The sequence below is a fragment of the Prinia subflava genome, chromosome 7 (assembly GCF_021018805.1).
Source record: "Prinia subflava isolate CZ2003 ecotype Zambia chromosome 7, Cam_Psub_1.2, whole genome shotgun sequence".
NCBI classification, from domain to species: Eukaryota; Metazoa; Chordata; class Aves; order Passeriformes; family Cisticolidae; genus Prinia; species Prinia subflava.
This window is the reverse complement of record NC_086253.1, coordinates 5,178,688-5,246,572: the sequence shown is the minus strand read 5'-3', so window position 1 is coordinate 5,246,572 and position 67,885 is coordinate 5,178,688. Positions and strand designations below refer to the sequence as shown.

At 46.0% G+C, this 67,885-nt stretch overlaps 3 protein-coding genes across 9 annotated transcripts; 2 read left to right on the top strand and 1 right to left on the bottom strand.

Annotated features, from left to right (window-relative positions):
- Window positions 1–13,056: 13,056 nt before the first annotated feature.
- Window positions 13,057–38,054, top strand: SMYD1 (SET and MYND domain containing 1). 2 transcript variants are annotated; one of them, XM_063401171.1, is made up of 10 exons: window positions 13,057–13,441; window positions 22,452–22,628; window positions 23,239–23,452; window positions 24,761–24,891; window positions 26,713–26,751; window positions 29,439–29,631; window positions 33,098–33,190; window positions 34,204–34,367; window positions 35,872–36,040; window positions 37,442–38,054. In XM_063401171.1, exons 1-10 carry the CDS (start codon window positions 13,305–13,307, stop codon window positions 37,598–37,600), a joined length of 1,476 nt encoding a protein of 491 aa, XP_063257241.1. In that variant the 5' UTR covers window positions 13,057–13,304; the 3' UTR covers window positions 37,601–38,054. The 2 variants fall into 2 exon arrangements, with proteins under 2 accessions (XP_063257241.1, XP_063257242.1); XM_063401172.1 differs by lacking the exon at window positions 26,713–26,751.
- Window positions 38,055–39,631: 1,577 nt separating this feature from the next.
- FABP1 (fatty acid binding protein 1) lies at window positions 39,632–42,743 on the bottom strand. The gene is made up of 4 exons (XM_063401175.1): window positions 42,663–42,743; window positions 41,461–41,633; window positions 40,292–40,384; window positions 39,632–39,752 (listed from the first exon to the last, which is right to left on the bottom strand). The coding sequence occupies exons 1-4, from the start codon at window positions 42,727–42,729 to the stop codon at window positions 39,702–39,704; spliced, it is 384 nt and encodes a 127-aa protein (XP_063257245.1). The 5' UTR covers window positions 42,730–42,743; the 3' UTR covers window positions 39,632–39,701.
- A 9,513-nt stretch (window positions 42,744–52,256) lies between these two features.
- Window positions 52,257–60,904, top strand: THNSL2 (threonine synthase like 2). 6 transcript variants are annotated; one of them, XM_063401403.1, is made up of 9 exons: window positions 52,257–52,393; window positions 53,041–53,265; window positions 53,908–54,102; window positions 54,340–54,492; window positions 55,207–55,437; window positions 56,284–56,432; window positions 59,083–59,208; window positions 60,116–60,255; window positions 60,379–60,904. In XM_063401403.1, exons 2-9 carry the CDS (start codon window positions 53,043–53,045, stop codon window positions 60,629–60,631), a joined length of 1,470 nt encoding a protein of 489 aa, XP_063257473.1. In that variant the 5' UTR covers window positions 52,257–52,393; window positions 53,041–53,042; the 3' UTR covers window positions 60,632–60,904. The 6 variants fall into 6 exon arrangements, with proteins under 6 accessions (XP_063257473.1, XP_063257472.1, XP_063257471.1 ...); XM_063401402.1 differs by having other exon boundaries at window positions 52,356–52,514; XM_063401401.1 differs by having other exon boundaries at window positions 52,357–52,514; window positions 53,038–53,265.
- The last annotated feature ends 6,981 nt before the right edge of the window (window positions 60,905–67,885 follow it).

Sequence of the window (67,885 nt, the reverse complement as noted above, 5' to 3'; positions counted from 1 at the left end):
GACTTGGTTCATAAGGCAGCAGTGGGGTTGATTTGGCAGGGGTTGATGCTCTCTGGGACCACAGCCTGAGTTCAGGGCATGCAGGGTGACTCAGTGGTTCTCCCCTCATTTGGTGAGAACCTTCCACTGTGGAAACAACTTTTTGCTCACTTCACTCTGAGAGTTTCTGCATCAGTTGTGGACTTTTTCAGGCAGACCTTGAACTTGCCATAAATTATTCACGTGCTGCAGCCAGCCATGCAAACCGAGGTATAAAAAGTCATAAGGGGGAAAACAAACTCTAAAAGAGTGACACGGTTTTGCATGTTCATGGCACTCCTCACAGAGCAATGAGTGTGACAGCTGTGTTCAGAGATGAGCACCTGGGCTCCACTGTGTTCATTGAACAAGCAATTCCACTGCTTGCAGGCATTTCCTGCTGTTGCTGCTCCCTCAGAAGGGTGGTCTGACCTCCTTCTAATGCTGGCTGTCCTTGATGGAGAGTTTCAGCAGATCTGTTTTCCTGTGAGGGAGAGCAGCAGACACAGGGATGTCCAAGGAAGAAACCTTCAGGAGAAAGGAAGGAAAGTGGCAGCAGCAATCTGCTTCAGGGGCACAGCAGAAGATTTCTGGAGAAATCTGCCAGAATCCCTTTCTGCACTATTTATAGCTGAAACAAGAGGCCTGGTAAAGGCTACTTAATCCAGGTGACCTGGTGAACCAGAGAAAGCACCAAAACTGAAATGCAGGAGTCTTCCATTCAAGCTTAGTTTCAAATGGCAGCTTTAACCTTGGTTTTGTGCTCTACATGTGCACAGTTTTACCTTGTCCTTTATGTTCAGAGCAGTTCTTTCCCAAAGACAAGCAGCACACAAGTTTTCCAGACAAGGAACAGATCTAATTTAGCGTTGCTGGGCCTGCAGAGAGGAATGCTCATTCCTGCCCTGGACACTGTGGTCTCCAAGGGGTCTCCAGGAAGACTGGAAAGATTTTCAGCTCAGATGTGACAAAGATCTGTGGCTCCATTTGTTTCTCAAATTAGAATTGTAATGCTTTGATGGCTTTAATGGGAGGAACCGATGAGCACAATGAGGCTTCATTACTGATATTTGCCTCTAAGAAGTGAAAAAAGATGTATTTAAGTAAAGAGTAACATCATCAATCTCTGTGCTTAATACCTTAAATTCCAATTTTGAGAGATACTTATCATTAATGTGACTGTTGAATTTGGCAAGGCTAACAAAAGATGTAATTAAGAATTAGGCCTTCTACAGCATGGGGCAATCAAAATGCCCTTGTTCCTCCACTGGCACAAATGTGAAAGGCCAGGAACAAGGAGATCAGGAAACATGTGAACAATAACCATTATTTATGACCTTAGAAAATTGGTTACTGCTTACTCAAATTAAAGCTATAAATCACTTCTGCTAGATAAGAATCTGCTATGTCTCATTTACATCACAGATGCATCATTTTTTAGTGGAAATGTGACAAAAACACTTCATTTGGGATCTTATCTTTCATGTTTGACACCAAAAACCTTAGTTCAGAGCACAGCTTCTGCAACCACTTCCCAGTGGGTGGGCGAGCAGAGTACAGAGTTCATGTGCACATTTGGGAATGATCACTGAACAAAGCAGAACCATTTCCTTGTTCTGCCAAATCATACCTTTTCAATATTTTCAGAGATGTTCATCTCCTCCTCCTGATTTCCAAAAGTGCGATTCTTTTTTCAAAAGTGAGTTAATTGGCACTTATTCCCCTCCAATTGGTGTGTTCATGGTGCACAAGTGGAGTACCACATCACGGCCTTTCCATCTGCTGGGAAGTTTTCTAAGTTGTTTTAGACTGACTTCCCAAGAAAAGGGGGTCTGTGTGACCGTAGGAAGCAAGTGATAAATGACACTGGCCAAATTTGCACAGCCCTCTGTGACAGAGATCCAGAGGAAAGATCAGATCTGAGTGGGAAAAGAGAGCCACTGGAGAAAGCAGAGGCATTATCAGTCTCAAATAAAGCCTAGAACAGTTTAGGAAAGGGGACTGAAACAGGAACCCCATGTACACTTTGAACTTCAAACTGAATCCTCGTGGACCTTGGGTTGAGGTTCCTGGGATGACCAATGAATTGTTACTGGCTTCTACATGTCCCTGCTCAGCTTTGTTAAGTTTGTCTGTGAGAGGATGAACTAAACAACTTGACAGCTCAGGTTCTGACTACCCACATTTATAATTTTGCAGTAGCAGGGAAAATCTAGAGGCAAGACTGCAATCAACCACAAAACACAAATTTGAAAAGAAACCAGAGAGAAAAAGCAGACTACATTATTTTTCAGGGCTTTTCAACCTTCCTCTCACACTCATGAAACTAAAACTAAGGGAAATCAGACAGAATTCAAGGTTTTGAGGGTCCTGGTCTCTACTCTATCCCACAGCACAACAGCCCACAACACACAGCTTCAGTTGGGCAGGCACACTGAGCACAGCAGCTCAGCACAGGTGGCTCTTCAAAGACTCACCCTGGGGAAGGCACAGTCAGAGGGGTGCAAACCAACTGTGATGGCTTTCAGGTCCCACATCAAGGCTTACAGAAGCTTTCCTGTGACCTGAAGACAATGAGAGAGGCACTAAACAGCCTCTTATGAAATTGCTTTTAAATGATCAGTTTTCAGAACTTCTTTGTATTTACTCAGTCCAGCAGCTTCCAGTACGATGTCACACAGGCTTCAGGCCCTCTGCACAAGCCCTGCTCTGAACACTGCAGGCAGACTATGCAATTCTCCTTTCTCTTGCCTTTCCCTGCCTGCCCTAGGCCCTGTAGAAGCTGATGTTTCCAATATCTGTGGCTTATTGAAGGTCTCACTCATGAGTCCTGGGAGCAGCACAAGAGCTTGAACAGATTATGGAATTATAAAATCATAGAATGTTTGGGTTGGAAGGGACACTGAGCTCTGAAAGGGAGATGAAGAACACCTGGTATTCCTCTTCCAAGATTTCTAGATCTTCTAGTCCAACCCTCTCTCCTAGATTAAGTTGCTCAAAGCCCAGATCCAACCTGGCCTTGAACACTTCCAGGGATGGGGCAGCCACAGCTTCTTTGGGCAGCCTGTGCCAGGACCTCACCACCCTCACAGGGAACAATTTCTTCCCAATATCCAATCTAAACCTGCCTTCTTGTTTAAAGCCATTCCCCCTTGTCCTGTCACTCCTTGCCCAGGCTGTAGGTTAGAGGCTGCAGTAGGTTAGAGGCTGCAAAAGAGGGGCAAAACCTCAAAGCACCCCATGATCCATCCCATGCAAGAGTCCTGAGAAAACCAGCATTTATAAATAATACAGTCTCTGCTGCAGTTTAACATTAGAATTTATGAGTTTTACACTAGTATTTATGAAGGGAGCTGGTAAGGTGTCCAGTTGCAGTGTAACCATGGCTTAAACATTAACAAAGAGTATTTCTGATGTCTGAAGCGATGCAAGATGATTCCAGCAAACTGTTACCAACTGCTGATGAGAATAAACCATTCTGAAAAATTAAATAGTATTATAGGTACTCGACCCAAAGCAAGCACCAGTAGATACCAATCTAGCGAGTCCAAATTTAATTAAAATAAGATCAGTTCAAACATTATGTGAGACAGTATCACCCCAGAAGCGTGGCCCTAACAAGCAATGCCAAACTGGGTATGAAAATACTGCTGATTGGCATGGAGTGCTATTACTCTCTAATACAGGAATTAATTTTCCAATAAAAAGTTTATTTTTATGGGCCTGGTGGCTCATCTTTTAGAGATTCTGTATGCTGTGGTGTGAGTCATCCAAAAAAGTTCAATATTCTACAGTTACTGATTCATGCAGCTTAACCTCTGCAAGCAGTGAAAGATGGACACAATAACTTGAGTTGATTCACACAAGAAAATCCAGTGACTAAGTTCTGGCCATTAGATGAAAGCCCTTCTTGCACCCAAAATATATGAATTGCCAGTGTTTGTAGCAGAAAAGGCATTTACAGAGGAAAATTGCAGTTTGCTCAAGTGTACTGAACTGTAAAAACAGCCATGTAGAGAAAGATAGATGGACCAATATTCCCTATTAAAAAACCTCCCTCCCAGTTAAAAAAAATGCCAATTGCTGCTAGGCATAAGTCTATGAAATGTTACTGTCATGGGCAGTATTCACTCTATTTCAATTTGCATAACTCCTCACTAGAAAACGTATTTGTTTCAATAACAGACTTCTTTATATGAATTCAGGACAGTACTTTAGGTATATTTTCCTTGAATTAGCAGTGAACTGTACAGCCTTCTTGGCAGACATAACCCAACCAAGTGCACACTACAAAAAAGCCCTAAAAACTTTATAAAATTTAAAATGAGGTTTAGTTCACCTTTTTCTTGGTGACCACTGTAGTGAAAAGACTGGATTACAGGGAGTATAATCTGGTTGGCCAAGTAACAGCTATTGTGCCTCCTAGAGCCATCCTGAACCCTGCTGTGTCCTTGTCCTCAATATTTTACAGGGGCTGATGAATTGCACAGAACTATATTCTAAGGACAGCTTCAAATATGACTCCTTGTTATTACAAGATCCATTTCCATTCCTTGATGTTGTAAAAAGGCTGACAGGACTTAAATTCTTTCTTCTTTGTAAATTCATCACGCCTTAGTTCTATTTTCATATTATTGCCTTTTCTCTTGCTCGTTCAGTCCATTTCCCACCTCTTAACGATGCAGTCCCTCTGTTTGGGCTCAACCCCTGGCAATATAAAGTTATGCTGCAACAGCTGAGTCACCAGGGATGAATGCAGAGCTACAGGACTGAGCTTTTACCTCCATCTAACACTTGTACTGCTATTAAACCCAACAATTCATTTGCCCCAAGAGAGAAACAGCATCAAAAATAAAGACACAGAATTTCAAACATTTGTCTCCGTTTCAGAACCTTAGAGATTCACTCTGCTCAGGTTTTCTGCACGGTCATAAGATGATGATTAACATAATTAAAATGAAGCAGGCAGGGTTCCCAGGCAGTAACTTGGCTGGGGAAGGCAGAGCAGCACCTTGAGCATGGCAATGTCACCTGCTCTGCTGCAGCTCCTGGCACTGCCCTGCTGTTCCATGAGCAAACAGCTCTGCCAGAGTCACAGGGCAAGCACAGCACAGCCTCCCCTGCTTCCCTGAGCCCAAACAGGGCCAGGACACCCTGATCCTGAGCTTGGTTGGAAGCACAGCAGCTTCAGAAGTGCTGGGTAACCACTTTTAAAAGCCCTGACCTGGTATCATTTCAGCTTCAAACCACATGAAAAAAAAAGTACAAACACACATGACATTTTTCTTTTTATTTCTGTGTAGTTATCAGATTTTTAGGCAAATATACGTTTGTGTATATATATATATACATATATATACATGTAACACTGGGCAGTGTATTTCTACATTGTATTCTGACAAACTGCATGGAGACAAGCTCAGGAATAAACTGATGTGATAAAATCTTGGCATGTGCCCAGAGCAGAATGAGACACCTAAAGATTTTTCAAGTCTCTGAGGGTGTCCAGCATTTTTCAGAATGGCTTAAAATAACAGCGAGATGGCTCTACAGAGGTGTTTTGTAAAAGCAAAAGGTTTTAATAATGGCAAAAATAATAAACATCATACAACAAATCTGGCAATAAAACTGGCAACATCTTCCTGTTCTGTCATACTTCATGTGTGTGCCCAGAAAGTCAATGTGAAATGCAGCCTAGACTTCCATGAATGTACTACCTAAAAGCTCTTATTTAAATAGCAGATATTTGTGCCAAGAGAAACAAAATATTATTGTTGGACTGTCAAGGGCAAAGAAAGCAGAGCCTGGAGACTACTGCTACCCCTAGTGACACAATTCTTTTCACTACCAACCCTCAGCAGCCATATAGTATTTCTTGTGGTTACTTTAGACCTTATGATGATTCAAGAATTTAAAGTCTAGGACAGAGAATCAGTGCCAAAAAGATTTTATCTATCAAAATATCTGCAAAATGCTAAAAAAGCAAAACATGTGCACACAAAAATCAATGTGTATTCCTTTTTGGGTGTGTAAGGCTGTTCATTTATAGTAGTCATCTGAGATACTTGGGTGTTTTAATAAAGGCTGCTTTACAATCAGATTTAAATTCCAAATATGCTCCAGAAGCTGTGGAGCTCTGACAGAGAAGAAAGAGGTGGGAGGAGGTGGGAAAGAAGAAGGGTGGAAATTTGGTTTATGCCTCTGCACAGAGAGAGAGGACAAGACTTGGTCAACACCCTTAAATGCGCATTCTCACATGTGGGTACTTTTGTATTTAGGCTTTGAAGTTTGACATCTGGTTTTCGCTTCTGTGCATCTCTGAATCCTGCAAAAGTAGCACAGGAGAAATGAGTTACTGCAAAGGGGTGAGTTAAAACTTAATTCTTGTGAATGTAACTTTGATGGACCTTTCAGTGTTACCCTAAACAGCAGAACTGGCATAAACAGCATCACTTCAAAGGACTGTTTTCTGTTAAGGTATGAACAATCTTTGAATTCACTGGTTTTATCAGAAAACAGGTGTTTCAAACCAAGTGCTTGACTCCTTTGAGCAAACACAGTCAGTGCATTTGCTGCATCACTGCTCCCTCTGAGTCAATGTTCCCTTAAAGCCCCACTTGGAGCTCTGCCTCAGAATTTTACTTTTTGCAACACCATTTCAAAAGCTTGAGACAAAGGTTTGTGAGTAATAATTTGATTCAAAATAAATGTTTTAGTGAGTCAGTCTCAGTCTTGCAAGTTCTCCAGCATAAGAAAACTGTGGATCACTGAAAATTTATGAATTACCAAAACCACTCAAACTTTGCAAAGACTGGAGCATGAAGAGTTTCCTAAACATATCTACTTTTGCTCTCATAAGAATGAGCTCTCATTCTTATCTAAAATGGGATTTAAAAATGGCATAAATAGAAAGAAACTGTTATTAAAGCAGAATAAATCATAGCAATAAATGCATGCTTGAAACCCAGCATAGTATTTATACGTGTAATTTTCTGACTTGTGCATTCTGAGAGAAGACACAGAACCCAATACTTTAGATGAAGTGAAATTAAAAGCAGTCTGAGATAATAGAGAATAACAGTGAAGACAGAGAACAACTTTATTGTTTCAATGTTTAGACACAGAAATTATGGACATTGAGAAGGCAATGGGAACTTCAGGCTCTCTTAACAAAAAACCTGAAAGCCTTTAAATTAAATAAAAGAACAAAATTCTTTAAATTAAAAGAATAAAATTGGCGGATTTTGAAAATCTGAAACCAGACAAATTACCTAATATTAATGAATCAGACTCTTACTGTGTGAATTGAAAGCTAATGATTTGCTTACTGTTTCTCTATTCTCCATTGTGATCTTAGAATCACACCCAGCTTTTTTAAAAGTTTTTTTGCTCATTGTCACAGCAATTCCATAAAGCCACTAAAACTCTGATGTGAGAATGCTTAAGGACATTTTAACATTATTATACGTGCATATTTTACCACTTGAGGGAAGTTTGAGAATGTCTTTCCAGCATTAAATCTTTGCTGTTTGTTTTCTTATTTTTGCTGCGTTAATTGTAGAAGAATCTTTGTAGAATTCCATGTAGGAAAGGCAAGGAAAAAAGTGTTCCCTGGGGGCAATATAAACGTGGTAGGAAAAATAGTAACATTAATTACAATATCAGAAACCAGGTCATTTTAAAAAGTCTGTTCAGAAAGGAAATGCTCCCAGCTTTAGCCTATTATTAACTTTTCTTTCCCAGTTCTTCAGGGCAAAGAAGACAGAAAAATACAGAAGACAGAATAATGGAGTCAAGAAAATGTCCAGGCTAGACAAACCCCTTAAGGCAAAGGCATCAAGTTTCAAGTTCAAGGTACTAAACCCACAAAATACCTTCAAATGCCAACAGCAAACACAGCATTTCAGTGAGAAGTAGGTGGATATACACGAATCGGGTAAAACAACTGCAGTTCCTCAAGAGCAAACACTGACTCACACCTTTTCCCAGTTTCTGAGCCCCTCCACAGGGTCACATCCTCAAAGCCATGGGGTCCCACACCTCACCAGGACCCCCTGCCAGCCCCTCTGGGACTGTGCATGCTCAAGCCTGTCCCAGCAGCACAGTTAATTTGCATCACGTGCAATTAATCCACATTAATTTGTTTTATTCTGCAAGCAGCAAAGGCAGGTGCCTGCACGCAGTTGTTGTCTCAGCTGAATGGTTGCAGCTTTATGTGATGTTAAAACTCTGCTGCTTGTAATCATCCTATTCTTGTTCCAAAAAGGGAGGAAAGATGAACAAGAACTTGGATGCTGAGTGTATCAGGAGTCTCAAACTGCAGCACTGAGATCCAGTCCCTTGGGGCAGCAGGAAGCATGGTCAGTGCTCAGGAGGAGTCAGACAGCAAACTTGGAAATACACTCAGATATCCACAGAAATTCAGCTTAGAAAGGGCAGGTGAAGGTAACAGACTTTAAATCCCCTGTCAAATACACTGCACTGTGGTGTTACAGCACTCTACTCCAAATGAGGAAGGGAGGCTCTAGCAGTGAGATTTCCAGTTCTGCCTTTAGGTGAAAGACTTTTCTCCAAGGAAACAATATTGTTGGAGCATCAAATTTTCATTTTCTCAGTGAGTTTACTCACTGAATATATTTTGAATGTTTATTGTTTTGATTTCAAAGCTCACGTGAATGGGAAAAAAATGAAACACCAAACTAGTTTCTGCTTGGAAATGAATGTTTCCATAAATTGGTTTCATCATCCAAACCCTAAGAATTTTCCCCCACAGAACACCATAACGAAAGTTAACTTACAAACGTTCATAGCATCTTTGAACACTACATTATCATTAATTTGTCTATGACACATGACTAAGCCTGTTCTCTGCTTCCTCCTTCCTATTAAGAACTGGGCCAGACTGAAATCAGCTATTCTGCTTTTATCAGAAAAAAAAAAAGCTGCAATTTTTCAAAGTGTCAGAAAATTTTTACTGCAACAAATAGCTCAGGATTTCAGAAAACAAATATTTGATTTTTTGTTTCAGTTTCTGTGAGCATGGTTTGATCCAGCTGTGCTTTACTTTGTGAAACAAACCAACAAAACTTGACTAGGGTACAGCAGAAAGCTGATTAAGTCTGTGCTGAGGGGTTGATTCCTTCCAAAGAAGAATCCTTAGGATAATAGACTCTTTTTCCCTTCCACACTGACATGTTTTAGTTCTCCTTGTGCCTTAGGAGCACAGTAAGAAATACACCTCCCAATCCTCACTTTGCAGGCTCTCTGGGGCAGGCTAAAACAAGGTACTTGTCCTTCTGCCCAGCTCTTTTCTGACACACAAATGCTCCCAATATGATTGTAAGAGAGCAGTTTGTACAATGTTATTTCCCAGCCTGCTCTCAGCGCTATTTAAGATGGGTTTGTGGAATACTGGGTGAGAAACACAATCAGTAAATTGGTATCCAAACTCTTTCTCCTCTCCAGTAAGTGAATAAGATGTGCTGAAGAAGGGAGAGGGGGAAATTAGTAATTTATAATTCATGAGAGCTATTTACTGAGTGTTGAAAAAGGATGCATGGCTTTAAATACAGCTTCACTCCATTCCTACAGGTACCAAGGGGTTTTAGCTTGTTACCACTGAGTCAAAAGAAACTCCTTTCACTAAAACAAACAAAAACCCCAAAGGGAGTATGTGTGAGTTGTGTGATAAAATTATAAAAAACTGTGCCACTGAGTCTTTCCAAAGCTGAAATTTTACACTGAAGAAAATTCTCTGTTCTCACAGACTCTCAGATTTGAAAGTACCCATAATATGCAGTTCCCCTCCTCTGCTTGGCACAGGTATGAACTGACAAACACCACTGACAATCCTTGCTGTGTCTGCCTCATGACAAAACCTCTACCAGCTCTGCACTAAAAATAAAGGTGTGAGCTACCTCTAAAACACCGAGGACTTAAAACCCACAGCCCTCAGGCTCTTAAAACCCCTTGAAATTTCCAGGAGCTCCAAGTGCTTTTGTCAGTGTACCAAAGCAGATTTTGGAGTGCAGGAACATGACAATTCAATTTAGGAAATATGTGTGAAAATCGGAATTTAAACCTAAACATAGCAAGAGCATATTGCAGCTTTCCCCAAGTACATTCTTTTGAAGAGCTCACATACTTTCCTCCAGAAAGCTGACTGCTTAAAATAGCTGTCAGCTTTCTAAAGGGAGTGATTAATTCCACTGGAGCTATTTCTGCTTCCAAGAGTACTATTAAATTTAACTGACAATGGGGAAGGCTGCTGCTAATGGATGTCTCACATATTTTAAACAAAGCCCACATTTGTGCGTTGCTAAGTGTGTGGGGTTTTTAATTTTTAACTTGATTTTCATTATACAACCTATCAGTCAATGCTGATAAACCACTGACCAAAGCTATTCAATGACTCTTGGTGACTGCTAGTAATTAGTTAGTAACTGCCTTGTAACTGCCTCAGAGGTAGTAGCACTTGACTAGTAATTCCCAGTAACTACTAGAGCTAGTAAGCCCCTAGTAAGTGCTCAGCACTACAATAAAAGCTTCTCAGTAGCTACTAAGAAGAGCCTAACAACATTGCAGTATCTGTGTGGTAACTGCTGGTAACATCTTAGTGCCTTACAACTGCTAGTAGCGACTTTGTAGCTGTCTAATATCTGCCTAACAATTACTAAATTACTAATTACTGCCTCATAACTGCCTAGTAAATAATAATTACTGCCTAATGTCTGCCTAACAGCTCCTAGTAGCTACTCAATACCTGCCTAATAATTACTAGTGACGCCTTGTGACTGCCTAGCTGATACCAGCCCTTCCCTTCATGGCCCCATTGATCCTTCCCCCTTCAGGGCAAAATTCCCCTCAGTCCCTTTTGTTTCCACCCCAAGGAGAGTGAGCAGAGTAATTTCCCCCCAGTTTTCCCTGCTGTTGCCCCCCAAAAGGGGCTTCATCCAGATCAGGGCATCTCCTCACCCTGGGAGGGGTCACATTGGATGGTCAAAGCTGGATTGCAGTGGCAGGATGAGCCTGAGCAGCTCCTGCTTGGCACAGGGATTTTTTCCTCCTGCTTTTTCCAATTTTCTCTAAAATTCAGGGCTTGTCTGAGCTCTGCTCACAGCAGTCCAAAGCTGCTGCCATTAAATCTGATAAAATCGTGCTTTGGATAGTTTTTAGAGGGCAGCAGAGGGTGCTGTTAGTTCTGCTGTTGGGAGGATGGGGCCACTCACCCCTCTAGCCCAGAATCCAGACAGACCAAAGCACAGAATTATCTCCTGCTGAGGGGTCAGCCTTGCTCCATGCTCCAGAATTGGTGTTCTTCTCCAGCTGGCTCTGAAATTCAATGTTTTTCAAGGGGCTCAAAGTAGGTTCACTGCTCTAAATATGGATTGGAAAAGAAGGAACCCCCAATACCCAGCATCTACTTTGAAAAGACAGATTCTTTGTTGTAATTATATTATTTGTTCTGTTATTCTATTCTATTCTGTATTTGTTATCTGGGAACCAGAAACAGTGCTTAGTGTGATTAATGACTATGTTCAATATAGCCACACTCCAAGCTGAGAGGGAGTGAGGGAGTTTGGGAGGAAAAAACCAATCAGCACTGATTTAGAGGTGCTGAAGTCCTTCTGGCAGTTTCTAAAAGATGCCTAGAGCCAAGGGAATAACCTCTGAATAACAGATGAGACCAGAGCACTCTGACATCACCTATCACACACGTAGAGCATTGCAGCTAAAATTGTAATTGCTTGTAGGAGTTAATTGCCTGCAGTGACTTTTCTAGGCTGCACACCATGAACTGGGAGGCTCGTGCTGGTGGCTCTGGGACAGCTCTGGCTCTCCTCAGGAGCAGGGGAGGTGTCTGGTTGTTATGAAAATCCTGCTCATAACCACATGAACAGCCAGATCACCCTGAATTTATGGAGCTGTGGATTGATACTGTTTGTGCTTGGCACACACGGGCAGGCTATAAGACAGGGATTTGTTATGATTCCAGACTTCATTTTCCGGCAAGCAACAGTGCCAGAGGCTTTCAGCAGAACGTGCTGAGCAGTGCTGTGTTTCAAAGAGCCTGGTGATACTTCCCAGTGCCTTGGAAAGGTAAAGGATTTGTTTTACTGCCCCAGGATGCACAGGATTTATTTCTCTTTATTTCTCTGCGTCTCACTTCTGCTGTTAACGAGGCAGATTTATCTGTGCATCACAGAGACATGGGAAGAGGTTTGCAATCATTGTTATCTGCACAGTGCGTAGAGATGGAGTAGGAAACAGCATCAGGTTTCCTTGGTGGAGGGTGAGATTAGCAGGAAGCAGCCCTGTGAAGGGCTATTAAATGATAAAAGATGCTGAAGGGCAATGTGGGCTGGGCTCAGTTTTCACAGTGAGGTTCACTCTGATACACGGGCACCTTTCCTTGTGTCTGGTGCAGAGAACAAAGCCAGGGCCTTGCTGCTCCTGAGTTCAGTCTCTCTGTTGGACACTCCTTGCCCACTCAGGTGGCTCAGATTCTCTTCCACAGCTGAGCCCTGGAGCTCTCAGGTGCTGTTTCAAAGAGGTTCAGTGCATCCAAGGTGGTGAGAGTCTCCAGGATGTCCTCCTTGTCCCACAGTCTGTGCTGAACTGATGGTGTCCCTCCAGCTCCTTCCACACTGCTCTGCACACACACTCCCACTGGCATTTGGGAACTGAATTCCTCTTTTCCTGCTGGTGACAGGATGCTGAGAATGTCAAGGCACATGTTTCTCTGTTATCCTTGCCTCTAAGCACGCTGTCCATCTCTTTGACGGTAAAAATAAAGCAGCTTTGTTTGATTTCTAGAAAAAGCCAGATGACGGTGCAGGGGTCAGAAATAGGCACCCCAGCCCTCCCCATCCCACTGTCTCAGCTGTTGCTTCCTGAGAGACAGAAGCATGTGGTGGCTAAAAATACCCTGCCAAGAGAATCCATTCTCCCTCCAATGGCAGAGTATAAATCCAGCCAAGCTGTAACATACACAACTTCCCGTGGCTGGGAGGAACATTTCCCAGCATCGCTTTTGGAGAGGGTTTTCCTAAAGAAGCAGAAACCCCAGCCCTGCCCCGTCCCTGCCCAGCTGGGGGGTGTTGTGCAGAGGATCTCCTGCCTCTCCTGCTCCCACCCTCGCCCTCCTATGGGAATCCCTGCAGCCAGGGGTGGGGGGAGACCAGCCCTGCTTTGATAAGCGTGGCCTCGCAGCATGCCCGTGCTGAGAGGAGTGACAGGAGGTTTGCCTTGCTCTGAGACACCTGCCAAACCTTGGGGTCCCTGGGATGACCAAAGGAGGAATGGAGTCAGTGGAAGTGTTCACGGCTGAAGGCAAAGGCAGGGGTTTGAAAGCCCAGAAGGAGTTCTTGCCTGGGGATGTCATCTTTGCGGAGCCAGCCTACGCAGCCGTGGTCTTTGACAGGTAAGAGAAGAGCGCTCGTAAAACTCAGAGCAAAAGTGATTGCACTGCAAAATTTCATCTGGCTGGTTGTATGAAAGTTCGGAGGTGTCTGGGTGACACCAGAGAAGGGATGGGAGGGAAGTCAGGAGCACTTCTGGAAAGACATGTTCACAGCTTGCAGCTTGTCCTTGGGAGGGCTCAGATCAGCTTTGTCACTTTTAGCATGGTGCAGTTTGTTTCCAGGCTGTGACCTTGCAAGGTGCTTGGTGTGGTAACCTTTCAGAAAAGCAGTGGAAGTTGCACGTACTCAGAGCCTCCCAAAACCAGCCCCATGCTGCCAGGAGTTATTCAGGTGCAGCAATCTCAGACTTAGCTGAAGTCCCTGGTGGGTAATACATGATAAAAGTGAGTTTTACTGAGCCCTGCTCACGAGTACCATCCCCAGCTGCACTTGCAGCTTCATCACCCGCTGCCCTCGCACTGGGAGCTGGTGGGGATCAGCGAGTGACACTGTTTCTGTTAAAGACAGCCAATATTTACAGCTGGCTGAGCTAACTGGAGACAAAGGTCTGCTTTCGTTCTTTCACCAGACTGGTTTTAAATTTATGTTCACACTGATGTAGCCAGACTCTGAGTGCTGGTGCAAGGATATTTTTCTTTTCTGCTGCTTGTTTTAATCACAACTTTTATTCAACCTGCATTGCTGGTGTGGCTGGTAGGTGCCCACTTCTGCCCTTTGAATCAATGGAAGCTTCACTTCAATAACCTGGATGAGAAAAGATGCAAAGAACGGATTTCTATGTTGATTTCTATTGGGCCAAATCTAAATTAAAGCCTCTGACACAACTGAAATTTCTTCAGCCTTATAACATGCTAACTGAGAACAGAATGTGGCCCAATTTTTTATTAACTGAGGACTTGAATGGCAGCTGAAAGTTTAATTCTGAGTTTAAGAAAATGGTGAGTGTTCTTCAAAGGCATCATGGTGAGTCCTGAGACTGAATTTTTAGCCCTGAACAGCCAGTGACTTTAGTAAATACCCTGCACACCAAACAGGGCAGTGAGCAATTCTGTTTAGCTGAGTTTTGTCTGATTAAATGGGCTCTGCTAACGAAGTCTGGGGCACAAGCAGAGGTCGTGCTGCTGTATTAACCCTGATCATCTCATAGCTGAAGCTGATCAGTGCCACTGTGTGATCTGGCAATAGCAGAGAATTGGATATTAAATGGGCAGAGAAAGAAATAAGTTTTTTGTGTGTCTTTCATTCACTGTTTCTTTGTCCTTTAACTGTCAGTGGGTGAACATGATTATGAATTTTTGCTGTAGCAAGAATGACACCTTTAGTTCTTATTTTAATATGTCATTGCAGGAGCTCACATTAAAAATGTCATTTTTCAGTTTAAAATGTTGAGTTATTGAAGTCTCAACCATGAGCTCAATTACAGGAGTTGGTGACAAAATCATTTCTCCTTGATGTGTCCTTTTAGCTCTTCAGTTAGTACTCCAGTTTCACACATGTCACTAGCTGAATTTTTGTGGTGATTTGCTTAAGAAGTGCCTATGTACAATTATTTCTCTCATATGCCTTATTAAAAATACTTTTTTTTTAAACCACTGAAAATGTTTTGACTTTTGATGGTAGGTTAAAAATATTTTTTCTTCTATGTGAAATGTTGCACCATGAATAGAGCAGGGCTGCCCATGTTGAAGAGGTGCAACTTTGCTGCATTTTCAAATGTCACTTGTGTAATGTGAGAAGAGGGCAGGAGCTATCACTGCATCAGCTCTTAGACTGTGGCTTAGGCTGAGGTTTCCACCAGAAAACCTCAAACGGGGAGAGATGGGTTTCCCTGCTTCCCGCCCTTCCTCCCCAAGCTGGGCTTGTTTAGCTCCCAGAGGACAGGTCCAGAGGTTGAGCAGCAAGAATTCAAGGTAAACACAGCCCTTCTCTGCAACTGTTGTGCAATAATAGTGGATTCTTACCCTCCTGTGGCACATTTCACCTCAAAGCACTGAATATGGGTCAGTGGTGAAAGGCAGTCCCAAAATCTCTGAAACAGGCTAAATGCTTGTTGATTAGAGCTTGGCAGGATACAGCCTGGGTGTGAGAGATACAATGGAAACACACATTTTTTTCTTGTGGAAATCACCCTGATGCCTTTTGTACACACTCAGGGCTTTGGTTTTAAAGGTACCTTCTATTGCTGTCCCAGGGTATTCAGTTGCATCAAACTCAATTGAACTGATTGCTGTCAAAGAAGGGTTGCCTGCATCCTCATATTCTTTTTTCCAGCAAGAATAAATCCACACCTGGCCATGGTGGCTGGTTTCACCCTGTAAGAACTGCTGTTGCCTCTGCATGGATGAAGAGCCCAGAGAAGAGCAATCTGCTTTTCCTTGCCCACAAACACTGGTGTTTAGGTCCTAAAATTGCTGTTGAGTCTGCACTATTAAAAAAGGGTCTCAGCCTGCACAGGGACACCCAAAATCCAGAGTCCCTCACCCTAATTCAACTCAGTATCTCCCATGCCTTGCCGAAATCACTGTGCATGTGTACTATGGAAAAGGGACTCAGATATGAATGATTGCTGGGTTTGAGTTTTTGGCTCAGACCCTTCCCAATACATGACCAGATTTTCCAGAGATCTCAGCTTTCTTTGTGCATAAAGACCACACAGATGCACTGGAGTGCAGAGCTGCTCTCTGCTTTGCAGCCCTTTGAAGAACTCAGCCCTTTAGGAAGTTTATTCCCAGTGTGTGGGTATTGAGGCCCTGAAATCTTCCCCCTGATTTTGCTGTTGAAAGGTACATGGAAGGCAGATGTAGTGCAGAGGGCACACAGAGATCTTCTGTATGGCAGCACAGGAGGAGCAAAGGTCTTTTTGAGATTAGTAGGAGCAGCTCTGCAGAGATACATCACCTTTGTGCAGTCTGGAACACAGCTTGAAATGGAAACCAGACTGGGACTGCAGCCACAATTGACCTGGCCAATAACCAGATGGTCAAGTTTAAAGTCAGTAACAAATTACACGTGGGAGCTTTGACAAGCTGCCAGGCAAATCAGTGCCATTCCTGCACTTACCCAGAAAGTCAGGGTTGCTGTTATCACTGCAGGTTACCTCCTCCACTGCTGGGAGCTTGTTGGAGAGGCCCTTTGATCTATGGATCCAATCCAGGGCAACTGGATATCATAGTAAGACTCCAACCTGGTTTAAATGTGTAGATATAGATACCTGGACACACAGGTACATGTGAGGAGCTGTCGAGGTAATTTGGACCTGAGGCTGTCACCCAGCTGCCCTTCAGTGATGTCTGCCTGTCAGTAGGAGGCTGAGTTTGAGGAGATGTGGAGATTTTATTTTGCTAGGAAAAAGGAGAAATGTTTTCTTTAACAAAACTCTATCATCAGGTGTCCCTGCAGAGCCTAACACTGGACTTCTGCATCCAGACAAGTGAATCCAACACTAATGGCTGATACAATCAGTGGAAGTCTACATGGGCAGTGAACACAGACATCCACCTTTGAGCTGAAGGACTTTCCAGACCCCACTGAGTTCAGGGGTGGGATCTCTACTCAGACACAGGGGGTACAGAGGAGCACATCTAGGGGTCTAAATCTACAGGCTGCATCCCACCCTGGAAGCCCCTGAAGGTCACAGGGACCCTGGAAGCCCCTAAAGTCATCAGGGTTAGTGAGGGCTTGTACTCCTCAGCCCAGTGATGGTCATCTGAGCAGTAGTTTCTTACATAGTGCCAGAGACTTTTAATCTAGAAGTACGTAAAACTCAAAGAAAAATGACGTTCCTATAAACACCAGCCAGCTCCTAGGCAGATTTTAAGGCCAGAGTATGACTCACTAGGCTAACTCTGCTCATTGCAGGGGGGCTGGATTAGGACTAGATGACCTTTAAAGGTCCCTTCCAAGCCAAACCATTCTGATTTTATGATTCTGTCACTCAGTTGCTTAAACAGTGTATGCTTAGTCTTGACTCCTGTATCAAGCCTGTTACTTCTACCTGAAGGAGAGCAGGCTGCTTAAAGAAATGGTGAATACTGATGGAAAAGGTCTGTGACTTCCAGGATAAAGTGTAGACACAGCCTGAACTCTGATTCAGCCTTGCTGTTATCAGCTGAAATATCACTCAGAAAACACCACTGTCAGGCCTGATTTACCCTGATGTAGAAGCAGAAAGCTGGAAATGCATCTTCCCAAAGGATTCTTTGCTTTTGTTGGGGTAATTTTTCAATTTGCAAAGGCCCTGAGCCTCTCACTGAAGCTTTCTCTAATCTTCCTCCCTCTTTGCTTTCTCCTTGAAGATGCCAGGTCTCCCTTCCTCCATCACCTTCATCATGGCATTCCCAGTGCCTGGGCTCAGTGTGCTGTCTGTGACCTTCTCCTCTGACACATCACTTGGCTCTCAAGCCTCTAAGAGTTTACATTTCCTATAAGCAAGGGGATGCCTCATATGTCTCTGTCAGCCTTTGTCAAGAGAAGGTTTGCTCTTTAACCAGCAGGATTTGAGGGACAGTAGTCCAGGAAAGCAGTGTCAATTGGTGGAAAGCCAAGATCACCTGAAGATCTGCTTGATGAGTGATCTGCAAATTGATAAAAAAATGAGATCATGCAATTTTTGCCTTTTTGATGCGTGAAAGAGGCTGAAAACATTTCCCAAGGAAATGTGGGGAACTCTGTTATTGTAGTTAGGATGACCTAAAAATATAAGAAATCCAAAATTTTCCATAACAGCATGACTGAAAAGATTATGGGAACAAATTATTTGAGCTGACACTGATAAAAACTGAGAGCTAATGTGATTGTATTCACATTTTTAAAATGTTCTGGGAATTGATTTTTTATTACTATGTCATTTGTTCAAAAGCCTAATTAAAACCTGGGAGAAAATCTAGCTTTTTAAAGACAACCTCACCCACACCTCTAAGAAGAGGCTGGGAAATCTTGCACTGAAGACTAAAAATAAAATAGTCAAAAATTAGTCTACAATAAATCCTCTCAAATCAGAAAAACTAGGATATATCATCCCTGAGATTTTAAAGAGGAAAATACTAAGCTGCAACTCCTTTTTAAAGGAGCAAAACCATTTTTATGCTAATAATTCATCTTTAGCTAGCAGGTGCATTTTCTTAGGCTGTTGTCTTTAATGAAGTGTTACAGCCTCTGCTTTGAAAACCAAGGAGACTTTGCCTACATCTTAAACTGTCCTTATGCTGCTCTCTGTAGCAGACTGATGAGAGATGCCCTGCCAAGCAATAATAAATAGGATTTAGATGTAATTTAGGCTATCTGTGTGTATCATGTGATGTACAGAATAGCATGGACCCACGTTAAACACTTTGTGAGCTACTCACTGTGTTTATCAGCTACTCAATGAAATCCTCCTCTGTTCTTTGCACTAAAGCTATCTCACCTGGCTTTTCCAGGCCAGTGAATGAGATGTTTTGTGTGATGGATGGCAGCTGTTTGGGTTGTGCATATCTCTCAGAAGAGGTTAGTGCAGTTCCTGTGACAGTGTTCAGCCCTCTGTGACAGTGCTCAACCCTGGCAGGTCCAACAGATTTAATCTGTCTGAATCCAATCCAAGCAGTCACAGGAGTTGTTTCTTGTGCTTGCACTGCAAGCTGTGCTTGCAGGAGCCATGGTTTAGTTGTCAGTGCTGTGTTACCTCTTGCATTTGTTGGCTGAATCAGTGTTTTAGCCCCTGTAGCTGCATTCAGGATTAGTTGGAGCTGTGTGTCTCACCTGAGTAACACCAGAGCACGTGAGCCCTGCAGAGCTCAGCTCGGTTGATGCTGGGGTGGGAGGCCAAGGAAACCTGAGGCTCCCCAGAAAGTCATTCAGTGAGTCAGTCAGTGGCATCTGCCCCCTAAGTCAGTCCTAAATCCCTGACTTGGCAAGCCTGGGATGGGCTGGAGGCATCACTGTACCAAAGAAGATCCTGCATTTGGGCAGGGTGAGAACCAGCTCTCACTATGTGATCAGCTCAGAGCTTGGTGAGCACAGACAGGGCAGAAAGCAGCTCTGTTGTCCCTGTGATGAAGCCAGGGAAGCTGAGCAGCAATACCCAGAGGGTTCAAACCTCCAGGGTTCCTCGGTAGGTGCCACAGCAGAAGTCTCCTCCCCAGGGTCCTCTCCAGGAACTTTTAGTCCTGACCTCATGGGTGTGGGCTGCTCTGTGTCCTAGAGGGAAGATGTGGGATACCTGGAACCATTTTGGGTCGTGTTAAACACTTTCCAGTCCAGACAGAGAAGGTTTTATACACCAATGGTTTCCACAGGCTGAAAGACCTAAATTTAATCTGAGGCTGCTCCACTTGGAGAACCTTAACACAGCAGAGGGGATGAGAGAGGAGAGTGTGAACCAGTGCAAGCCTTTGGTGTCCTGGGTGCTGTGTGTCTCCAGGACAGGGGATAGCAGAACCCAGCCAAGGGAGAGCCCCACTCTGTCATTCCCCTTTGTGGCATCCAGCTCTGAGCTTCTCTGACACTGCAGGAGTTTGCACAACTGCCAGGGGACACCTGGGGCATTTAGGGGCTTGCAGATGCTTAAGCAATGTTAGTTGAAGTTTTATGGAATAGATCTCAAATACTTGTGTCTCCTGATTTTTTTACTGTGCCAAGAGTTGAGCCCAGGCCTCTGGAGTCCTGATAACACACAGTATCAATAAATCCAGTCTTTGAAACCATTTGGGGGCACAGAGGACCCATGTAAGAGCTGCAGTATTTCTTACACTTGCCAGTCAGATTTCCTGTGAGTAATTGTCTCTGCAGTTTCAATACCACAAGGGCTGTTCCTTTTCTTTCTCAGAAAGTCTTGCATAACTTTTTTGGTGCATTTCTGCATCTCCTCAGAAATGAGGGATTTCCAGAGCTGGTGGTAAGTTCTGCCAGCCAGGTTTGCTTTGGAAAATTTGGACACTTCATGCAATAAACAGCAAAATGCAAAGTTGCCATTTCAGTATTTATTTATTCTCAGGGATCAAACTGAGGGGAGAGAAGCACCTGTTGGAGGACTTGGATTTTTTCTGTACCATGTTCCTTTCCAACCTGTCATTCCTCTCTACAAGGAAACTTCCTTTTTTTTTGCTTTCTGACTGTCCTTAAGACACCCAGGTGGCAGGAGGGACCCCCATTCCCCATGTGAGATATCTCCCTGTGCTTCCTGGCACGATGTAACCACGAGGGTTTTATCAGCTCTCTGGCTCTGCTTTGCCTTACAAGGAGTGCAGTCTCTCTTGCACCTCTGTGCCCCCTGACCTGACAGCTGACAGAGCACAGCCTCACATTTCTCACCAGCTCTCAGTTCTTCCATTTGACACAGCAGAGCTGGCTGCATCCCCCTCCCCAGACACATTTCCCCTCTCCCATCCCAGGTGCTTGCCTTCCATTGGGCTCCCTCCAGCACTGCTCACTTTCCTACATCTCATTTTCCAAACCTCATTTTTGCATGTGGTTTTGTCTGATGTGGATCATCCTGCTTTCAAACCCATGCCCCTCTTTATCCTGCAAGAGCCAAGGCACAGGATAGATGATGTCAGCAGATCTTTTCAGAAAAAAGAAAATGCATTTAAAATGTGCTGTGATATAAAAATAAAAATAAAAATAAAAATAAAAATAAAAATAAAAATAAAAATAAAAATAAAAATAAAAATAAAAATAAAAATAAAAATAAATATAAATATAAATATAAATATAAATATAAATATAAATATGTGTGTACCTATATATAGGTGTAGTAGAGACGAAGGACAATCTTTGTGCTGGATTCTCTGGGGCTGTGAATCTGATTCCTGCTTGTGGACATCCCCCTTGCAGGATCATCAATAATTTTTTTATTTCCCCGTGCCTCAGTTTCCCCACTCTGCACTGTACATAATTATAAATGTTCCTTTCCTCATGAAGTCTCTGTGCTCCCTGAGCTTTTTGCACTGAGGAAAACCTCCCTTCTGGCACCAGCAGTGGCTGAGTGATGGGAATTTAAATTCTCCTGTGCTGTCAAACCTGGCTGGAGGCCCAGATAAAGTGGGTGGTTGCCTGGAGAAGCAGACAGCTGGAGACACCAAATCAGGCAGTGAAAAGCCTTCTCTAGCAGCAAGGGGAAAGTCCCCATTTTTTTTGGACAGGAGACCAAAGTGTCTCCCCGTCCTGCTCAGTGAATTCAGTTCTAGGAGCAAAAGCTGGACACATGAAGGGGCAAATGTGAAAGGTTTCTCCTCAGTCTGGGACCCTGGACACTCAGAGGGAGGATGTGAGGTCAGATTTCTTCACCAGCATCCTCCTCTAGCCTTGGCTATAGCTACATGCCTACAATCTTAGGATGCTTGTTGGAAATCCTGTTTTGAATCCCCCAAAGATGAAATACCCCTTTTGAAGGGGTCCCAGTTATTCCATCACCACGTATCTTACAGCCACACCACCAGGCAAGAACGCAAGGACTGAGCTGGGTGGGATGTTCCTCCACCCTTCCCCAAAATCTTGAGGGGCTCATTTTTGTGGCTGTGGGGAGCCCAGGGGTATTGAGTATCTCAATACCTTCTGAGGGTCCAGCCAGTGGAGAAATGGTTTAAAAAATAGCGAGACAGCTTCTCAGGATATGCTTTGTAAAATAAAGGTTTTAATTACAGCAAAAATAACAAACATTATAAAATGAAAAGAGATAAGGCGAGCACCGTGTTCCATGCACAGTTACACTGGCTAAGGCATTCCCAAAAAGCCTCGAGCACCTCTGTGCAGGCTCTTTAATACTCGATGGTCTAGGTGGGCTTATTTGGCTCCTTGCCCAATGAGATGGACACTGGGCTTTGAGGTGCACTTCCACAGCCCTATCACTGTGTCTGTGCTGGTACTGAGCCAATTGCAACGAGCAGGCTGTAGAAAATTCTAGTTTAACTTCCTTATATAGAAACACCTGCTTGGGTACAGAAATGCACGACTACACAGGGGTGCAAACCTGCTGGGGTCTTCACTGGGCAGAGCTGGCCCTGACTGATCCAGGGTGTCCTTCTGTCCCTGCAGCCTGACCCACGTCATCTGTCACACCTGCTTCAAGCGGCAGGAGCGGCTGCACCGCTGCGGGCAGTGCAAGTTCGCCTACTACTGCGACAGGACCTGCCAGAGGGCAGCCTGGCTCAACCACAAAAATGAGTGCTCTGCCATCAAGAGGCACGGCAAGGCTCCCACTGAGAACATCAGGTGAGAGCTGGCTCCTGTGACGTGGCAGAGGACAGAGCTGGGTGGCCTGATTTGGGCATGGTGGAGGCGGGAGAATGTTTAGGATAGGCCAGGAGCATCCCTGAGATGGGGAAATTGTGTGGAGGAGCATCAGTGGTGCAAGAGATTTGTTCCTGTTTGGATTTTTTTGGAGCTGGTCCCCAAAAAGTCTGAATGTGGTGAGGCAAACCCATCCTGAATGGTTTAGGAGGTGTGGGAACCTGGGGAGTAGGTGGAAAAGTGAAAGAAGAGATGGATTCTTCCCCAGTTTGCCTATTGGATACATTAATTTCTCTTCACATTCTGGCTCCACCATAAAAAAATGAGAGGAATCCTCAAGGAAATGGGAGGGCTTGGGGACCTGGGGGCCTGTAGCACTTCTCCAGATGAGAACACAAGTGCTGGGACAAAACTCTGCCTCTCCCTTTCCTTCAGAAGGCTGGGGCTGGTGCCCACCCATCACCCATGTGATGCTGAGCCCGTGTCAGTCGGGCTGCCTGCCCACCATTCCCCCCAGGAGATGCATTTTGGTGGTGCTTTGCTCTCTCCTGGTGCTGCTGGTGCTGTAACCCCTGCGCTGTCTCCTGGCCAGGCTGGCTGCCCGCATCCTCTGGAAGATGGAGAGGGAGGGCACCGGGCTGTCCGAGGGCTGCCTGGTGTCCGTGGAGGAGCTGCAGAACCACGTGGACAGCTTTGGCGAGGAGGAGAAGAAGGAGCTGCGAGCTGACGTGGAGAGTTTCCTGGAGTTCTGGCCGCCCCACTGCCAGCAGTTCGGGATGCAGCTCATCTCCCACGTGTTCGGAGTGGTACGAGGGAGGGGAGGGTTTGTAGTGCCAGCCTTGGGGAGGAGATCCCAGAGGATGGCTGACTTCAGCCCATTCCCCTGCTTCTCCTCTGCACTGACACTGGGAAATTGAGGCATGGCAAGGGCAAGGGCTGGAACATTTTGTCTGTCCATACGTGCAGACAATGTGCTCAATCATAGGTGTTGCATTTTCATCACTGGGCATCTCTCTGCACCTGGGAGAGCTGAGAAAATATCTTTTTGGTAAATACACCTAGAATATATTTGAATATAGCAGATCTGGTTCAGTAGATACATTCATGTCTATTGATATTGTGTGCATTCGATTTTTTACATTGACATAATATATATAATAAAATAAGCAAAAAAATGGAAATATATTTAGCAATATCCATTACTGAGTTGTTAACTACAAAGTTTTGTTCTCAGTGTAGCAGAGAGGGAAATTCCAGTTCAGGCTGAGCTGCTCTGCTCCCAGCCCTGGGTATCTCTGCACCATCCCCTCAGTTCCCAATACAGGGGAGACACAAAATGCTCACCCCTCTGCCAGTGGCAAAGCTGGCCTTTGCCACTGCCAGTACAGGGAGGGGACACAGCATGCCTTGGTACCACCAAGAAAATCCAGTTCCCTGGACACAGGGAGACCCTCTGTGCCAGTGACCAGCACAGCTTGTCTGTGGAGAAGCAAGGAAGTACAGAAAAACTACAGAATCAGTTCACAAAGGAAATAAAACTATCAGCAGAGAAAAATAATCAGCAGCTGAGTTCTTTGGTTTATCCTATCACATTTTCTCTTTGCAGGTATTTCCATTATTTGTGTTTGTGACTAAAAACTCTTCTGTTCATATGTGATAATACTGTAACATATGGAAAAGTGAAATAATTCATTCTTGGAATATATGTCATGCAAAAGTAGTGATTCTGAAAATTCACAGCAAAGAGTAGTAGCTGGTTTTTATGAGCTTTGTGGGCAACCCAGCAAATACAACCAGGCTGAATGCAGCAGTCAAGGTTATTTTCTAACTGATGCCTTTTTCCATGAGTGTGAACTTTGCCTCAAAATCATTTTCCAGTGATCTTTTTCTGAATTATTTTCAGAAACCAAATATAAGGAAACCAACACATGGCCAAACCAAGTTAATCTTAGGCATCCCAAGTGAACACTGACAGCAAATATTCTTTAACATTTACTCAGCTCTGATCCCTCTGCATGAGTCCTGCATTGCTTCTCTTCTGATGTTTTATCCTGACTGGAGTGTTTCAGCTTTTTCTCCTTTAACACTTCTTCCTGCCTGTGTTTTGGGACCAGATCAGCTGCAATGGCTTCACTCTCAGTGACCAAAGAGGACTGCAGGCTGTTGGTGTGGGAATCTTCCCCAACCTCTGCCAGGCCAACCACGACTGCTGGCCCAACTGCACTGTCGTCTTCAACAATGGCAAGTGAGTGGATTTCTTACCTTTGGTGCAGGAGGGATGCATCCTAACAGCCAACTCAGCAGGCTCTGCCACCCCCAGTGTCAGGTCCCTGCCCCAGAAAATATATTCATTCTTATTTCCTTCTCTAGCTCAGAAAAAAAAACCCTGTCCAAACATTATTTTGTTTTGCTAAAGGCAAAATGGTTTCTCTCCTTGTTATTTAAAAAAAAATTCACCTGATGCACTAAAAATGCAGAAGGTTTGACCCCAATTCCAGCAGCCAGCAAAGAATTTTTTCCTGGTTTCTTATGAGTTTGTAACCGGAGTCAAAATAGTAGCTAAAGTAGTAAGCAGCTGTTTAACCCACCCCTTATATTAAAACATCATTTGTAGATAGTTAAGGAGTAATTCTACCTAGTAAATTATTAAAGGATTACACTGAGTCCACAGTCCAAGAGTTTCTCCTAACAGAAGCTTGCAATCAGCTCTGTATTACTAAGTGTGTTTATAACCCTTCCTAACACACCCCCATCTGGTGAGAGTGTACTATCTCAATTAATCACGGATTAACTCTTTAGCAATGGGAGTTTAGTGACAGCTGGGATTGTCACCTGCAAGCAGAGTCACCTCAGAGTGCAGGAGCCTCTCAGTCTCTGGGCATTCCCTATTCCCACCCAAGTCCTGTAAGAAAACCTCTGCAGGATGAGTGAGAGGGAATAAAAATCCAGTGGGAAATGTGGGGATGTTTCACCAGAGCTGGGAGTGGAGGTAGCCCACTGGATGGAGGGATGCTCTGCCCTTCCCAGTTTCCAAACCATGACAGGTATAAACTGCTGTTGATTCAGGAAGTTGCAGTGTGTGCAAAACATTAACTGTGGGAAATTGCTTGCCAAAACCTGCACAGCCACAGGATTTTCTCTGATCTTTCTGCTACTATTTTACAGCCACCTGTCTTCACTAAACTTTAGTGCTATAACTTAACCACCCCTCTTCCCCTCAGCCTCTCCTTTATAACTAACACGTTGGTTCTGCACTCCAGTTATCACTGCTGGTTTTTCTCCTGATAAAACTACACCAGCATTTGCCAAGCAGCTGGTAAACAAGCCAAGAGAAAACAGAACTGCATTAGGATGATTACCCTTGGTGGGAAATAGGGTCTGCTCCAAAGTCAGGTTGGAGTCTGTGGTATCTATTCCTATGATATCTATCACCACTATGATGTCCAGTTGCCCTGGATTGGATCCATAGTGGGCTGATGGGAGAGCCCCCCCAGCCAGCTCCCAGCAGTGGAGGAGGTAACCAGCAGTGATAACAGCAACCCTGACTTTCTGGGTAAGTAGAGGAATGACATTTATTTGCCTGGCAGCTTGTCAAAGCTCCCACATGTATCTAGTTACTGACTTTAAACTTAACCATGTGGTTATTGGCCAGGTAAATGTGGCTGCAGTCCCAGTGTGATTTCCATTTCAAGCTGTGTTCCAGAGAGCACAACTGCTGATGTCAGTGGAGACCTTTCTGTGCAGGAGATCCGGTCCCCTTGTTCCTGCCAAATGTCAGAGCAGGTTTTGCACATTCCCCGACCTAGACCACTCCTAAAATCACAGTGCCAGGGCAGTTCTCCACCAAATCCTCTACGGCCCAGTGCTGGACAATTGGACAATTGATAATTTGGTGCTGGCAGCTGCACATCAAAAGGGAAGCTCTCAGGCAGTGCCACAGGAGCCAGGCACAGGGAACCCCCTTGTCTCCTGTCAGTACAATGTCCAGTGCTATGCCATGTACCCATTTTTTGTTGCTGTTGTACTTGTACATGTGTAAACTGCAGATGTTTGTTTTGTCTTTCAGTCATGAGGCTGTAAGATCAATGTTCCACACACAGATGAGGTGGGTTGGTCTTTGAAAGCATCATTCTCCTCCATTACCCTGTACCCCTCATGCCCTGTATTTAATGGAAAAGATGCAAAGACCCCAAGGGGCTCCCTCTGTTTACTCCAAATTCCACTTTTCCTGTTTTCTAAACTTCTCCTCTTCCCCCGTGTAAAGTCCCACTAAACCCAAACCTCACTTAAATCTGCATTTTGTAGTAAATTAAAATGATAGTGGTAATACTGTGACTGTCTTCCCCAGGGTGAATTCCCTCTCTGCCTTCCCACCCTCTCCCTTGGCTTCCTCCCTGTCAGTATTTCCCCTCTCCACTTCTCATTTCTCCTCCCCTGACCATGGCAAGAGCATGAAAGTCAGAACAAGGTCTAGCTAATCTTGTACAGCCCAAAATAAAACCTTGCATATTAGGAGATGAGAAATGACTGTGTTACTGACACACTAAATACTCCACGGTTCTCCTGCAACAAACTGTGCCCGAGGAATGTGTTGCCTACTGTAGCAGTACCATGAAATGTAGGTTTCAATTCCTTTTTATCATAATCCATGATTAATGTTCCACCTTTTGATGATGCCACTGTTACCTGATCCAAACTAAACAAATCACAAAAATATGTGCAAAAAAATATCTTTGCTTAACTCATGGCATTTGTTATATTATAGTCAGTGTTCTTAAGGGGACACTGTTATCTTTAAAATTTAATTTCAAGCAGGCATGCATTCTCCTCAAAGAAGATGTGGAATACATTTGAAGTGCTCTTCTTCACCACTGAATTCTACTGAGTACGTTATAGATAGGGCCATAAAAAAAGGGAAAAAAGAGTTTCACTTCTGATTAGAGTTGCTATTTGGGGCAATTTGAGTTTGGAGCTATCAGGCACTTGCTGTGCCTGTGCATGCAGCTATCAAGGTCCCTGCTGCTCGTGGCAGACACTGGGGAAAGAGCCCTTGACAAGCTCAGTGGTGTGCTCCTGGCTGACAGTGTCTCTTTAACTACAGTATTTAAAATATGCCATGTGTTTCCTGGCTTACCCCAAAGGCTATCAATCCCCTCCACACAAGGGATGGCTGCTTAAAATACCCCTACGGTGCCTGGGCTATCAGAGGCATCATGAAAGTCAGAGCTTGATTTTGCTTCTCTGGTTGCATGACTCACTTTCACTAGGATCCTGTGAAGTGTGAACAGGAATGTTTATATGTGTAAACTTTTCAGATGGGAATTGCTCTCTTTTGTGCACTTCCTCCTGGAGTAACCAGTTGCACCTTTCTCTGGCATTTTCCTGTGGTTGTGACATAACTAATAGCTGTCCTTTGTGACAATGGCATGTTTGGTGACAAATATTGTATGAAATATGGTGCTGATATGGCAACACCCAGAGAAGATCAAGATCAGCCTCAGAGAAGAATTTTGACAGCAGCTTTAGCAGAGCTGGAAGACTTAGAGCTATGCCCTTGGTACTGAGAGCTTGTAACAGGAATTCCAAGGGAATTAAAAGGGAATTAGGGGAGAATTACAATCCCTTTGCAAAACCATGATCACACAGAATAAGTCATGTCCTCCTCACAAGGCTTACTGTTAAAGCACCTGGTGATACCTGTGAGTCCCCTGCCTCCTCTGCCTTTGGTGAGGCTTTTGTTGGGTTCCTCCTAGAGCACCTCGTGTTCAGCTGGGAGCCAGCAGGTCCCTCCCAGGTCCATCTCAGGGCAGACAAGTACATTAAACACACTGTTGAGCTCACCGGGAGTTGGGAGAGGAGGTGGATACAAAAAAACCACCTGACAGTTACTATTTGATGGATTTTTTTCCCATTCTGGCCAAATTCTCTTGCCAGTTGTGCCTGTTTAGCCCTTACAGCTGACAGATGGCCCAGAGTAATTGGGACATTCAGTATGTAGAGTGAAACAGCAAGGGAATAATTCTGAATCTCCACATTATTTAAGACCTTTTGCAGGGAATGACATGAGGGAAAGGCAGGTACAAAGGTCTGGCTTTCAAAATCCCATCATCAGGGGCTTGCCATGGATTTCAGGAACAGAGACTGGCAATTGAATTGTGGTAAGAGGTCAAATGAGTTATTTAAAAATAGACTCTCTCCAGATAATTGTTTCTAAGCTTTTATGTGGAAATGCATGAACAGGGTGAGGGCATCTCTTATGCAGCACCCAGAGGGAATTTGTCTTAACTTTTCAAAGTGAAAACGATACCGAAGGCAGCAGAGCTCAGGATCTGGGAGTATAGCCAGGGGTGTGTGGGTAGCATGCAAAGCAGTACTTAAAAAAAGACCCAAAATCCAAACTCAGCATTTTGGTGTGTATTTCTGAGCTCAGTGTTTTTTTCTTCTGGTGAGATCTCCTGCAACAAGCGAAAAGTTGATGTCTAGGTTCAGCCCCCATATGGATAAATTAATGGAGCCATAACCTCTTTATGGCTCAGACCTTTACATATCCCTGCCAGGGACTTGCAGAGGGGCAGGAAAAACTGGTGTGACAATGTCCTTGCTCTGTATTCAGTTAACCAGACTGCTGTTCACCTCTGCACTGCCTCCCTGAAGCCTCAGAGCAGTGCCTTAGGGCAAGGGCTCACCTCTGCAAGGCAGGGCAGGCTGCAGGATTTGTCCCTGGCGGCTCTGTGGCTGCACTTGTGCTTGTGCTGCTTCTCCAAATGCACAGCCCATCTCCTCTGCCCTCAGGATCGAGCTGCGGGCCCTGAGCAAGATTTCTCCAGGGGATGAGCTGACGGTTTCCTACGTGGATTTCCTCAGCCTGAGCGAGGAGCGGCGGAAGCAGCTCAAGAAGCAATATTACTTCGACTGCACCTGCGAGCACTGCAAGAAACAGCTCAAGGATGACCTGATGCTGGCAGTGAAGGCAGGGGAAAGCAAGGTATGGTTTGTCCTGCAGTGTCCAAACCCAGTGGTGGCTGCATCTCCTCCACCAAGGCATCTGTGGGTCTCTAGGACTGTGGTTTCTCAACACGGGGACACTCTCGATAGGGACAGAGTCAGATTTTGGCAAAGGCATGGCTAATGCCCATGTAAACACATGAGAACAGAACTGAACCTTGATTGGGCTCAACACTAATTCAAGCCTACCATGCAAGGCCAGCTTAATCCTTATTAGGCAAGGTAATTAGAGTTTTTAATTGAAAAAAGCCCCCAGAAGTTGCTTTTAACCTAAAAGTCCATCAACAGACAGAACACAAAAATGTTGGAAAATTAGGTCTAGAGCTGAGAAAAATGCTGGCATTTAGATTGTGGTGGTGTTTTTTTTTTTCCTGAGAAACTGCAAGGGAATCTACATTCTGAGTGTAGAAATAGAAGTGTGTTGCAGGTGATCCATGGTGGCAGGACTAAGAAGTGCTGCTGGAACTCCGTGGTTTGTACCCTCACACTGGCTCCAGGAATGTGGGGAGCCCGAACTTGCAGTCCCTCTTTGCAAAGGCCTGTCACGAGGAGTTTGCACCATCACTTGACACTTTTGCACGCTTGCTCTGGGCAGACTGACTGCGAGGAATTAACATGTTTAACTGCTCATTTTTAAGTAATCCTTCTTTTCCTTGCAGGTCTCACAAGTCATCGAGTGGGAGGGTCTAAGGCTGTGCTTGCTGTTTGGCAGTGGGATGTGTTGCTTGGCCAGCAGCTCCAGTTTATGAGTGTGCTGGCAGCTCTAAGAGTTTCTTTTTAGTTCTTCTGCCCAAGGATATAATTGCTCATAGGTTTTGTGCTCTCTGGCAGTGTTAACTTGGGGATTTCTACTCCTGCAAGCCTTATAAAATGTATAAGGGAATGCAAAGCAAGGCAGAGCAATAAGCGTATCATAAAGTCATTGATCTGCACTGTTGAGCAGTCACACCATGAATCAGACTGTACAGCTCAGGGGATGATGTGGAGGAGGTGGGAAACAAAACAGAGAAGTTGGGATTTGACCCAGAGGAAATTTGACCTCACAGAAGAGGTGCCACCAGGAGAGGCCCAGTGAGATGCAGTTCCTGGGAAGGAGCACAGAACTCTCACCTCCCTCTCAGGAGGTGCCAGGAAGCCAAGCTCAGTCCTGTAATTCTACTTTCAGAGAGATGGCAGCCAGGAAAGGCTGGATATTGCAGAGTAAATCTCTCCTTAAGAAAGGTTTAGAGAAATAGTATTGAGCTAATAAAAGGGAACTCCCTCATGGGAGACAGGAAATGGGACTAGAGGAGACCCTTTCCTTGCTAGGTCAAGTTCTCCTCTTGTGCAAAAGACCCTGCTATATAACCCCATTTAAATTATCAAGCTTCATCTTACAGCTAACCCTGACTACTGTACTTCTCCACTTATAAAGCTGTCCTAGAGCTCAGTTCTCTGATGCAGAAGGATTTTTATCTGGATTTCTGCAGCAGTATTTTTGAACACATTCTCCAGTAGACAGCACAAAAGAAATCTCATCTCATCTCTCATTCAACACCTGCTATCAAGCCTTGACTGAACAGTGAGACCACGAATCACAGAATGATTTGCCTTGGAAGGGGCCTTATCAATTATTTCATTCTATCTGCCCCACCATGAGCAGGGGCACCCTTCCACTGGATATGCACACATATTTTTGTGAGCATTAGAGGTGCTGTGCAGCACACAGCAGGAAAACATGCACCTCTGGGGGAATGTCCTCCACAGTCCCAAGTGCTGGTGCAGGAAAAGCCTGTGAGTATGCAAGGTGCATGATTTCAGCTATTAAAAATACACCCCATCCACAGACAATAAGCATCCAGGCTGACCTCACCCACAGAGCACGTTGGTGTGTCACATTTCCTGAGGAATTTCCACGCTTGCCTGGGAGCAGCAGCGCTCACAGCTGCGTGGAAAAAGCACCAGGAATGCCTGGGAGATGGACAGCTTCCATCCCCAACAGCTGCCCCGACCTCCAGCCCTTCAGCCCTTCCAAAGAGTGGCAAAGTTCCCATTGTTTGTAGTGGCAACTCATTTACAAGTCCAGTAAAGGCATGGGAGGATTTTTATTAGACAAAGCCACTGTGGAAATGCTGTTTAAGGTCCCTATTCTGGGAGTCTTGACTCAGACAGCACAGCAGTGTGATTTGCACTGGATTTAACATTGCCTTTGGATGTGCTCCGTGCCCCGGACACCCTGTGTGCTGCTCAGACAGCTGCCCAAATCTGTTAGCTACAACAGCTTCAGTATAAGAATATAGAATAATAAATCATAATACAAATTTATCTGTAAATCTGTGCATGCAGCATGTAGGATAGGGTAAATGGATCTGAAAACTATGCATTTCCCTTCAATACTAAACTTTGAAGAGGACTTCACAACTAGATGGATTTCAGATTCCTCAAAAGTCTAATTGACCAGGTGTGGATAAAAGACAACAGGACAGTCCTGCAGTCCTGACTCCCAGTCTTTGCATCCTTCATTGCAATGTTGGGGCTCTGCTTTTGATCTACACCCAGAGGTCTTTCCTGGCTGCTGGCTCTGCTCTTTATCTCCAGACCAGGCTCTTCCCAAAAATTCCCAGTCACGTGACTGTGGCCTGATTTCAGATTTCCTCATTTATGGAAAGGAAGGTCATGATGGCTAGAATAGTTGGAAAATGCAATTTTCAAGGGCTCAGAGAAGCAGAAGATGAATGATTGTGCTGGATATCATGTTACATTTCAGTATTAAAGGAAGAAAGAGGAGGCAGCTAATTATCAGCTCATCAGTGTTTTGCCAGGTATTCCTAGATGTGCTTCACGTCTCTAAATGCATGGTGAAACACAAACTTCTTTCAGGTGTGCTGGAAAACACATTTCCCTATCTGGGTGCAGCTGAAATTTGAGCTCAGCCATCTTAGGTATTTGGAACTAACGACAGTATTTCTCAGGGTAGGTAAAATTCAGGGATCTTTCCTATTCCACAGATCTCTCATTCAAGAGCCTCATTTCTCTCTAGCAGCTGCATGAAGAGCACCTGATTCTCAGCAGCTGGTGGCTTTCACAGCCTCTCTGGTGTCTCATGAGACCTCTCTGTTGCAGGGGGAATTCTGTCCCTTTTCCAGAGGGAAAGAGTGGCAGGGAGAGTTGAGGAACCTAGTCATGTCCACATGGCCTCTACCCTAATGGGCAACACTCTCACTGAGGTCTGCAGGACCTTCACCTTTTGACCTGGAACTGGGACCATTGCAGCCCATTTCAGCCTTGGGCAGGTCTGAGGGGCTCACTGGTATTGGCAAACAGCAGTGGGGAGTGGTGGTGTGGGAAGCATCCCACTAAGCTGATTTGGACCAAGCATCCCTTCATCCAATATATTTTGGCCTGTGTGAGGCAGTACATTTTCCTCATGGCATTTTCCTCACTGGTGTTCCTGCTGCTGTCCCCAGCCCTCTGCAGACACAGTGAAGGAGGTGATCCAGTTCTCCAAGGACACTCTGGAGAAGATCAACAAGGCCCGCATGGAGGGACAATACCACGAGGTGAGTCCTGGTAATTCTGCTCCCTTGCTGCACACACACTGCCTGGGAAAGGAGGCTTTGTGCCCCCCTACATTCACGATTTAATTATGAAACAACTGTAAAGCACAACCACGTCTGAGGCATCCCAGACTAACTTCTTCTGTGGGGATGACACAAGGACATTCAGGTGACTTCCAGCAGCTCTGACTGACATAGGTGTGGAACCCAGGGCTCCTGGGTGAAACTCATGAGTTACAGGGCAGGAGTAGCAAGTCAGCTCTGCCTCACAAAAAAGACACTGGGTTTGGGAGTGGAACAAGACCATCAAGGGGTTTGTGTTGATCTCTTCAGTGCTTTGTGTTGCTCATTTGTTGGGTGCTGAGGATAGGTGTGCTGTTTGGGTGAACCATGTCCCACCTTGGAGCCCAAGCTACAAGACCAACAGGTGAGAGAGCTCAAGTAATTTCTTTTTTTCTCCCTCTTTTGCTCACCCAGGAAATATTTAATTGTTCTTCTCAGAGAGCACTCCAGGTTAAGTAACAACCTCTGGGTTTTAGCAGTCTTTGGGAAAAGGCTGAAGCTCCCTAGAACAGAAATCTGGACACTGATTCACGGCTAGGTCAGTGCAGCTCTGTGTCTCCAGCCCCAAGGTGTCATTAAGAGTATTCCTTGCATTGAGTATGTTCAGGAGGCTGGGTGGATGGCACTGGGCTATAAGAGTCCTACAGGCAACTTGGTATCTGAATATACCCAGCCTCCCAGAGTCTTTCTTCTCCTAAGCAGTAGGCATCGCTTTTTCCTCACCAGTTTTATGAGTGTAACTGTGGGAGAGAAAGCTGTGAGTGCCAATCCTTTCCTTAGGCTAATGTTTCTCAACAAATCAAAGCACATCCTCTCTTTCCCATCCTTCACAGAGGCTGACTCGGCCTCTGGGACTGGTATGGACTGTGCAAACCACAGGGTCTTGGTGTGGCAGCTTCAGGCCTGAAGGTGTTTGGACTCACCCTTCCCCTCCCTGCTTCCTCCACACTCAGGTGGTGAAGCTGTGCCGTGACTGCCTGAAGAAACAGGAGCCTGTGCTGGGGGACACCAACATCTACCTGCTGAGGATCCTCAGCATTGCCTCCGAGGTGCTCTCCTACCTCCAGATGTTTGAGGAAGCAGCTGACTATGCCAAGAGGATGGTGGATGGCTACCTGTGAGTCTGCCCTGCTCTGCCAGCTCTCTGTGCTCATGCCATGTTAAGCAGGGTGTTACAGGAATAATTTTCTTAGTCTGCTCCCATCAGAGCAATGGGGATGAAATTCATATTTCACCTTTTTGCACCACCAGAGAGGGTCCCTTCTTAAATGCACAAGGGCTCCCAAAAACCTTGATTCACTAAACTGGAACTGGCAAATGGTTTAGGAAAATCTTCCACTGGCCTTTTTGTTTTGTCTCAGAAGCCTCTCAGGGCTGCCCTGATAGCAAGACACAGAGCCTGGGTGTAGGACAAAGGGGCTGTGACTGCAGGAGATGGCGTGTTCCCTGCACCCTGCAGGAAGGAGAGGTCAAATGGCTGTCACTCAAGATATCCCCTCACTCTTTAATAGTACATGGATTTTGTCTTGCCTAATTATATAGTCCTGTGGTAAAAGCTTAGTAAGAATAAAGAAATTCAGGTTTAGTTCACACAGATCCAGGGTAAACCTCACAATAAAAATTATGTGCTTTATTATTAGTGAGGTTTTATGACAGGACTGATGAGTATTTAACAGAAGGAAAAAAAAAAAAAGGAAGAAAGAAAAATAATGGGAACCATAGAGAAGAGAGAAAAGCCTAATTCATCATCTCATTCACTCTCCTGCTGAGGGCATCTCACACTCATTACTTGTCTTTTTGCTCAGTTCTACCCCAAAAGGCCTGTTATATTTCATTCTTTTGCAGAGGGGTGATAGAGTCACCTCCCTGCCTTGCATGCCTGACAAGCAAATTCATATCCCAGCCCTGGCACTGAGCTAATTGACTGAAAGAAAATTCCTTCCCCTCTGTGTTCCTCAGTTTTTCAGACCGTTGTGAGGACCTCAGTAGTTTCCTTTCTTGCTTTAAGTGCCAATTCAAAATTCCAAAGAAGCCCTTGAGGGCAGGTTTTCAGCTAAGTCCAAGCAGCTTCTAACTCTGCTTCAGCTTTTAAAGTCAGATGTAGAGGAGAGGTTCATTTTTCCCCCTTTAGGCACTGACAATTCCCAGACGAAGGGATGCATCTGCAGAGGGTGAGATGAACATTTCTGGAGTCTCTGGAACCACCTGTTTCTCTTCCTGCTTTGAATTAGAAACTGGTGATTGTTGCATTGTTGCCCTACTGTGTCAAGCTAAGCTGGTGCCAGCTGAGCTGCAGGGTCAGATCTGTGTTCTGTTTGTGACAAAATTCTGACAGAGTGTGGTGTTGTCCTGGCATGAGATGACAGAGCTTGGCTTTCTCCAAGCCAGGTGTTGAACTTTCCCAGTTCACATCCCATCTTTCACAACTCATGTCCCTGTACAGCTCTGTCCTTGACTAAAATGTCCTTGCCCCTTTCTAAGAAGGGCACATTTTGGGGGCACTGGCTGCAACAGGCTCTTCACCTAAGTAAACTATCTGCTCTTTGGCAAACATATCGTGTCAGTGACACTTTTGGGAACCCAGATTTCTCCTGAACTAAAATTACCCAACGTTTTTCCAGGAAAATTTACCATCCCAACAACGCGCAGCTGGGGATGGCCGTGATGCGGGCAGGAGTGACCCACTGGCACGCTGGCCTCATTGAAGCTGGCCATGGCTTGATCTGTAAAGCCTATGCCATCCTCCTGATAACCCATGGACCTTCCCACCCAATTACCAAAGACCTGGAGGTAGGTGCCATCTCCTGTCTTGTCTCTGCTCTCTGTCTGGGCAAGATTACAGCCAAGCTGTGGCAACAACCACCCCTAAGAGCTGAGAGATGTATTAAGTGCTGACTGCTTCCTACTAGTGCTGTGGTTTTATCTAGATTATGTCACATTCTGCTGGGAAATGCATGTCTTTTCTTATTGGAAATTTCATCCCTGAAAAACAGCTTTTATTCTGCACCAGAACATACATGAGAAATGGCAGCTGAGCCCCTGAAAATGCTTTGAAATTGCTGTGCCAAAAGACAGAGCCACCCATTCTTCCAACAGGCTGATTTCACTGCTCTCAGATGGACGACCTTGCAATTGGAGTATATCAAATTACATGTGGTGGATGTGCCCAGTTTACCACCTGATTTTCTTTATTGGTGTCCATTCTTCCTTATTTACCACTCCCCACTCCTCAGCAGCAGTGTATTTTTTCCTCAGGTGACTGATAGGTGCTTTTCCTAGCTTAGAGTCAAGAGTGGAGGGAATTACAGCTGCTCAGATGTGAGCAATTATTTACAATTGCAGCTGGGGATCTATCATTTCTTTAGCCCCTAATTCACTTCATGTGACCTCTGCTTTATAGCATTCTCCTTCATTACCCTCAAAAAATTATAGGAGAGGACGTGAAATCTTTTATTGATGTCTTAGTCCCCATATAACACAGCTATAAGCTTTATTAATGCAATCTTATATCTTCAGAAAAATTAATATCTGTTACCTAAAGAAAACCTGTTGACTGTTTCCATATGTGTAGCAAAGGACGAGACACAGCATCTCCATTTTTGTGTTTCCCTTCACCTTTTAGGAATAAAATAGTGGCTTTATGGCACATGCTTATCTCTGTGGTCTTGAAGAAAGGGTTGAATAAATGCACAAATGGGTGTAAAAATATATCCTAGGATCCCTTCTGATCCTCTGCTGTAATGCAGCACTAGGAATGACTGAATCCTGGGGTGTAAAGAGTCCAACTGCAGGACTGAGCACCCTTCTCCCACTCGAGGTGATCCCCACGCTGGTGATGGGCCACCCCAAGGGCCAGGCCAGGGTGTGCATGGGAAGTGCACTCATTTCCTGGCTCTGCACAGCATCACCTCTGGGTCCTGCATGGATTTTGGGAGCATGAGGCCTCCCAGCAGCCTGTGAAAAAGCTGGATGCAGGGAAGGCTGATGCCTTCCTCAGCACACAGGAGAGAGAGAAAGGAGCAGAATCTCAGTGTCCAGCCAGCTTTGGTGCTGCTGACACCCAGGGCAAGGTGCCTCAGTCACTGCACAGCCTAGGACACCCCTTGGGGACAGTGCTTGATGCTGGCAGTGTTTGATTTATGGTTCTGAGGTCCCTGTGTCACGGGATTTGTAACCTGGTGCCTCCCTCAGGTCATGCGTGTCCAGACGGAGATGGAGCTGCGCATGTTCCAGCAGAACGAGTTCATGTACTACAAGATGAGGGAAGCTGCCCTCAAGAACCAGAAGATCCAAGTCATGCCTGAACCCAGCAATGAGAATGCACCAAGCCTCTTCCACAAAAAGGAATGAACCTGGAGCTTGACACCAATTCCTGCCTGCAGGGTGATGTCACCTGTGGCACTTCCAAATGCTGGGAATGTGACACAGCAATGTGATTTATCCACAAGGATTGTTTCCAGTGGCACAAGTCTGACAGTGTGGACCTGCTGGGGGAGCATCCTGAAAACTCTTCTGAGGGCTTAAAGCAGAAACAACATCCCTTTTTCTATCATTAAGGCATTAAATAATCAAAGCAAAAAACCCTGTTATAAAATTATTTACATTTTTACTGGAAGCCTGTTTCTCTCTACACGTGTCCTAATTCTGAATTCCTTTGTTAAATTTTGATTGATTTTTTCTAAGGGGTTCTACCACTTCCTTAGGATGACATAATTTCTTTCCAGTGGTGTCTATGGGATGATAGAAGTGGGAAGCCAATTCCAAGAAGTGTCATGTACACCTGTGGGCAATGAATGCAAACTGAACAAGACCCACAGATGGTGTTCTGTTTTAAATGACATTTTTTCTGATGAAAAACTGCTGTAAAATGATTTTGCAGCTGGCACAGGTGCCACATCAAACTGTGGGCCATTTGCAAGTGAGACTAACTGGAATCCCTACAGCAAGATAAGTTAACTGAGATAAATTATTCTCCTTAGTTGCAAATCAAAAAATGTCTGCAGTGATGGACAGGGGGCCATGCCAGAAGCCACTTGCTATAGTTTGGTGCACTGGCTGGGTGGATTGTTCTAATTTGGACAAGCACTTTCCAGGGAGGGGAATCCACCCTTGCTCATCTTTAGGGTGAGTTGGGGCTCTGATCCCTTAAAACACCTCCCTTTTAACTTAGGTGTTTAATCAATTTTACACTGAGGAAAAAAGGGATAAGTCCATAGACCAGCTGCCAGTGGATTGCCAACAGAACTAAGGAGAAGTCTAATAGCCACAGTTGGATTTCTAGCTAAAAAAATGGATTTCCTGCAGACTTTCAGTGGCAGGCAAGAGAGGAAAAGGTCCCTACCTGTTCCTCAGAACAATACCAAGAAAACAAAACCAGGGTTTCCTCTTTGACATTTCTCAGTGATTTTGCTGATGTTTCTCCAGATCTGAGTTCACTAAAGACCAACATCTGCTTTTTAGGCACTGTTTAGCCAAGCCCTTTCATTTGTCTGTGAGGTCCCTCTGCTGCCCTGTGTGACAATCCAAATTGGTTCAGTTCTTGGCATGAGGATCAATGTTGATCTGTGATATGAAAAGCTTTCCTGGGCAGAGAGGAGTCCTGGCACCAGCCTTGGAAAAGGCAGAGAAGAGGGAAGAGTTTCCTTTGCTGTGTGCAGCAGAAAACCACATCTCCATTTGGCCTGAAGTGCCAAGCAAGAGTACAGGAGATGAGTTTGGTGTTCAATCAAAGTTTTGATTTTGGTGAACAACCAGCCCATCTCCTGCCAGGAGAGAAAACATGTATTTCACCCTGGAAGAAGTATTTAATTCCAGTTCAACCCAATTTATCAGGTTCAGCCTGAGGTAAAACACACACTGGGTACCTGAAGGCAGTTGTGATGGGGTGGGAAGGAGATGGGGATGGGGTGGCCAGAGCCTATAGGGCTGGATCCTACTGCAGAGGTGTGAGAATAAAGAGAGCAGCTGGTAGCCCTTGCTGGTTTCTTTCCAAACAGGATCACTGGCACCTCCTTGACTCCATCTAAACCACCCCAAATTCTTTGGCCCTGCTGGTAGCTCTGATCCCTTTGGCCACGTCTGTCAGGAAAGGGAACAGAGCCCTTTTCTTGCCCAGTGCTGCCCAGCCTAGATCAGCCATGGGTGCAGGACCCACGGGAGCATCCCTGGCAGGATGCTGGCACCTGTCCCCAGGAAAGGGCTGCAAGAACACTCATCACATTTGTCACTCCGTGGCTCTGAGCCTGTGCCCTGCCTCAGCTCCATTCCCCAACATGAGCACACCCTTAGCCCAGTTTTTTTCCCAATTTCTGCCATTGCTTCCATGAGCTTTGGAGGCTTGTGTCTATTTATAGGAGCAGTGAAGAGGCTGATGACAATGAAGAGGCTTCAATAAAAATTTTATTTTAATGGACACATTTTACATGGTAAAATATTAGCATGTTTGAGATGTCTAGATTCTCTTGCTGACTCTCTTGAGAGTGAGGTCACCCATGGTCATTGTCTGAAAAAGAAATGGAAAGTGTTAGCTTTTTATGAATTTGTAGAATCATTGAATATCTCAAGTTGGAAGGCACACATAAAGATCATCATGGTATTTAGCTCCAGACTGTACTTAGGATCTTGTCTTGCAAATCAAAACAGGACTGATCCACAGTCTATCCCTTATAAACTGAGTTTTTAAAGATTTGGGTTTCTTCATGAATTCCTCAAAGCAGGTAGGGACAAGCTGGCATCCCTCAGCTGGGATCAGATTGTCTCTCCTTTGTTCTCTAAGAATGCCAAGCCCTGGCACGTACCTGTTCCTCTGGGTGGGTGAGAACATGCCCTTACTACCCAAAACTTTGATCAGCTGTGCCTAAATTCAGTTTATAAAAACTACCTTCTGGATCATGCTCTAATGAGAACCTGCCCTCAGTTCCTGGCTGCAGAGCCTGTGTGCAAGGATGTGCTCTGCTCCAGCGCCTCCCAGTGCCTCTGTGGCTCCCTAGGGCCAGCCCTGAAGGCAGCTCTGTTATTGCAGCCCTTGCCCTCTACACTTACGTAGGTGATGGTGTCTCCGTTGAGCTCCGTGACGGATTTCATCCCTTTCACCTCTGTGACCAGTTTGTTGTTACCCTCCATCTGCACAACAACCTGGTGGAAGACAGAAGCATTCATGTTATTGCTGGGGACCACCTCGACCCCTGCATTTTGTCCTTCCTTGACCCCTGCATTTTGTCCTTCCTCACCCCTGCATTTTGTCCTTCCTCTGCTGTAACAGGAGGGGACTGCAGAGCCACCTGAGCTTCACATCTAAAAAGGCTACAGGCAGCTCCAGCACCTCCAGGGCAGCTGTCACTGATCAGTTAAATTAATCAAATAAGTAAGACAGCAAAGCCCATTCCTGTTTATCTGTCTTGCCCAGCTATGTGTTCACTTGCCCCTGAGCTGCTGATGTACAGAGGCTAAAACTCTTCTATGAACTGTTTCCCCCTGGTTTATGCCTAAGGGAGTGCAGTGATGCTGGAAGTCGTGACAGAGCTGGTCCAGCTCTCAGAGCCCCGTTCACAGGGCATTTCTTTGCTGATCATCCCTCCTGCTTTCAAAAGTCCCTGCAATTCCATCTTCTCCTGAGGCAGAGAAGAGAAGCAATATTCTCCAGTGGTGTTCCCTTGACATTCTGTGAACCATTGGAAACTGATGTCCAGGAAGGGGAGCTGACCCAAGTTCAAGGGTGGTAACTCCTCACCTTGCCAAATCATCTCACCCAGGATAACCTGAAGCAGTGGGAAAAGCTAGCAGAAAAGCTAACAGCTACTGGGACTTAAAAGGAGAGATTTATTGGTTTATAATTCATTATCTGATTTTTCTGCACTACCTTTGAGTCAACAAAATAAAGGCAGAGGTATGTTTTGTCTTGCAACATGACACAAAGTCAATCCTTTTCCACCTCAAATCTTTCACAACTCTTCCTGTCAAAAAATTTTACCAAAGCATCTCTATCCCACTTTTCTAAATGGAATATTAAAATACTGGCTTCTAGTGTTTTCCAAAGTGACTATTAAAATAGATTTAGAAATACAAGGCTTCTTCTGCAGGAAGTGCAGTACATTAATTAATACCTGTGCTACGGTCAGTCCCTTTGCTCATATGCAGAGGGACTGTCTGGAAAGGAAATCTAATTCCCCTGAGCCCCCATGGCCTTGGCAGATGAGGGGCTGCTTACTCACCTTTACTTTCTCTCCATTCAGCATCTGAATCTCACTCTCCTCCCCAATGGTGAACTGGTTTTTTATCACTTCGGAGCCAGTGGTTATAGTAATTGTGAACTTTTTCCCATCCTGCACAATTTCTGAGATGCTCTTGAGGTTCTTGCCCTTCTGGATCTTCTCCTCAGGCAGCCCTGCCCAGGAATAAGAGACATTGAGGGAACTGTGCAGCCACCTGTGGGCAGATTGCTGCCACTGAACAAATCAATGTAGCAGGATTTGGGGACCTACAGTCGGGAAAATTTCTATTCCAGTGTGGAAAAACCCTTCAATGATGATGCCTCCCCAAGAGCCATATGTCCCTGAGTCTTCTGGGGAGGAACATTAATACTGTCATCTTGAATTTTGTGTGGGAACTAGATATGTCCCATGTCTTGCTGACCTGACTGGGAGCACAAACATCACCTCCCTGTCTGAGAATAAATACTGCTTTTCTTCCTTCACTGACAGGCAAGAAAAAAAACGGATTTAATCAAGACAGAATAAGGGAACAAAGTGGGTTTTTTATGAGATTCAGGGTGCCTCAGAACCAGCTTATAAAATCCTCTCCAAAAGCTGAAGGTGATCTGACAGGTAGAGCCCTTCTGGTACACAACTGTGCAGAAATAGTGCAAAGCCCCCTGGATCTCTGCAGGACCACATTCCCTGTCACAGACACAAGTGGAAATCCATCAGACACATTCATCATTCATCATTTAAACAACACCATCTATTTTTCTGATGAACGGTGGGATGTGAGGCTTTGCAGCATCTCAGCACAGTGGCTGAGCCATGTCCTGCTTGCCCTCAAATTTCACAGGCTGCTGGAGCAGATCTGCAGTGCCCCTAAGCCACCAAGGTCCTGCTGGCTTATCACGTGTGTGCAGCACTCAGCCACACTGGCCAGTGGCTGCAGAACCTGCCAGGAGTGACTTCCTGCAAGCCATAAAACTTCACCCATCATCTCTTGACCTCCCAGCCAGAGAGATGCTTTCTCTTCTATTTGAGATCACATCTCCACACAAATACATTTTAAATCCCAATAATTACAAGGTGACAGACAGAAATAGGAAATCTCAGAGATGTCTCAATCTACATCATTAGCAGATCAGCACAGTTGGCTCCCAAAAAATCAGTGGGATCTGCAGAGACAAAGCAGCATTATAGCATATACAGGCACTTACCAAGGGCTCTCATAAAGGGCTCAAAGTTTTCCTGGGACTGGAGCTCGTATTTTCCAGTGAAGCTCATGGTGGAAAAGCTCTCTGTGCTCCTAACACAAGAGAAGGTGCCTTGCTGGTTAGCAGAGCTTGGTTTTATATCATCCTTCTGACTTAAAAGTTGGTCAGAGGTAAGATGATGTAATTGGTTTATGGGCATGTTCAAACATTAACGTAAAACTGGGCAATGGTCAGTGATAAATTGCTCTACATTTTACAGACAGTAATTTACAACGTGGGGGCAGGGAAAACTGCATAAAATACATTTTATGGAGGTTGCAATGTGGCATCCATAAACAAATGATGAAAAATATAATAATTGTGCAAAGAGGCTCATTATCAGAGGAACGAGCCAAATCATCTAATGAGTTTGAAGTCTGGGAGTACACATCTGGAGGAGGAGAATGTGGTGACTGTGTGTCCCCTGGAGCTGACACTGGGGGGTTTCTGCTCACTGGTGTGTGCATGGTGGATCTTTAGCAGTGGCAGAATGGTGGCTGCACACTGGCAGGGACTGACTCGCTCACAGACCTGTGCTGGTGGGGTTTGGTGTAACCCAGACCATCACTGTCCTCTAAGAAAAACACTGCAAATCAACTCCTGGCCTTGCACTGGCCCACCTGAAGACTGCAGTTTGAATCAGGCTCCACCTCTATGGTCCTGAGTGGATAGAGAGCTGGTGCCATTAGTGATCTACCAAATCACGTTCATCTCCTTTCCCCATTGGAGCCACAGTCACTCATGTACTGAAGATGCATTCCAGCCCTTGGAGCTGCAATTCTCCGGAGTGCCACATCAGAAGAAGGGCCAGAGCAGCCTCCCTCCAGAGCAGGACTCCAAGCAGGGCTTCTCTTCCAGTCCTGTCCCTTTGGCTGAGTGTCCCAAATTGCTTCATGGCATCAGAGCATCCATCCTCTGGGTCTGGACTCCCAGGCTTGGCTGCTTGCCTCAATTCCCTCCCAAAGTCAGCTCACATCTTTGTCCTTTTTTCTTTTTCATTTTATTTTTTTTAAAAAAGTGAAATCATGTACAAGAATGAAAAAATACCTATCTCCTTCCAGTCTGGAGATGCTGTCAGAGTTTTCTGCTGCCATCTGTCCTGCTGCTGCTGCCTCAGCCCCACTCTCTGTGCTGCAGTAGTGAGCACCAATTTCTGGTTAATTAGTACAGGCAGTGTCTGCCAGATGAGAAAAGAGAGGGAAAACCTTGGCTAGTGGGACAGACAGTGGATGAAGTTGGCTTGCAGGGGGGAAAATCCATAGGGACATTGTCCCTGCTCACCCTGGAGGGAGCCAGGCAGGTTCAGAGAGCACTGGTGGAGGGGTGGCTTGACTCAGCAATTTCTCCAAACAGCTTTTTGGCTTTTTTCCATTTTATCCCCTCAGGAATGATGTTTTGTTAGGAACTGCATTTCATTTTTATGCCTGCCTCAGGTGAATAGCCCGGTGTCACATGGGGCTGTGCTGACATGTCCCTTTTAAGTGTCCTCTTCATGGGGACAGTGGTGACTGACCTCTTTTGCTGTGTCCTGGCAGCAGCCTGAGCTGGAAGACCCCTGCCTCCTGTCAGCCAATGTTCTCTGGCCAGGGGCACAGAGACCACATTTTCATGGCCTGGACCTCTGGCTGTTCCTCCAGGCAATTTAGGTCCCCTCTCTTTGCATGATGGGGAGAGAGCTTAGGCTTGAAAAAACTGCAGAGTTCCCAGGCCCACAGTGTCCACGGAGACTAAGGTCCTAAGGGCTGGATGTCACTGATCAAATGTAAAAAGGGGAAAATAATTGTCCAGCACCCTCTTGGTAACTGGGCAGAAATTTTTCCATTCACAGAAATGGACAACTCATGAGGGAATTCACCCCATTTAGAACCCAAGTTGCTTTCTGTACATTCTGTTTTCTTCCTCTCCTCCTCAGCTTACTGTGAATAGCTATAACATACCTGTGCTCCTGATTTGCTATTGCATAAGTGGGGACTATGGATCATTTAGAAATGTGGCCAGCTGATTTTTGATGAATGAACAAAAAAAACCCCCTCTTTGTGTTCTGTTGGGCTCAAGGTTCTTTTATTTTCTTTAGCAAAGAAATGCAGTTCATATTAAAGAAAGGAGAAATGCTTATTGAATGAAATTTGGCTAAGGTAATTATTATCTAGCCAGGCCTGCTGTGCAAATGGCAGGTGAGATAAACTTAATCTCAATAGCAAAGTTCAGAATACTTGTAAATGTCCCCAACAGAATATGGCATCTTTTAAAATATGATATAATTTTAACTTTCCAGGGCCAAGAAAATGCACCTGATTTGCATTAACATGAGGCCATGTCAACTGATAATTTAATTAAAATAAAACCATACCGTAAACCCTGAATCTGATTTGTATAAAGAGAAAAGGCACGGATCATTTTAAGAAATGATTGAGAAAGCTACATCTTGAGGGAAGCCAGAAGGTACTTCTGTCTTTTAGTTGCTTTGAAAATAAAGCAGAGGGTCTTAGAAGCTTGTCAGGAAAAAAAAAAAAGAAAAAAAAAAAGAAAGAAAAAAAAAAAGAAAAAAGAAAAAAGAAGAATGAAGTATCTTATTTCTGCTTTTTGCACCTGAATCAGAGATAGGGACATGCAGAACTCCTCAGGTAACAATATCACCAGTGGATCAGCCATGGTTTTGGCCAAATTTTAAACCCCACCTTCTCTGTCTCCTTGGGCACTCATCCTGGGTCTCCAAGACCCACTCTTGAAGGAGAGATGCTCAACCCAAACCTCCCAAACTGCAATTTGTGGCTAGTGCCTCATGTTATAACATCTTCCACAATCAAGAGTTTGGCTCTATCACCTCTGTAGCTGCCTGTGGAGCAGTTGCATCCTTTTATGACATCCCCTCAGCCCTTCCCTGGGATTCCTAAGCTCAGCTCTCACTTTCACTCAGTATCTTGGAAGCCACTCTCCTACCTGCACTCCTTCTTGATGAGTTGGACATTATTTATGGTCCAGATTTTGAGGTTTAAGGCTCCTACAGAAAAAAAAATCTCTCTGCCTCCTCCAGTTCAAACCAAAACTCTTAATTAAAAGTTCTGAACTACAAAAATGACTTTACAGCCAAAGCAGTGTACAGGGAGAAGCACTTTCCTGTAGCCCAGGGGAGGGTCCCTGGCAGCCTTGTGGAGGTCTGGGAATGTCTTCATGCATCTCTCCTGTATCACCTCACTTGCTTCTCTTATCCATCCCACCAGTGACCCCCCCAGACTTCAGTGAGCCCAGCACCTCAGTGCTTGGGAAGCCAGGGCTGGGCTCTACACTAGGATTTTCTTGGCCCAAAAATGAAAGACTACAAGCCAGGACCTTTGGTGATTCAGTTCTGGATTTTTCTAGTGCAGGTCCAGTTGAACACCCCAAAACATCCAGCAATTTTTTAAAAAACCTTGGTCACAGGCTTGCCAGTCACAGATCCCCAGGTGGGCTCCCCTCTGTCTCAGCCTATAGTATTGTTGGGTAATTCTATTTCTGCTGCCCTTGAACCTGGAAACTTGGTCTGCTGCCAGGTTTTCACATCTTTGGTATGATTATTTTGAACCTTGAGGAACAAAGGTTTCTTCATCATGCCACATGGCTGCATTGCTTTGAAAGGTTGGATGGGATGGAGAAGATGCTGCTGCTGCCCTGAGCTCTCCATCCCTCTTGGTTTTCTCTGTGCTGTGTTACCAAGACAGCGCTGAGATTAAATACAGTACCTTTCCCAGACTTTTCTCTTCTTAAAATGGCTTTGGCAGTCTGCTGAGATTCCTGCCTCCAAGCTGTAACTTCCAAGCTGCAGATGTGCAAGAACCATTTCATATAGGTTTAGATTAGATATGTCTTTATCAGAGCCCTGATAAGAATGCCAGAAGCAGCAGCTTGTGCAGAGAGCTGCTGCTTGATAAAGTTTTCCATCGATGCCGATATTCGGAGGAGGGCAGCCCTCAGCCCTTGTCATCTTATTGCAAAGGTACCAAAGGGAGCAAAGGGTTCGTATTGCTTCTTCAAGGTCAAGGCAGCTCTATCACTGATAGCACAAGAGCCTTGGCTCTGCTTATCACTGATCACCTGGGGAACAGAGCTTACAGAAGATTGGACTTTGCTGCTGAGATCTTGCTTTAGAGTAGGAATAAAGCTGCTGGCTCTGCCACCCATTTCCCATTCTCTTGCCTCCAACATCTGTGGTGTAGCACTGTGGCCTCTCTCCAGGCACAGAGACCCCCTCTGTTTATGCCCTCAGAGGATGTGTATTGTCCTTGCAGCTTGGCCTTTGGTGAGATGAGGCTGCCCTCCATCCCACAACCAAGCTCGTGGAGTCAGGGTAAAGGACTGAAAATGGTGCTCATTTCTTATGGAACTAGCTTGTGCCAAGGCAAGGACAGAAAATGCTGGGAAAGAAATGGAGCCATTAGCAGTCAATGTTCTTGAGTGAGGAAGGTCAGAGCCAGTGAAGATTTAACCAATGGTGCATCTGACCCCACCACACAGCTGCAGTGCAAATGTCTCCCCAGGCACATGAAGAGCTCCTGAGCCTCAGTGGAAAAAGGAAACCTTCATCTGAGCAAGTGCAGGAGACTGGTGTGTCAGCATGGAAAGGGCAGCAGCCCCCAAGTGCCCACAGGTGAACCCCAGTCCTGGAGGGACACCTGGCTGTCACTGTGGGTCAGTACTCACCTGTCCAGCTGTGCTCCCCTTCATCCTGAGTTATCAAGCACAGTGGCTCACTCAGAGCCCCTCACAAAGGGTTGCAGCTGATTAGTCAAGGAGAGCATCTCAGGGCCAGACAAGCATGGGGAGGAGCCTGTTCCTGTCTCTCCTTGAGACAAATATATAGCCACAACCTATATATAAAATGAAGGAAAGCCCGAGCAATAACCCCCAAGACCTTCCCTAGCAGGGGGAAGCAATGAGCCATGAGTGATGCACCAGCCAGAGGGTCAGTGCTGAGGCAGGACACACCTGTGAGGAGGGCAGAGAATTGCATGGAGTCTGACAGCAACCGAACTTTCACCAGGTTCAGGACCACAGAGGTGCCCCATGGGGAACAACCACGGTGCCAGCAAGACCAGAGCTGTGGACAAAGCCCAGGATTGCCACTGTCCATGTCCCACCTGGTCCTCTCATGTTTTTATAGTCAAAGTGCCTCCCTGAGCACAGGTATCCCCACTTTGCACATTATGGAGCCTGACCTTCCCAAAGTCACCAGGAGAAGCTGATAAAGCATCTTCCTTGACCAGTCCCTAGTTGGGGGTTGCAGAGCCCATATGCTATGGGATTGCATATTTTGATTAAAAATGTGGCTCAGGGTTATAATGTAAACTTCAGCGTAGTAGAACCAGATTGCACAACCTTCTCCAAGTAACAGCTTCTCCAATATCCCACTAGGGACGCCAGGACTGCACAATTCCTTGAGCTCCCTTTCTGCTCTGCCTTTCTGAGTGGGTCCTACCTGCACTTTGACCTACAAGACCCAAACAGCAACACAGATGTCTTTGACCTGGTTGTGAAACACCTTGTTCTGAGGAAAGAGCGTTGCACTCAGATGTGGGGAAAGGGCCAATGTGCTGGCAGCTCCTTGCCCTGCAAAATCACCACAGGTGGAAAAGTCTGTATGAGCACATTTGCAGGTGAGAGGAGGTCATCCATGTGGAAGTTCTGCCTCACGTCAGCTGAGATACTGGCAATTTAGATCAGATTTAGAAAGTAAAGAGCTTACAGCAAACTTACCTTTGCTGTAACAAAGACACAGCTTTGTACAGTTTAATTTATTTACAGTCATACATTTCTGCCTTATATCTCCTTGACATGAGGCTTAAAGAAATAATTCTGGGTGCATGTTTGCCTGCACAGCTGCAGACACTCTGCAAACTTCCTTAGCCTCCTTCCTGCTGTAGATTCTGAGCCTGACTAAGGTGTGGATCTACCTCTGAGAAGGCAGAACTGAAATACTTTGATTTCTGGCCAGAACCTTGCAGTTTTTACCTGGAACCTTCCTGTTTTCTCTGTGAATGTTTACACTTCTGCACATGAGAGGGCAGGGAACACGTAACTTCACCAATCCCCAGTGATAAGCTCCTACAATTCTTCTCAGCCACTGGGAGGTGCTCTGTACAGGGTAGTAAATGGCATTGCAAAATCCCAAATATCCTGGTCACTGCCTTTCTGGGCCTGCCTGGTGTTGTCTGAGTCACTTACATGTCTGAAAGCTTTTGTCTGTGTGTGGTTTTTAGACCCCAGACACCTTTTGGGCAGAGACGGGACTGGGAGCTATGGGGACATTTTTGTGCTGCTCAGGGTTATGTGATGCTTTTTAAATTAAATTTGGTGTTTTTTGGACTTGGATGAGAGTTGGGGTCTTTTCTGTGTGCCCTTTTCTGAGTGGCTCACTGGGGCCAGGAGAGATCTTGCTGAAAAGAAGGTGATAAAATTCCAGGATGGGATTCTTTGGGGGGAAGATGGGTGAACATGAATAACCTCCTTCTTACCGCCATGAGCTCCTGTCAGCTTTGTATCCAACACTCCTGTTGCGGATCATCGCCCGTGCTTCCTTTTCCTCAGCTCCAAAACTTTGGAGAGGTGTTTCCCGGCTTTTGTTGGGATAGCTGGGTGGAGGGACCTGTGGGAGGGTGGAAAAGGCTGGATGGAATCATGGAAAGGGATGTGTCTCCTCCAGGATGCAAGGCACTGCCGCCATCTAGTGTATCTGGGATTCACCGGGGCCCACTTTGCTGGACAGGATAAAAAACTGCTTAGCGAACACGAAATTGAGAGTTTTGCTGTGCTTGTCTTTGAGTGCTGCAATGCTCAGAGCTGGGACATGAAATTTTAGGGTGATTTGCGCAGGAGAAAAATTGAATTTTTGCTGTTATACATGTCTTTCTGCTTCCTCAGTCCTCAACACGCTTTGGGATGCCTTTGGAAGGTGGAGAGGCTGAGGAAATTCCACCTGAAGGGATGAAAAATTATGCATTAAAAAAAAAAAAAAAAAAAAAAAAAGGAAAGTCTGATAGCAGCCTTAGCTGGGGTTTACAGGTACAGGTGATTCCTGACATATGAGTCCAGAGACCACAAAGTGCTCAGTAATGGGCAAAGCAGAGTTGCAAATCCCAGCAGGAATATGAAGGCACTGAGTAAGACCAGGTTAATTAGAGGCTAATTTTCCAGCTCTTCATCTGTTGCTGCAGTGGATGGGTCCTGACAGGCAGCAAGGGCACACTCCTCCCCTCTTTTTCTTAAAAATTCAAAATAATATTAAAGAATCATAGAATGAATCATGGAATCACAGAATGGTTGGGTTGGAAGGGACCTGAAAAATCAACTGGTTCCAACTCCCCTGCCATGGTCAGGGACACCTTTCACTAGACCAGGTTGCTCAGAGCTCCACCCAAAATGAAATGCCACTCTAAATTTGAGTGCATGGAAATCGTAGGGCTGAGCATAAGAAAACCTCTCCAAGTAAAAGGCACTATCATCCTGTTTTGTGTCCCAGGCTGTGTTCTGTGCTCACATCAGCTGCTGTGCCACATCAGCAGTCCCTGCACCCCAGCATAACCACTGACCTTGTTAATGAGGGTTATCACTGCTGATAGAGCCAGGGCAGAGCTGTGGCAGCAGCCACTTTGCAGATGCAGAGCAGCAGGTATCCTGATGTAATTTTTTTTTTTTTTTGCAGGGCTCCTGCATTCCAGAGTAATGCTGAAGGAATCATTAATCTCATTGTAAACTCTTCACTTGGAAAAAAAATTGGATGCATGAATAAAGTAATTGCACACAGCTAAAACACACATTAAAAGAATTAGACATATGGTCAGTCAATTCCCAGAGACATAAGGTCCCATGCTGGTGGGAATAGGTGAGGTCTCACTGAAGTGTGCTGAGTGACTCCTGCAAAGATGTACATTGGTGATATTAAATACTTGCATCGGTAATAAAAACTATCACTTTGTGCAATTCTTCCTATGGATTTGATCCTGTCCTTGTTCTAGCCTGAATTTGAGCTGAGCTCTAAGTGTGCTCTGCCTCTGCATGGGCAAGGAAGGAAATCCTGAATTCATCTTGGCACACCACCATGGGAAAGGGAAGAGGTTAGAATAGAGGAAGCAAATCACATATCCTGCAGCTTTTGTTAGTTCCTTTATTTCTAATATTTCACTGTTTTGTCCAGAGATACTATTTGCATTTTTTTTTGTGTCAGCTACCACTGGAGCATGTTGAGGAGCTGAGACTGTTTTAGAGATATCAGCCACTCCCTTCAGCATCCAGTAAACCTGGGAGCTTCCAGTGACTCCAGGGATAGTGGTGGGGAGGTTTCACCATCAATTTAAGCCTGACCAATCCCTGAAAAACAAGGTCCAGCCTTGCTGTTTTATCCAGAACCTTCTGAAAAGACCTGGATCCACATCTGGAATGGGGGCAGACCTCCACTACAGGGTGAGCACTCTACTGCATGCCAGTGGACCAAGAGGATCTGGTGACTACAGATTCAGGGAGGACTGTGGGGCTCAGGCTTCATCTTTGCAATGTCATGAGGAATACTGAGCACAGAGATGGTGGGGAGATGCAGGCTGGTTGGTAATACAATTTATACAACTATAGATAAATAGATTCCTTCCTAGCTGATTTCCTAGAGGTGTGTTCCACTCTGGCCCACTGTTTGAGCTCAGATATATCATTAAAAAGCTTCTGTTTGCTTCCTGCTCTGCTACAGCTGCTATGTTCAACCGTGAGCAACACCAACCATCACAGGCAGCTCTGTCCAGAGCCTGAAATTTACCTACTGCCTCTGCCTGAAGAGCCTGCAGAAAGAATCTTTGGGATGTTTGGTGTAGAAAATTCATTTTCCACAACTGTGCCCAGAGCAGTGACTGGACCACTCTGTACCAGAGATTTTTCTCATTGCTCCAGTTAGAATAATAATTAGAGAGAGGCACTGTATTTAGGGTCAGACTCCAGTGCTTTGGCAGGGATATGTCTCTTGCTGCAGACGTGGGCTCCGTGGCTCACAGCAGGCTGTTATCAGCCATCCTTTGTACCTCTGCTTCAGCCTGGGCTGAAGTCCTTCTGCTTTCTCCAGCACTGAGTTGTGTCCTGGGTTTGTGCAGCCACTGGTCCTGTGCTGACCTTGCCTTTTTGAATTAATTATTATATATTAAAATGATAAGCAGCAAAGGGACACACAGCCCTTTCCTGCAAAGAGCTGGATTTTTTTTTGCACAACCCTTCCCGTGTCTCCTCTGCCTCACTTTCCCCGTTGATGTGACAGGGCTGTGGAGAGGCTGAGCTGAGTTCCAGATTCATTGTGCTTGCAAGGGACTTCTGGGGTTTCCTGACCCAAACCCTTCTTTAAGCAGCTTCAACCTCAAATTTAAATCCAAACTCACAGTTTAATCAGGTGTCTCAAGGTTTCCCCAGCCGAAATTGAAGCGTCTCTAGGGTTACACAAAAGACCGCAAGGTCTCCATGCCCTGTGCCCGATCACTCTCAGGTTAAAAGCTCTCTCCTAATATTTAACCACATTTCCCCCTAGCTGCAGCTGGCACCTGCTGCCCCTTGTCCCGGCTCCTGGCACAGCAGAGGCAGCTGAGCTCCGTCTCTCCCCCTCATTCCCATTCCCATTCTTGCTGCAGGCCGTGTCTGCCGGCTCTGCCGTGGCACCGGGAGCACCGGCGGCTGGCAGCGGGGACTCATTTTCCGTGAGCACAAGGGCAAAGGGAAGCCGGGCTGGAAGCGGTGGCTGGAGGCGGTGGCCGGGGCTAGTTTGGCCGCTTGCCCGCGGTGTGGAGCCGCGCTGAGGGGCTGCAGCGCTGGCCTGAGGTGAGCCCGGCCGAGGGGCGCAGGGGCAGCGGAGACGGGGCCGCTCCTCAGCCGCGCCGGGGTTTGCGCCACTCCGGGGGATTTAGCTCAGCCCTTCCTACATTGCGTCAAATCCTGCCCTTAGTTTAACCCCTTTGGACAAAATCAGCCTGATCGAAAAGCATAGTGATTTTTAATTTTTTTTAAAAAAATTTAAATCCCCAGCTTTGGCAAACAGCCCAGAAAGGGACATGACGCGCTTCTGCGGCGACTTGTGCGCCGTCAGGGCTTTTCCTCAGGCGGGAAGTGTCTCCCTGGGCAGGGTGCAGGGAAAGCGGGACAAGGAAGCTCCAGCCTTGGCACAGATCCCAGGCAGCCTTTCCGAGCGCCCTGCACTGACCCTGGCTGCTCCAGCTCCAGGAGGGATGGGTTTGTTCCCTGGGGAGCTCTGTCTGCCCGCAGGGGGGGTTTTGGAGGGAGTTGTTTTGGGATGAGGGGCTGTTCCTGGTGTGGGATGCTGGCAGTGACTGTGGTGCCTCCCCAGCAGCCATGGAGTACATCAGCACACGGGGAGCCACGACGGCCGTGGGCTTTGAGGGAGCGCTTTTCTCTGGCTACGCACCCGATGGGGGCCTCTTCATGCCCCAGCGCATCCCCTCGCTGGACAGGGACACCCTGCTAAGGTGGAGCAGCCTCTCCTACCCTGAGCTGGTGAAGGAGCTGTGCTCCCTCTTCGTCCCGGCCGAGCTGGTCCCACGGGATGCACTCAATGGTGAGCTGAGCGGGGAGCTGCTCGCAGGGATGTGCAGGATTTGGGGGGTTCAGATGCATCTGCCTGCCTTTCCCCCATCCACTACAGCTCCCAAGATGAGGGACCCTGCTGCACCATTCCCTGCTCCTTTCTGTAGCCTGTTCTGCTCTGTCACCTTGCTGGCGCTAGTGGAAAAGGTGTCCCTTGTGTATAAATAGGAGTTCTGGTGACAGCAACAAGTTGATGTTGTGGCCCTGCTGCCTCCAGGGCTTTCTGCTGCTTCACTCTTGCCATGTTTTTTAATGTTTTTAACACTTATGAGCCATCCTTTCCACCAGAGGGCAGCTGCGACCTCTGTTTTAACGGCACATTGGTATAAAACTCGTGTTTCCAGTATTTCATATTTTAACACAGTTTTCTGATTGTGTGGCATGTCTCCTGGGATTACTTAGAACAGAGTTATCAAACACCATGAAACTGAGCTGGTTCATTCCTAATAACCACAAATAACTTGTTAGACATCTGTCACTGCAGCAGCAGCAACTGAGAGCCTTTGGTTGTGCAGAAAGGTACCCAGGAACACAAAGAGCACAGACACAGGAATCCATGGGTCAGAAAAACACTCCTCTAATTTAACAGGTTATTTAACCATTTTCCCTCTAGAGCTGATCGACAGGGCCTTCAGCAGATTCAGACACAAGAATGTTGTGCATCTCTCCAGGCTGAAAGATGGGCTGAACATTTTGGAGCTCTGGCATGGTGTCACATACGCATTTAAGGACCTGTCCTTGTCCTGCACGGGACAGTTTTTACAGTATTTCTTGGAGAAGAAGCAGAAGCATGTCAACATTCTGGTGGGTGAGTACGACTCCTTGGAGGTAAGGTTCTTGGGCACGCCTTTACTTTGAAAGCCATCATCCTACAGCCCTCCCCAAAGATGCCCCAGGATGGTATTGCCTCATAATCTCCAGGCAATGCCAAACTGGCTGCTCTGGCCAAAAGCATCTCATGAAGCATCTCTGCATTTTTTCCTTAAAGGTTTGATTGACACAGCAATTTTTTTGCTTTTCTTTGTGCTTCCTCACTTTGAAACAGGGACTTCAGGGGACACGGGGAGCTCAGCCATCGAGAGCGTGAGAGGGCAGAAGAACGTGGACATCTTTGTTCTGCTGCCCAAGGGGTTCTGCACGCAGATCCAGGAACTTCAGATGACCACTGTCATTGAAGACAACGTCCACGTCTTTGCTGGTTGGCACTGCTGTTTGGACTATCCACTTTATGGCCCTGCTGTGTCAAAGCCTTGACCCTAAAAGCCTGAGGGATTTGCTCAGTGGGATTTGCAGCTTTAGCAGCTGCAGCCAGCCAGGTTGTTGCTATCACCGTGCCCAGACATCTGGCTAACAGGAGACAACATCCCCAGTTTGAAAACCGAGAAGTTTAAGGCTTTCTTTTCTCCTGGCCATAGATCAGAGCTGCCTCCATGCAGGTGGTTGGTGTTTGGCTGGAATAAACACAGCACCATTTTCTGTTACTAGAAGGATTTGGAGCCACCCCTTCTCTCTGTCCTCTCACCCTTGTGAGGGATTTATCCCCTACCACCATGCTGTCCCCATGGATTGCCATCACCACTGGGTGCTTGAGCTGCTTGAGTTTCCATGCTCAGCTTGAGTTCTCTGCTCAGCCAGGTCTCACTTCAGCATCTCACAAGGGGATGCAGCATTTGCCTTCCTGGCAAGCTTATATTTGGTAGAAGCAGGAGCCCAGAGTGCTCTGTCTGCAGAAACCACCTGACATTCACAGGGTGCCACTCAGGCACAGCCCCCAGGGCAGACGGGGAACTCGGGACACTCCTGGCCACAGCAAACCCCAGGGCTTCAGACCAAGCCTGTTTCTGAGCAGAAACACCTCGTGCCTGATGCACTGCTGCTGGCAGATCTAATCTCTCCTTTCTCCTTTTGACAGCTCATGGGAACAGCGATGAAATCGATGAGCCAATCAAGGAACTGTTTGCTGATGTCGATTTTGCTGGAAAATACCACCTGATGAGCTTGAATTCCATCAATTGGTCCAGGATTATGGTGCAGATTGCTCACTACTTCTATGCTTACTTTCAGTGTGCCCCATCCCTGGATACCACCCCGCTGCCAATGGTGGAAATTGTTGTGCCAACAGGAGGAGGAGGAAATATCACGGGTAAAGGGGAAAAAAGATGGGTTAGATAAGAGAGAGAGAATGCTGTGATCTAAGGACCAAAAGCACTGTGCAGATACTCGGTATTGCTATTTATTAAAACACCCACTCTCTGGTAGGATTTCTTCAGAACCACTTATATTTTATTACTCATGTATGGTTATTACTCAATTTAGGTGTCACTGATGATTTGCAAGGTGCAGAAAAACCCAAACCACCCTTTGATGATGACTGTAACTATCTTGAGGATGGGCACATTAGGAGAGGACAGAATGCGTTTGATGCAGAAAAGAGGGAAAACGCTGTGGCTCTGATTTCTTAAGTGAGACATTAACAGAGGTGTGGAGTCCTGCCTGGTCCTCTCTGGTTTGCATGGTAATGCATGGTCAGGAGAACCACTCTTAATTGCATAATCTGGCCTTCTAAATGAGAGTTCTTGATTGCCTCAGTCCCAAAATAGGTGTAGAAGTGTCTTATGAAAGCAGTAAAGGATTTTATATATTCACTGCTCTTCCAGCTTGCCCATCAGAGAGGCAAAAGCCCAAAATCTTCATCTCTCCTGCTTACCTGGCAGCTGCCTGAACTCTCAGTCCCCTCAGCAGAAGTGGAGATGAGCCAGGGGTCTGTGTTCAATGGCAGGTGGAGCATTGCATCCCTGGATTTTATTATAATCTGTGCTCTACCAAACCACTCAAGTCAGATATCTTGGAGTCCACTAGGGAATATCATTTGTGTCTGCTTCTGAATGAGATGCTCCATCAATGTGTATGGTGACCTCTTTGCAAAATCTCCTTCAAATATTTCTTCATCAATCACTCATGCACTTTTTTCACTTTTTTTTTTCCCTAGCTGGCTGTATTGCCCAGAAAATGGGTCTCCCAATTCGACTTGTTACTGTGGTGAACAGCAATGACATCATTCATAGGACTGTTCAACATGGAGATTTCTCACTGGCAGAGAGCGTGAAGGCTACATTAGCATCAGCCATGGATATCCAGGTATGTAGTAAACTGGCCAAAATGAAAAAATAGAAAATATTGTTATTGTTTTTTTTAATCTTGTGCTCTGTTCTGCCTGTAAAATTCTGCCACTTGATGATGCATTAGGAGGTGTGACTCATATTGACCATTTATGCTACAGACTGCTGAGCTGAGATAGATCAAACACCTTCTCCCTCACTTTTCAGGGCTTGACTTTCTGATCTTCATTGTTGAGTGCTGGGCTGCTGGGCATTCGTTCTGTGCAAGCTTAGCAAGACAGGGACATTTCCACAGCATGTGACAGCTAGACAACTAAAAATGCCATCATGTCTCCAGAGTTTTGTTTTTGAAAAGCTCCACAAAAAGTAGGATGAGAGACCAGGAAGGAGGTAGAGATGTCCATAAGAAATACCTTGTTCATGGCCACCTGCTGCTTGCTCAGAGCAAAACAGGTCCCAGCAGGCAGGGAAGGGCCTCAGAAAGAAAAGTCATGGAGGTACAGAAACCAAACACCTGGAAGCACATACCTCCCCTTTCATTCCCACCTTGGGATCCCCAGGGATTGGATCTGCTTCCAAGCAAGTGATCAAAGTGGGAAACCCTTGGCATTGTATCTTTGTGACCTTAAGCTACCTGGATTTTCCGAAAGCTGTTCAAACACACTGGGAGGACCTGGGAGTCTGGAGGGACTGCCATGCTTTGCAGTTACTACATCCCTATGTCCCTATCAGCAGGCTGTGCTCTGCAGCTTGGCTTTCCTCCTGAGCCAGGAACCTGGGGGGTTCCTCAGGGCTCCAAGGATAACTGAGCTCCTCTCACAGCCCATCTCCCTCCAGTAGCACTGGTCAGCAAGTGTCAGACTTTGGGATCTTGGGGGCAGAGAGTCAGGTGAGGAGATTTCCTGAGATTCCTGAGGAGCTAGATGAGGGAATCCCTCTGCACATTCCCCTCCACAGCTGCATGGGAGGTCATTGTTCAGCTCACATCTGAAGCACCCATGCAAATATTTCTGTAGCTAAAGAGAATATTTGTTCTGGAGGGGAATTCATGAAGTCTCTGGTTGGGACTTGTTTAAAGCAGGTCCAGCCTTGAGGTCAGGTGGGATTGCTCAGGGCTTTGTCCAGTTAGGTGTTGGAAATCTTCAAGGATGGCGAGTGCACAGCCTCTTTATGTTGTTGCTTCTGCAGACTAAGATAAAGCAGAGAAAACTTTCCTGTTAGATGCTGCCTGAAGAGTTGAAGGTGAAGCAGAAAGTCTGGCATAGATGAGCCTTGTAAGGAGCAATCCCAGGACAATCCCAGCAGACACTGTGTCTTTGCAGCCAAGCAGGGGCTGTTCTCAGTCCCTGAGGTCAGGAAGAACCACACACCTCATATCCACACTCCAAAACCTTGTCCTCAGCATGACCTGGCCTCCAAACTGGACCATGACATTCTCCTGGAGAGCTCTGGTGGTGTGGGACAGGAGCAAAAGCCTTACTTAGATGGTAAGGGTGGTACTTGCACCAGTGCCCTGGCCCAGTTCAGCTTACTGGTGTCCCCACAGTGTTCTGTAATGGAAACCATAAGGCTGGTGGGAATGGAGGGTGAAGGGAAATGTGGGAAGGATGTGGGAACAGCAGAAGGAAGGACAGGAGAAAGGGTGTCAGGAGCACGGTGTTGGAGGCACCCCCAGGAGCAGGTCATGGAAGTCCAGGCATGCTGACTTGCATCTTCTCAGGACAGCCTAAACCAGGGGACAGCCTAGAGCAAAGGGCAGGCTACACCCAGACTAGACTGAAGATTAGAGGCTGGAGGCTCTGGGAGATGATGGTGGGAAGATGGAGAAAAGACTGGGGCCATAAGACACCCAGATAAGGACACAAAAGGCTGAGTAAGTCCTGATGACTCGACGTAGGACAGGATGAAGTGACAAAAGGTGGCAGGTGCTGTCAACTGCTAAAAATTATGAAGGGTTTATCCAAACCCAGCACTTGAACCCATGAGGTGAGATGAGGACTCAGTAAGTTGGTGCCCCCTGCCCTGTCTGTCCCTACAAGGTATCTCGGCCAAACCACCTGGATGAATATTTCTTGGTGCTCGTAAATGTGCAGGAATGAGGCAGGGCAGAGAAATTGGTTTGGGACCCTCCTGTATGGTCTTGCACAGAGTTCTACTGCAGTGTTGCAATGCTGATTGCTACACAGCCATATAGGCCAGTCAGGCCCTATATGTGCCCTATAAGTGGAGATTATCAGCCAGCCCTGCAGCGAGCTGGGTGTCTCATTAAGTCACGAAGGAGCTGGATGACTCACAGCAGCATCTGCAACACTGAGTAAACAGCTGGATATTTCTGGTTCTCCAATCCACAGGGTGTTATTAGCCTGGGCTCCTCACAGTGATGGTACAGATGTGGTCGTGCTGTTGATTCATCAGTCATCCCTTCATTTTCTGTTTTAATCTGATGGTCACTGTCAGACTGCTCTGACAGGTCAGAGGTTCAAAAGACATTGTGTTCCCAAAGACTTGTCTTGGGATGTAGGTGAGCAAAGAGAAGACAAAAAGCCCACCCTGGCTTCCACAAAGAAAAGCACAGTGGTAGGACCTCAGCCCTAGTGAGACATGAGAGAATCCACAGGGATGCTTTGTTCCCTGTTTGATTTTCCTCACCTATTGCCTTGTTATCCCAGGAGCCTTACAATGTGGAGAGGATCCTCTGGCTGCTCTCAGGCTCTGACAGCCACCTGATAAAAACTCTGATGGAGCAATTCAACATCTCAAAAAGGCTGAAGCTGCCAGAGGATTTGCACAGAAAGGTCAGTTCCTCACCCACACAACACTGTGCCTGTGTGTGTGTGTAAGGAGATTATTGCTACCAGGTATTCCCAATTCATTTTCAGAATAAAAAAATCATAGTGGAGAATATGAAACCAAAAATTTAAGCGTGAGGTCAGAACACAAGTTTAATATGAATGTGTATGCATGGAGATACTAAAAACCTCTTTTTGTTTTTATTTTAAAGAATGCTCTTTCTTCTTCATGAAACTAACTTTAAAATTGCCTGCAGTTATTTAGGTAACGTATGAATTTGGCCCATACTTGGCCATACACTGAGGCATTGTGCAGTGGCTGCTGGCACAAATTGGGTGTTTGGGAGTGGGTCTGTGGAGTTTGGTGCAATTCAGCCTTGCTTTTACAGCAAAGGGGAGCACAAACACAAAGCAGAGAGAGATATAAGAGAAAACCAAAGATCTGAGTTGTGAGGGCCAGGTGCAAAATCCTGCCTTTTCCTGTCCAATTTCTGACGTGCTCTCCCTCACAGAGAAGCCTTTGCCCAGTTCCCACTCCTGCTTGTGCTGCAGAAAGATAAATACTAAACAATTTTATTATTAGAAGCAAGGAGAGCTGTTACACTGAGGGGGATTTTACAAGTCCTCAGAAACGCCCCCAGAGCATGGAAATAGCAGTGCAGAGGTGAGGAGCTGAGTGCTGGCTCCTGCCCACCCACACTCAGAGCACCTGTGGATGGAAACCCCTTGCCCACAGTCCATTCCCTGTGGTTTTTTCCAGCAGTGCCCTCATCCCCTATCTGCAGCAGCCCCTTTTCCCTCAGTCTCTGGGGGAACCCATCCTCCAGCCTCCCAATTTCCACCTGCTTTGCTGAGTGCCTGTGGCACACGTTGGGTGGTGGTGCCCCGTGCAAACCTCCCTGTTTCCCCCCAGCTCTCCCAGACCCTGGGCTCGTGCTCAGCCTCTGACCAGGACATTGTGGGAGCCATGAGGCGCTGCTGGGAGGAGAACCAGTACCTGCTGTGCCCCCACTCTGCCGTGGCTGCTCACTACCACTACTCACAGCCACACAGGTAGGGAGAGCCATGCTCAGGAGCATGAGGGACTGGAGCATCGCTGTCCCCTTGCTCCTGCAGCATCTCCAGCTCCCAGCTCGCTTACACCATAAGCTTTCTTTGCTTGTCTCTCCTTTCCAGCATCCCCCGGTGTTGCTTGGCTCCAGCCTCTGCAGCCAAATTTCAGGATGCCCTTCTCCGAGCTGGCCTGGTTCCCCAGATCCCCCCTGAAATCACTGCCCTGACAGCAATGGAGACCAGGTGCACTCCCCTGGAGCGGGGACAGGACTGGGCACAGGCTCTCCGGGGCCGCATTGAAGCTGTGGCACAGCAGTGGGAGGCACGGGCCGGTCACTCTGCACCCCAGGGCAGGGGGGGATCACTGGGCAGGTAGTCACACAGACCTGACTGCTGGGCACAGCTGGACAATGCCTCCCAGGGCTCATTCTCCACTCCCAAAAAAGCCCTGTCTTATGCTGGGAGTCTCCAGGTAATGATTTATTAGCAAGAGTGCACTTCTCTGTTGAATTACATGGACTATCTCATAACATTTTCAGTAAAAAGTTGGATTATATGGACAATTTCATAACATTTTCAGTAAAGAGCACTGTAATTGTATCCCTATTTTCCAAATAAATCATAACAGCTGATTGAAACTCTGAGTAAATGTCTGTTCCAATCATTACTGGCTGTTCCAGAAAGCTGCCTTAGCAGTACCCACAGCTGCCTGCTTCTTGAGCTTTGTCCAGTGATTCTGGCTCTGTGCTGGGATGTTCAGCCCAGCAATCCCAGTAAGGACCCAGGATGCTCAATAGGAAACACATGCAAGAGTGGAGTGGATCCACTTTACCCAGCCCTGTAATTTAAGCAGTGCCAGAGATGGTTCCCAGGCATTGAAACTTGCTCTGTGATAGTGTTAAATAGCAGATGTTTTCCCTGGACAGGCTTATCTTAAGAGCTACTTTCCAGTGCTGTATCTTACAGCTTTTGGTCCTAGTCCTGCTTCAGACTCTTCCCAGGCAACTTCCACTGTAACAAGTAGGAAATGGGAAATTCCCTTTATCTTCTGCCTGAAACTTCAGGTCTTTCAATACCACGTTCTCATCATATACATATAAATATATAAATACCTTGCGTGGGAGCTGCCTCCACAAGTCATGCATCTGGCAGGAATCTCTTGTGCCTAAAAAAGGGGGAAGAAAAATAGGAATAATTATACCAGGGGGGAAAAATCCCCTTTTGCCATCAAAAAAATTCCCCCTTTGACATCAAAGGAAGTCCTGTAATGGGAGGATTAATTTGAAGGTTTAGTGGCATTTAACAGGGTAAAAGTAAATTCTGTGAAGTGATTCAGCTCGGGATGTTACAGAACGTGCGGGAAGAGTGGGAAGCTTGGCCTGGGCTGCAAACTGCCTTGCTTGGCACTCAGGGAGCCTTTTCCTTGGCTCCCTCTGGTGCAGCTGGCCCCGTGCCACCTCCTTCCATCCCACCGAAACCCTGCAGGAGAGGAGGGACCTGTGCCTCCTCCAGGGTGGGGGCTGAGGCTGCCCCATCCCAATTAACAGGGATGAGGGAAATAACTTAGCTGAGAATGATGTAAAACCCACAGCACTTGGATGTTTTTGATGCTAACAGCTCTCCTTGCATGGATTGAGCAGCTGGGAGGTGGGGTCCAGGAATGATGTTTCATGAGGCCATCATTCACCCTTCATTAAGAGCCAAACCAGCAAAATACCTCCTTTTTAAGCAACAGCTTTATCCTCACAAATAACCCTTCCCCAAAGGATGGCTTTGCACTGGGGGTGGTGCAGGACGTCTCTGGCAGTGGCAATAAAAAACTTCCCGATCCCATTTGACCCCCATGATCAGCTTCCCCTTTCATTAATGCAGATGTCATGTTCATTGGACCCCACTGCCCTGAGCAGCTGCCTTCCCAAATCTTGTGGTTCTCAGCCAGGGATGGCTGCCCAGTTGCAATTTAGCCTTTAATCATAGCTTAAGACACCCTGCAAGAGGGGAGAGGCCCAAAATTGCACCTAGTTCTGCACCCAAGTGAGAGGCTGCAAACCTGGCTGGCAAGACCCCAACCCCTCACTGGGGAACATGTGAAGGATGGGGTGAGTGGGGCTGGACTTGCAGCCCGCCAAAATCCTGGTGTGTTTTCCAAGCAGAAAGCATGACAAATACATTCCATGCTCCCATCCCAGTGCCCTCAAGCAGTAGGATGAGTAAAGGGTCCAGCCTCATTGCAGGGTGAAAAGGAGTTTGATTCTCAACCGTCCCTGAGGATACCCTTATGAGGTGAGGATGCTACATCTCCCCCAGCCCAAATCAGACTTTTTGGGGGGGCAGGACACTATGGAACCTTCTCTGTGATCTCTGGAGCAGAACTGCAGGAAAAGCCTGTTCCATGCCTGGAGCCAAGGCAAGGGAGCACAGACAGGCTTGGCTTGCAGGGGGGCTGTGCTCCCACAGAGGCCAATGCACAGCCACACGTGTGAGCCCGGTGCCTGGCACGAGGGAATGACCCTGGCTCTGTGGGCGTGCTGTGTCCCTCCACCTGCTCAGGGACCATGGCATCCGTGGCCACTCTCACACTGGGAGCTCCCACTCTGTCTCCAGAACTGTGCTTGGGGCTCTGCTCGCTCATCTTTGGGTCTGGCTGAGAGAGAAGGTCAGCCTGGTTTGATGTAAAGGTGGAAAATGGAGAGAGGAAAGTCATACAAAAAGTGGTACCTCCTCACCCAACACTGATGGGTGGTTGCAGGCTCTGTAAGCTTCACATGTTCCCAGGGTTAATGATATTTTAGCCCTGCACCTTCCAGAGCTGTTCACAAACCCAGGACAGGCTTGTCAAATAATTCATTTCATACTTCAACTGCTGTTGCTTTTCTCCAGCAAAAATTCCAGTTTCAGGTCCCTGACCCCACACATGTCCAACACGTGATCCATGACATAGTGATTCCCCCAAACTGGTGACCAAACTCCATGGGGACCCTGTTTTCCCCCACTGAGGGGCACAGCTGGGACATGTTCTTAGCTCCTACCTCAAGGGGAAAGTGAAGTCTTGGGATGGAAATGCAATGTATTGAGATAGAGGAATAGGGTATGGCTCAGCTGGAGTTTCTACTCAATAACTCACATGTACCAAAGCAACTTGCTGTCCTGAGCCAAACTCACTTGTAGTTGGTGTGTCCAGCAAGGGATTGGGGCACCTGTCCTGGTGTGGTTTGGGATCTGTTGCACTACATGTGGGGTCTATTCACTAAGCTATCTGCCTCTGTGCCCCATGGGGACTTCATCCACCAGCAGAGCCATGCTGTGGTTCAACACTCCAATCATTAATAGTGCCATGAAGAGGGCACTATTTGCTAAAGAGGGACAGGGTATGACTGGCTGATTGCTGCTCTGGCTGAGATAAAATTGAGAGGAATATAAAATCCTGAAGGAGCTGAGAGTGAGGATGCTCTTTCCCATGAGCAGACCAGTCCAGCCTTCCCCTGTGCTCTGTCACAATGTCCATCCCCATCTTCCAGCTGGTGGCCACCCAAGGAATTGATCTTTGGGCAGTTACTCCACTGACTGGGCTGTCACGTCCTTCTACTCCATTTATGAGCTGGGAGGAGCCCACAACGTGGTGAATTATAAGCCAATGCTTTAAAACAGTGTTCTGAACTGTTTGGGAGCTGAATTATTATTTATAATGCCCTGGGGGCCCCGTGTAATTTATGGACAGGTATGAAGACAAGTAGGCGCTCAGACATGGGGATGAGCCCGGTGTAAATGCTGAGATAGAAATACAGATAGATGGATGGATGAAGATAAGCTTCTTGGCCAGGAGAGCTGGAGACTGAAAAACTGGAGATGGAGAAGGCTGCTCTTAGACATCTCTGCTCTCCTAGGCTGATACTATCCCACTACTCTCAGTCTGTAAAATGTCATCTCAAACATGGTGCAAATCATTTGTTTACTCTTATATTTTTGAATTTATCCAAAGTGCAAAGGAAAAAAAAGTAAAAAGGAATTGCTTTGTTGTTGCAATTTGCTGCTAGGCATTCCTATGTGTGCTAATGATAAGTATTAATTAAATAGCTTTCTGTTGTCTTTTAAATGCAGTTCTTTCAGGCTGTAATTAAAAACAGACACCCAGCCCTTTCTGTCTGCATAGGAAGAGGCAGGTAGGCCTCTGGAGCTCAGCACTTCTTTCCTTGTAACAGGAGAGAAGTGGAAAATGAGGCAAAACCAGTTTCCATTGAAAACTCACCACCCTGTGCATGTCCTTCACAGGGAAGGCAACCAGCTCAAGGAAATTAAAGGAATGTGACTTCCAAGATCCCAGCCCTGCAATCAAAGTAAGTTTATTTGCCCTTAAGATCTTTCAGCTTCATACATTTTAAAGGCAGAGGAGATCACTTTGTTTGATCTCTGGGCTACACAGGCTGCTCTGATGCATTCATCATACCCAGAAGAAACTTGTTGCCTTATGAACATTTTGATCTGAGTAACTGGAGATAGGATTCCATCCCTCTCACCTATTTCTTACTTTCTCCAGGATTTTTTCACTCTTTCTGTGAAGAACCAGGCACTCAGTAAATCCTTATCCCTGTGCTGTTCCTCTGGTCAGTATTAATCTCCCAGTTCAGGGTGTGCTGCTCAGGGAAACTGGAGCTCCCACCAGCCCTGTTGCCCTCTCCCTTTTCCAGCTTAAAATATACTAAAACCCTCTAGAAATGCAAATAAAATGTCACATGCTCACATGATGGAAAGCAACCACCAAGTAAAATTTCCAATTTGCCCACAACACTGAATGACACTTAAGCCCAATTTTTTTCTGCTCCTAAAGGCAAGTGGGCTTCACTTACCTGAAATGCTGCTGTTAATCAATAAATACATGGAAAGACAATGGCTGTCTGCTGAGAGTGGTGGGGGAAGATGCAGCTCACTCAGAGCATGCCTTGGCCAGAGACGGCCAATGAGAGAAAACTTTCTGTGCTCAACAGCTGCATATAAATCTTTTTATTGTTGTTGTTGAATGGAAACATTTAATTATGCATTTGAGTAATTTATAACCTGAGATGTGTAGGATTTGTGTAATAAATACACAGAGAATATAAGACAGACACATTGGCTGCAAGGGATCCTCGATTTGGGGCAGTGCAGCACTTTGGTCACCCAGGGTGATGCTCCTCTGCCAGGAGGAGTCCTCACACAGTTCATAAAACAGCCACAGCCCTTTTGGGGTCCTGTCAACCAAGGCTGGATTTGCTATGGGCTTTTCTGTCTCCCTCAGCCCCATGGCTGTGTCTGTCTTGTGATTTTATGCAGCTGGACGGGTGTCCACAGGGAGCTGGGAGCACAAGAAGGGATCTGGGACACTCTGCAGGCTCCTTCCCTGGTGAGGGGAGCACGGACCTGGGAGCATCTTTGGGGCTGTTGGTGGCAGCAGCAACAGAAGTGGCTCAGAAGGGATTTTTTTCTCAATTATTTGCATTTTAGAAATGAGAAAGGGGGAGAAATTGGATGTAAAAAGCATAAAAAAAAGAAAGTAAGCATTCAGAAATTAAATAATTAGAAAGGAGTTTGAATTTGTTTGAATTGAATCAAAAGATTTTTTCTTTTCAGCAAACACGAGCTTCTTTTGAGCAGAAACTGAAAAAAAAAGAGCCTTAATAAAGGTATTTTAAAGTCAAAATCACTCCTTTTTTGTCCAAATGGTTGAAACTATGTTTCAGTTTTGGGAAAAAGAAGAAAATGTAGAAAATTTGCAAATTCTGGGAATATTTAAAACACCATATCACAAAAAAGAAGGTGTTATGGGAGAGATGAAAAGCAGAACAAGAGGGCTGGAAAAGAGAGCAGCCAGCAGCTGCCCTGTGTGGCTCTGTCCTTGCCCTGACACCCCTGAGATCACCCCGAGCACTTTAAGATCACGAGATACTGAGAACAAAGAGTTTGTGTTCTCTTTTTTGCTCTGTAGTTCCCTGCATTTTCAGGCTCCCAAAGCTGGTTCAGCACTTTTAGGGCAGGTTAGAAACCAATTCTTAAAGAAAGCAGGGCAGAAAATTGCTTATAATGTGGCTCCAGGAGGAGGGTGCTTACAGAAAAATAGCAAAACTAATGATTCCTGAGAAACAAATAAATTAAAAAGTGATGAGCACAGGTCAGTGATATTTTGTGCAATTCCTGACTGTTCATCTCATTGCTCTTGCCTTGGGACTCCTCAAGCAGATCACAGGTATTAGAAGAACTTTTTCTCATTAAATGAAACAACAGCACAATGCTGCAGTAAAAGAAGTGGGGAGAAGGGGCTGTGTCTGAATATGGCTTTATTTTGGTATCTGACATATGGAATGGAGCAGGATTCACTGTGCTAAGTCCTGGCCTGACACAGGAAAAGGAAAATGAAATATTTTGGTGTTGAAATTTGCAACCAGAGCTTAAACAACAGGTTTTGAGGATGGAGGTCTTTCTGTCACTGACTTTCTGTGTGACCCTGAGAAGGGTTGAGGTGAGCTGAGGAACAGGGGGACCCTCCTGCAGCTCCCCCAGCCTGGTCACTGCCACCTGGGTGACTCCAGGGGTCCCACACTGCCTGGGGACCAGGCTGCTGCCACCTCCTCACCCCGAGCTCGATGCCCTGCAGCTCCACGTGGTCCCTACCTGCCGGGCAAAGCACCAGCGCCCTGGGAACTCCTCGCTTCCGCTCCTCCGGGATGCTTGTGGGGATTAGCCAAGCTCTGCTCCCTAAACCCATCACATGTGTTTCAATAGTTATAATTGTTGCCTTTAAGATAATTACAGGCTGGAGAGCGCGGACAGGAAGAGCCCTGTGGATTTGCACCGGGGCTCGGGAGCACCGTTGTGTACGGAATGGGATATCTGCCACTTGGAAGTGTTTTCCCTGCTTGGGAGAGTGGTTTGCATGCCACAAGCAGGGAAGGCCACAAATCCCCACTTCCCATGACTGGAACAACTGGAACAAAGTGCCCCACTGCCCCCCTTTCCACCTGCCCCGGGGAAAGAATCCCCCAGCACCTGGCTCAGCACTTACTGACTCTTGCTCATTTAAGCTGAAGCTTTTTCCTCCTTCCCACATTTGTTCATAAGGGAATGAGGATCTGAAGTGAGCAGGATGCTGAAAATCAGGCTCACAGAGGGGCAGGGAATATCCAGGGCCCAGCTTGCTTAGAGATGGGGAGCAGCAGCCAGCCCCAGCACTCTCCTTGGCTGTAAGTGAGGTGGACCATACTTGGGTTTTTTTAGTCTATTATGCATTGTCCTGTTCCCTTGCTGGCTATCCAGCCTTCATCACCAGAGAAAACACTTTCCTGATTTTAAAGAGAGATGTCTTGTCCCTCCCATAGCCTGAAGTAATTAAATATTGAGTGATTGCAGTCACTGCTTTTCCTGTGTTTGCACCTTTCTTGCAGTTATTTTGTTGGAGCTCTCTGCAGGAGAGCAGGGCAGGCAGCTCTCAGGAATAACACAGTTTCCTGGATGCTGTCTTGCCACTGAAGAGCTGGGGCAGAACTGAGGACCCCTCCTGGGGCACAGACCTTCCCCAGGGTTCACCACACAACAGGATTTCTCCTAAGATCTTCTCCAGCCTGTTGTGGGACCCCAAAACGCAGCAGGGTGTTCTTGCCTT

Bases quoted from the DNA above. Each gene is read 5' to 3' on its own strand.
- SMYD1 (XM_063401171.1), top strand. From the start codon at position 13,305: ATGACCAAAGGAGGAATGGAGTCAGTGGAAGTGTTCACGGCTGAAGGC. The intron at 26,752-29,438 runs GTGGGTTGGTCT...CTCTGCCCTCAG, and splicing joins ATGTTCCACACACAGATGAG to GATCGAGCTGCGGGCCCTGA. The intron at 29,632-33,097 runs GTATGGTTTGTC...TGCTGTCCCCAG, and splicing joins TGAAGGCAGGGGAAAGCAAG to CCCTCTGCAGACACAGTGAA.
- FABP1 (XM_063401175.1), bottom strand. From the start codon at position 42,729: ATGAGCTTCACTGGAAAATACGAGCTCCAGTCCCAGGAAAACTTTGAG. The intron at 40,385-41,460 runs GTGAGTAAGCAG...GTCTTCCACCAG, and splicing joins TGAATGGAGAGAAAGTAAAG to GTTGTTGTGCAGATGGAGGG. The intron at 39,753-40,291 runs GTAAGTGTAGAG...TTTCTTTTTCAG, and splicing joins ACGGAGACACCATCACCTAC to ACAATGACCATGGGTGACCT.
- THNSL2 (XM_063401398.1), top strand. From the start codon at position 52,745: ATGACGCGCTTCTGCGGCGACTTGTGCGCCGTCAGGGCTTTTCCTCAG. The intron at 53,266-53,907 runs GTGAGCTGAGCG...TTTTCCCTCTAG, and splicing joins CCCACGGGATGCACTCAATG to AGCTGATCGACAGGGCCTTC. The intron at 60,256-60,378 runs GTAGGGAGAGCC...TCTCCTTTCCAG, and splicing joins CACTACTCACAGCCACACAG to CATCCCCCGGTGTTGCTTGG.